Raw genomic sequence first — 60,948 nt, 5'->3', positions numbered from 1 at the left:
ACTTGAGAACTAACTTGGAACAAAGGGACATATTTCACAGGGAGATCAGGGACCGTGTTCATTATTTCACACAAACATGGATCGTCCCTGACTCACTTATACAATCCGAGGGTTTCCCATTTATTGCCTATTATATGGAATCCTCAGGCAAGGGGAAAGGTGGTGGCGTCTGCTTTTTCGTCAATGATTCATGGTGCACTGATGCGATGGTCTTAGCACAATTCTGCTCCCTGATCAGGAATACCTGATGATAAAATGCCATCCGTTTTATTTAACGAGGAAATTCATCTTCATCATCTTGTTCGCAGTCTACAGCCGCCCCAAGCCAATGCCATGGTGGCATTGGATGAATTTTACTTGGTCATCATCTATCTTGAGACAGCAAACCCTGGTGCCCTGTTCACATTGCCAGTGACTTGAATCAAGCAAATTTGTAGGCGAACATTAAGCAAGGTGATCTCGCTGGCTCTCCACCCTGCACTGGGCCACTTGGACAATAAGGGCACATACGTCAGTCTGTTCGACTACAGCTCAACATTCAACACCATCATCCACTCCAAAACTACAGGATTTGTAATCCATACTTTGTGCTGTAATGGGCTGAGTTTAGATCGGGTTGGTTACCAGGGGAACAAAATTGGTCAGACACCATATATTGGAGGGTTGACATTAGTTAGTGGTCAGGCACTGGAGACAAGGGATGGGTCAGGTACTCAAAGGTTGGGATTGGTCAGAGCATTATACTTCACTACGCACAGCACCAAATCATATTCACTTCAGAGCTTTTAAGAGTTTATTTTAAAATGTTTGGTATCAGGGACTCTGCTGGATAAATGTTTAATTGTTTTTTTTCCATTTTTGGAAAGGAGCTGAAAATAAAATATTAGAAGGAAGTGACAAAATGAGAAAAAAGATGGAGACACAAGAAACTGCAATTACTGGAAACCCTAGCAAAAAAAAACTGCTGGAGCAAATGAGCAGGTCAGGCACCAACTGTGGATGGAAATGGGGCAGGCATTGTCTGCAAGAAATGATGGAATGAGTAGATAGTGAAGAATGTAACAACAGGATCTAGATCAACTGGGGAAGTGGACATAGGACTGGCAAGTGGAATGGGGATAGAACGTCCAGCCTGCAATGTCATCTGTCCTTTTCCCTCCATAGATTCTGCCTGACCCGCTGAAGTCTGCCATCAGTCTGATTTTTACTGGAGAAAGGAAGGTGTTTGTTTACAAAGCAACTTCTATGACCTCGGTTCTGCCCAAATCAATTTGCAGCCATCGGGTCCTTTCATGCGTGCAGGCTGTTATTAATATTTTTTTTCATTTTAGTTTGAGTCTTGTTTTTAAACATAGCTTAATTGTATATCCAGGATATGAGTCTGGAGCAGAGCAGGTTGCATCTGGATTGTAAACTGAGATTGTAATCAAGCTTGATTTGTCCTAGGCTCCATGGATGTCCTGCAGCAGTGGGGGAAACAGAGCATGAGGTCTGTGATGGAAAATGTCAAAATCTGCCGTTTAGTTGTGATAATTAACGTCAGCCTACGCAGGCTCTGTTAGAGCGCAGCAGCTTAATGCTATGAAATCCTTTCAGATGGTTTATGGCCTTGAACTTTTAACTGTTGAATTATGAATTAGATTTCCCATTGCCTGCGGTATTAGAGTTAAATATAAAATCGGTGAAGAATGCAATTGTTGGTTTTGAATCAAATATACTGATTTTAATATTGCAATTGTGCTGTTTCCCTGCTTGAGGTGAATTTGAATCGCACTGTGGTCCTTATCATTTAGGTCGATGTTGGGTCTTGTATTAAATGAGAGGCAGCTCAAAGTCCTGTCCAGGTAGGGCACTCTCTGGGCTGCAGTGTAACAAAACTGCCCCCTGACTGAGAGCTGGTCTGTTTTGTGAGATGATAGAGAACAGTGAGAAAGGAAGGACAGCACTCGACGTTTCATTGTGGATCACAAGGAGGCACACGGTATCATTAGGTCATAAGGAATAGTAGAATCAGGCCATTCGGCCCATCAAGTCTTCTCTGCCATTCAATCATGGCTGATCTATCTCCCTTCTAACCCCCATTGGGGGGGGGGGGGGGGGGGGGGGGGGGTGTAAGTTACCCAAGTGCAATATGAGGTGCAATTCCTCCAATTTGCATGCTCTGCAAATGGAGGAATCCCAGGTCAGAAAGGTCAGTATGGGAACTAAAAGTGGAAACCTCCATTACATTGGCGAGACCAAACGTAGACTGGGCAACCAAACACTTGCACTCAGTCCACCAAGGGCTGCCGTGGATCTCCTAGTTTCTAATGATTTTAACTCTACTTCCCATTCCCCACTTTTCTCCCCTTATTTGTGTAGGTGAGTAGTATTTCTCCCCTTGTTTGTGTAGGTGAGTGGTAGATTCTGAAGGAAGTTGATGGAAATATAGGGAGAATAAAAGAAAATGGGATTTTTGGTGTAAACAGGTGGTTAATTTGACAGCTTGGACTCGGTGGGCCAAAGCGCCTGTTTCTGTGCTCTATCTCTCTCAGAAATGTAACATCGGACACGGGAAAGCTCAGGTGAAACTTGCAAACTCCTGATAGAAACACAAGAGATGAAGGATGCTGGAATATTGAACTGCTTGGCATGATTAGCAATTTAGTGGATGGCACCAAAATTGGTGGTATAGTGGACAGTGAGGGTCAGCTAACATTACAACAAGATCTGGATCAACTGTGAGAGTGGACCAAAGATTGGCAGGTGGAATTTAACTTGGACAAGTGTGAACTGTTGCATATTGGTAAATTAAACTCGGGCAGGATTTAAACAGTAAATGGCAGGGAGCTTGTTAAGTTATTGTAGTACCAATTGGCCGTGAGGCACAAATGCATAGTTCCTTGAAAGTAGTGATAGATGTATTCAGGATGATGAAGGCATATTGAATGCTTGTCTTTCTTCATCCAGGAATTTGCTACAAGAATTGGGATGTTATTTACAACTTCACAAGACATTGTACAAGGAGTATTGTGCACAGTAACGTGTCCTCAGCTAATCCAGGCTCCCTGTTGCCATGGAGACATCATAAAGACAATTATGACCCTTGTGACCTCTGATTTTAAGGCTCTGGTCCTGTACTTTACCTGAAATTTAGGATGAGGGGGATCTCATTGAAGTCTACCTAATAATGAAAGGCCCAGGTAGAGGGAATGTGGACAGGATGTTTTCAGGAGTGGAAGAGTCTAAAAATAGAGGGCACCGCCACAGGGTAAAAGGACGCACCTTTAGAAAGGAGATGAGGAATTTATTTCGCCAAAGGTGGGTAAATCTGTGGAATTAATTGCTGCAGATGACGGTGGAGGCCAAGTCATTGAGTAGATTTAAAGCGGAGATTGTTAGGTTCTTGATTAATAAAGTAGTCCAAGGTTATGGGAAGAAGGCAGGAAACTGGGGTTGAGAGAAAAATAGATCTGCTGTGATTGAATGGCAGAGTAGACTCAATGGGCTGAATGGCCTAATTCTACTCCTATGTCTCGTGGTCTTATGATAAAGTAAGGCTATCTTAAAAATGTTACTCCCATGGATACTTTATTCCGTACTTGTATCACTGAGCCTTTGAGCTCAGCTATATAAAGCAAGATTCTTGAGGAAACATTTTCTTGAGTAACTCTGAAGGGTAAGAAGGTAGACAAAAACACTGGATAAACTCAGCGGGTGAGGCAGCATCTATGGAGTGAGGGGTAGGAATGTACTTTGTCTTACTATATGATGTTACATTATATTTGTGTGCTACTGCCCATGTTCCATGTCCAGATGCGCCTTAACTAATTATTCCTCTCACTGGTCAACTCCATTGTGTATATTTGTTGCCATCACTAACGCACACCAGTGGTATGGGATTGTGTTTAGACGTTCACATCTAGTAGCTGGGAGCCTGCATTGATATTAATATAATCTTTGTTTTGTTGGAAGCAACCATGCATTAAATGTCCAAAGTGAAATGCTTCCCTGAGCCGTCGATTCATATTTCATATTTCCCTATGACATTTAAGGAGGCCATTATTTCCCTGTAAAACTTCTCTCATGCACTCCCATCCGCTCCCGATTCACCCGCCTCTCACCAACGCACGTGGTGACATAAAGCTGTTGGTTAACCTGCATGTCTATGGGGAGTGGGAGGAAAGCAGAGCATCTAAAACATATGGTCACTGGGAGAATGTACAAACTCCACCAGACACTGGAGGTTGGGATTGAATCCAGATTGCTGGAGCTGTGAGGCGGTAACACTATGCCGCCCAAAGTGGTCAACCCACAGTGAGGATCTGTTGCTTGTTTGCTGCCTTGCACTGTGTTGATGAGCGTACCTGCCTGTTACAAATGTCTAGCTTGGGTGAAACTTAAGCTAATACAGACCGCGAGCCCTGTGGCCTCGGGTATGGTTCACTTGCTCCTGCTTGGTAATATAACCCTTTTATATGTGAATCAATGCCAACATTTCACTGGTCATACAATGTTCTTTTTATTCAGCTGAGGGAAGGTTGCATGGATAAAGCACTTAATTTTCTTCACGGGACCGTTTTCCATTGATGTTAGAGAGTGGGCTGGAACTATTACTCCTGCTCCTTGTCTTCTCCTCTCCAGTCCCTGCTGGCCAGGCTGGGGGAGTGCAGGCTGTTGTCCGAGGGGGATGTGCTTGCAGTGTAGCCGGGCAGCTTGATGAAGGAGTGCAGTGGCAGAGCACAATGCCTGGCATTGCTGTGCACTGTGGACTGGCCGCGCGTGGCGATGCTGCTGCTGATGCTGTTGGTAGCAAGAGAGGTCACAGCTCCATAAGGGCAGCTACTGCCTGCTCGCGCCTGCTGCTTCAAATTCAGACTCAGGTTCCGCCTTAACCAGGACTTCTTTATTTCTGCCTGAACCTGCAGAGAGCGTGGAATAAAATTCCGAGTTAAAGAGTGGTGACTGGAAATACTGGGAATATTCCGCAAGTTAGACCATATCTATCACACTGCAGCACACCAACAGGCACTTTTGTCCATGATGTCTGTGTTGAACATAATGCCAACTTAAACTAATTTGTTTTGTCTCACATGGTCCCTACCCCACCATTCCTTGCATATCCAAGTGCAATGAGTTCATGCAATTGTGAAGCATTAATTGGTTATATCATTGTGAAGGGATGGTCAAACGTATGATGTCATGAATTTGCCGACCTGATACTATTATGATGAGATAATTGGGTTTATGATGTCACTGTGAAGGGTGATGAGGGCTATGATGTCACCAACTTGTGTATTAACCTGAGGAATAGTTGGGTTTTTTAAATCGGCAAAGGGTTACGAAGAAAGTGATATCTTAACACATATTTGGACAATAAGCTTTGGACAATAAACTAGAGGCGCTGAACATTTTCCATAAAAAAAAGCTGAATTAATTTGCGTAGAAGCAGAAAATGAATTAAATAGAGCAATGATGAATGAAAAGACTGAAACATTGAACTTATGTTTTGTGTCAAAGGCAAAAAAAAGACATAGAGAAAATACCACGTCCAGGAATATCTGTATTTTCAAACTAAGGTTGATAATGTTCCACACATTAAACATTTATGGGACTGGGGAAATATACTGGCTTGAAGAAAGAAGTGTTAGAACAGAGAGAAGATATAAATGTGTCTTTACAAATATTTCCAGTCTTACCTGGAATTCAATCTCCTACATCCACAAGCACATGCAATTTCAGATCATGATTCTGTTTCTGCCATTTGCACCCATCTGGAGTGACCTTAACCCACTGGCTTTGTGTTGCTCTACCAAATCTTTATCCATTCAGATTTTCGCAAACATCCTTGTTCTCTCAATACCCTCCTTTTCTGCAAGTTCAAACTTGGTTAACTCTAACTTGGTTCTGACAAAGAGTCTTTGACCTGAACCATTAACCCTGATTCTCTCCACAGATGCTGCCTGGTCTGCTGAGTATATCTCGAACTTTCTGACAAAAATTTCCTATTAATATAAAACCAAGGTTCCTTAATATGGTCAGGGTGTGTTGGTATAATTGTACGGCTGCCTGTCATAGGTTGGATATTGCCGTCGCTGGCCTGATACCTTCGGTATAACATTTTGACAATGTGGCAACCTTCATCTCTGCAGTGTCGTGCCTCATTGTAGAGATGCCTGTGGTTGGAGAGCACCTTTTACATGGTCAAATTTCTCGGGTGCTTCGTAGACTGAAAAGCAGACAAAATTTGGCCAACAGTAGGTGATCAGAGGGGTGATGCAAGAGACTGGAGATGAAAACAAATTGCCAAAGGATCTCAGCAGGTCGAGCAGCATCTGTGCTGCCTCACGGGTGCCATACAACCTGATGTGTTCCTCTAGATCAGGGGTGGGAGGCCGCATTAAGTTAGCTGTAATCTAATAAGGATGCATCTAAGAAACTTCAATTACATATAAGATTATTTTGTTAAATCTTCTTTTACTCTTTGGTATCTTTAAATACGTTCATTTTAAGATTAAAATACAAATAATAAAAGACAAACTTATTAATACATATTAATAAGAATAAAAGCATAGTTCTACAAAATTTGGATTCCTTCAAAAGGCCGCACTTAATGGCCTAGAAGGCCGCAGGTTCCCCACCCCGGCTCTAGATGATCAGAAGGCGTGATCAAAGCAAAGGGGAGAGTTGGGGGTGAAAGAAGGGAATTGCGGAGAGAAGGGTGCGGGCAACTGAGGCAAGCCGTGGAGAGGTTAAATTCAGACAGTGGCAGGGAGATTGCAGACTGGAAGGTTTCAGAGCTGGAGGGAACCGTGTGAGAGTGTTACCATGAGGATAACTCAAAGCAAGAATAAGAATTGTTCAAAGACGCACTGTGTTTCTGAAGTACATCTGGCCTGTGACTTACCTCACCATTACAGAAGCAGTAGATAAAGGCAACAAAAAAGCCCTGTTAGGAGAAGAAAATAACATAAGCTACATGTTAAATATGGAAGTCACAAGAAGATGCCACGCAACCTGACAATTGTACTGTACCCGTCTTACAAAGAACAATTTCTCATTCAACTTCCCCTCTCTCCATCCACTTTCCAGCTATTTTTCTCTTTTAAGTCTTCATCCAATTCCCTATCAATGACTGTTCTTGGACACTGAATCCTGTGTAATGCTCACTTCATCTCTGATCTTTTAGCAATCGCATTAAACCTGTTACTCCTATTTATTCACCCGCCAACCAGTTTTTATTTACTAATTTAATAAAAAGGAATTGCAGATTCTGGTTTATATCAAAGATCAACGCAAAATGCTGGGGTAAGTCACCTGGTCAGGCAGCATCTCTGGAGAAAATGGATAGGTGATAGGAAAAAAAAAATTGAAGAAGGATGCTGACTCGAAACGTTACCTATCTATTTTCTCTAGAGATGCTGCCTGACCCGCTGAGTTGCCCCGCTGGGGCAAAGATAGGCAAATGGGACTAGGTCACAGAGACATATTGATTATCCTGGATGAATTATGCCATCGCCGGCTATGGAGATGACATCCCTACCTGAGAGGAGTTGATGAGCATCTCATAATGCATCTGGATCTGCCAAAGGATCGTGGATACATCGGTGTACGGCATGGCCATGAAAACCACATAATGAACTCCAAAAAGAGGCATGAGGACAAGTGTAGACTTCAACAGCTTTCTGAAAGAAAAACAAAGCAGAACCAAGATCAGACTGATCATGGATCGTAGAGTGGGGGCTGCTGATGTCATTGTCCATCCCTGCTCCGAGGTCAGTTGATGGCGTTGGTCAATGAACAGGGTTCAAAGTCTCAGTCTGTGATGAATGTGCCATTGGTCGGTAACCGTTGGTGGTCAATGGCCTCTTTCAATGGAAGGACAATGGTCAGTGGCACGACTCGCTTGGTGCTCAATTAATGGCCTCAGTTGGTGGCCATCTATCTTGATCAGTCATTAGAGGCAGTTCGGTCTATTATGTACAAGGACCTAGTGGGCCGAAGTGGCTCACCTGTACTGCTGCCGAGGACCCAGTTTTCCTGCATTTTTCTCCCACAGTTTTGATGCCAAAACACGGACAATATTCATAAAGAGGAAGAAATTCACCTAAAGAAAGCAACAACGTCAGTTATTATAATTCCACGAGTTCCTACTGCTGGGCCTAGACTTGGTACTGCATAGCTTCAAGAAGTAGGGATCTCCAATACCAGTGAGAATATGTTCCACTTGAGCCCCATTCCAGCAAGCAACAGCTCTATCCCAGCAGAGTCACCACCTTGGATCCCCATCCCAACAAGAGTCAGACCTTGTAATGCCCTATTCCAGTGGACAGTCTCTACCAGTAGGTCCCTATTCCAGTAGAGTTTTGTTGAGTTTAGTTTCGAGATATAGCGCAGAAACAGGCTCTTTGGCCCACCGAGCCTGCGCTGCCCAACAATCGCACACCAGCACAATCCTACACACTAGAGACAATTTACAATTTTATCGAAGCCAATTAATCTACAAATCTGTACGTCTTTGGAATGTGGGAGGAAACCAGAGCATCTGGAGAAAACCCACTCAGTCACATAGGGAATGTACAAACTCCGTACAGATAGCACCCGTAGTCAGGATCGAACCTGCCTCTCTTCCCCTGAAAGGCAGCAACTCTACTGCTGCACCACCGTGCCGCCCAAAGAGGTTAGCACTTTCAGGAGGTGAGCAAGGTGCTGGCAGCTTGAGTACAGCTGGGGGTCTATATAAGTCTGCTTCTCCTGCCAGCTGATCTGCAGGTTTGGCACAGACTACCCAGAGATCCCAAGCCCAGTGTCGACACCTCCTCACTTACCACAACGGCAGCAAGAATAGGAACCTGGTAAATCCACTTCACATTTCCAGCACTGAGGTCCCAGCATCTGACGGGGAGAAGTGTGAGAAAGAACACGTTGATGTGGGCACCGACATTGCTAAGCATTCAGCAGGGGTGAGACTGCACGCCCACATCACCAACCCAGCTTATTTCATCATCTTACGATTCATCACTCTGGAGCAGCAGAATGAAAGTATGCTCTCTAGTTCCTGCTTTCAATTGTCGTGAGAGAAGGGTAGTCAATATTCCAGGGGACAGAGGCTTCAGATGTGGTGGAGATGCAGAGAGCAGGGGTGGGTGGTTGCCTTTTTGATGAGGGTGGTAAGGGAGGATGTTCTTGGGGAATTGTCCAGTGAGAGTAAATACTACTTTGCTGCTGAGCCTGTGTCCCGGATAGTTTGGAATATTTATACTGTGTACTCCCTCAATCCCTCTGCAACACAGAAGGATGGGTGCCAGAGTGAGGCACAATCTGCACAGGGAACATTTGCCCAATATCTCACTTATACGTCCAGTAACATTTATTCTCCCTACATTCATTTCTTTTCATTTTAGTTACATCGAAGAAAACTTTCGGTCTCCAAATATTACTGAGAAAACTCTCAGCAGGATGGAAGAATAGCGAGGGGGATTTAGTATTCATGGCTTGGAGACCATCATGGTTCTAAAATGGGGTAAATAGGAGAAACTGTTTGAAATGCTCAGTTGGTCAGTCAGCATCTGTGGAGAGGGTGGCAGGTTCCTTTGCAGTTAGATAGTCTCTCATCAGTACTGGGAACATTTGGTTTCCACTCCGGTTCTTGTATATCGTTCCCACAACACTGAATTAAATGATTTTGTTATTGTTTTTGGCCTGCAATTTGTGCAGAGCAAGATCCCACAAAAAGCCCTTACTGAGTGAAGATTGATGTCACTTACATGGGAATGGTGTTAAATATTGTCCAAGACACAAGGGGATTTCCTCTGCTCCATTTTGAGAAGATTTACATCCTCAGCACTCTGGGTCTTGCACTAATATCTTGTGTGAATGCTGACATCTCTAACAGTGCACCCCTCCCTATGCATTGCACAGGACTCGCAGTCTAGATCTTATGCTTAATCCCTGCAGAGAGTTAACACGGACCCTATCCAGTCTCTGGAGCAGAGCAACCCAGGCCTCTTCTCCTAGTGTATTACCCCAGGTCCCATGCAACGAGTTTCCCCAGCCCCCAAGCAACGGCAAAGGTGTTCACGTCTTGAGGCAGCTCCTGCTCCAGGAGCTCAGCAAGTTCACTACTATTGAGTCCAAGAGTGTACGTACAGCGTATCTGCCAGTGATGCTCTGGTGATTCCCCATGCCGCCACCACCACCGCTGGGATCCCTGCAGAAAAGGCCAGAGAGAGACACACCTGAGCATCCAGCTTTTCTCTGTCATTGCACGCAGCAGTTGCTTGTGTCCTTACCCTCCCATCTCACCCTCCACTCACCACATCGTAACTCCAGCCCATCCCCATTCCACCCCAACCGCCACTGAAACCCCAAATCCTCATTGCCAGCCCCCACTTGCCACATCCCCACTGCCTCGCCCCGCACCATCCCCAAACTCCACCCAAACCCCCAGCCCTAACCTCCGCTATCTACCATCTCCCCCAACCCCAAACCCAACCTTACCACTAACCCTCGCCCACTATAGCTGTACATGTTGGCCCATCAGGTGATAAAACTCCACCTGGCACTGAGACGAACAGGGCCACCACCCCCAGCCAGTGAGATACAATGTTCCTCCACCTCAAACCCTTCCCTGCTATCTGGGGCCCCCATTCTGCTGTCCGGCCATCCATACCCATGCCAGGCTCTGTCCACTTCATCCCTAAAGAGACCAAATGACTCTAATGTGCCTTCACTCTTCACTGGATAAAGCCTTGTGCTTATCAGTGACTGTAGAAGCATGCCTTAGAATGCTGTGGTTAGAAGCAACACACTCACATCCCTGAGACAATCAAGTGCTTGACAATCAGAGAGAAAGAAACCATCATCGTGGTGTGCACCAGTTCATAGGTCCGAGGAGCAGAGTTATGTCATTCATATAACCATATAACAAGTACAGCACGGAAACAGGCCATCTCGGCCCTTCTAGTCCGTGCCGAACAACTTACTCTCACCTAGTCCCATCTACCTGCACTCGGATCATAACCCTCCATTCCTTTCCCGTCCATATACCTATCCAATTTATTTTTAAATGATAAAATCGAACCTGCCTCCACCACTTCCACTGGAAGCTCATTCCACACAGCTACCGCTCTCTGAGTAAAGAAGTTCCCCATCATGTTACCCCTAAACTTTTGTCCCTTAATTCTCAAATTCAGCCCATCAAGTCTACTTTGCCATTCAATCATGGCTGATCTATCTTTCCCTCTCAACCCCATTCTCCGTCCATAACCCCTGACACCCGTACTAATCAAGAATCTGCCAATCTCCGCCTTAAAAATATCCATTGGCTTGGCCTCCACAGCCGCCTGTAGGTATTCTCATCCTTACCCCAGCCAATCAGTGTCAGCGCCCAGAGATACTTCTTGTCTGATAAGAAAGCCATGAAGATCAGACTGTGCAGGTAAAGGCCCTCGACCAGAATCCAGTAGTGATTGGTGGCGAGGAAGTAGAGGAACAGGATCACTGCCACCTTGCAGCCCGTCTGCAAAAGTAGAGCTCGGTTACAAGACCAGAAAGGAAGTGGGCACCACACAGGCCAGCCACGGGCTGGTGACTGGCTCGTAAACCGCCACCATTGCGTTCCCCAGAAATACAGCCTCGAAGCCTCCCTCCTTTAACCTGACGTCTGCCTCTTGCTGGACTTGGAGGACAAACACATCTCTTGGCCCAACCTGAAACCAGCGCCTGCCCTCTACATACACAGGTAAGGGAACTGATACTCCCAGCCACGAGATCGCAGGCAGGGCCCTGAGGCTGATGTGGAGCAGGTAAACCAGGCATGGCACCACAGTCAAATGGCCAGGGCAGCGAGTGTTTGAAAATACTGATCCAGGGCATTGGATAGACATTGCTGCCTGCCCTCCCTCACCACATGGGCTCAGCCACTCTCCAGGAGTCTGCCCATCCATCCTTTGCTCTGTGTCCCGAGCTAAAGGTCTGTGTCAGCTACGTGGCAGCAGGGTGGAGCTCACCTCTGCCAGTCCAGAGCAACCACAAACTCGCTGCTGTGGAAATGTGGTCACAACTCACTGCCTTGGCACGGTGGTGCAGCGGTAGAGTCGATGCCTTACAGCACAGAGGACCCGGGTTCGATCCTGACCACGTGTGCTGTCTGTACGGAGTTTGTACATTATCCCCGTGGCCCCCTGGGTTTTCTCCAAGATCTTCGATTTCCTCCCACACTTCCAACACATGCAGGTTTGTAGGTCAATTTGTTTGGTATAAGTGTAAATTGTCCCTAGTGTGTGTAGGATAGTGTTGATGTGTGGGGATCGTTGGTCAGTGCGGACTCGGGGGGCCGAAGGGCATATTTCCGCACTGTATCTCTAAACTAAACTAAACTTGTGTAAATTGGTTGCCAGCTGAGGCTCAATCAGTCCAAATGAAACATCTCAGCCTTTGAGTGTACCTCAGTACACGTGACAATAAACCAAACTCAAAGCAATGTTTTGTGTGTATCTGGTACACACCATAAATAAACATACATGTCACGTGGCTGGAAAATTAAATGACGTGTAACCAGCATGTACAGTCACAAAAAAGCACTGCATCTCAGGATATGCTGTCTCCTTGACCAGCCGTCAGGCCCAGGGGCTTTCTCTCTAAAGCCCAGCTGTGGTTGTGCAGGACATATACTCACGAACTGCCCCTCACTGGGGAGAGGCATCGCGTCGCCCACTAGATCTTCAACACGGAACTCCAACCCATTCATCGTCGAGTTTGAATAGACCATGACATCCTTGACAAAGATGCTGATTGCCCGGCACATGAAGGAAATGAAGAGGTGCATGTGGATGTAGTTCCTGGTACAATGTAGCCGCCTGTGGTGGGAGAGGAGACCACGGTGTCAACCTGCAGTAAACATTCCCTTCACTACCCCAGGATTGAAGCACCACCCTCGTCTATAGTAAACCAGCTCCCTAATGCAGTGAAACCTCAGGGACAGTGAGGAGAGGCATCGTCCTTGTGAGCGTGGCAAGGCAGCAGCACAACCAACAGCATTTGTGGGAACGTTGGTGCACAAGTAGGAGTGGCAGGTGGAGTAGGAACCGCCATCGTGTGAGGTCGGAGTTGCGAGCTATGGAGAAGAGGGTCAACCGAGTTTTCTGTTTCTCTTTCTCAGTTGAAGGTTTGGAGAAGAAGGATATGGAAACTAAAACACAGATGAGGGCAGCATGGAAACAAATCCTGCAGCCCACGATGTTTAGTTTAGTTTAGTTTAGTTTAGTTTATTGTCACGTGGGCTGAGATACAATAAAACGTTTTTTTGTAGTATGCTATTCAGTCAGTGGAAAGACTATAGGTTACTATACATGATTACAATCAAGCCGTCCACAATGCCCAGATACAGAATAAAGGGAATAATGTTTAGTGCAAATTAAAGTCTGATTCAAGATAGTCTGAGTGTCCCCCATTAGGTAGATGGTAGCTCGACATGCTGATAGGGTTGTTCAGTTGCCTGATAACAGCTATCCAGAAGGTTAAGGCACATGGGACCCAAGGTGACTCCAAGGCTAATTGAATCCAAACTTGGTCATAGGAGACAGAGGGTGTTTTTGTCATTGGAAGTCAGCGACAAGTGTTATACTGCAGGATCAATACTGGGACCCTTAGTATTTGTGATTACTTGGTTGTGAATGTACGATTAGTGACTTTGCCGATGAAAGGTGGTGGTGTTGTGAAACGGGAGGAATTGTCTAAAGCTACAGCAGGATGGGGATCAGTTGTCTTTTACAGCAAATTTTAAGGTACTAAAACTGAGACCTTGGGAGGGGGCTTGAGGGGGGGTGGGGGGGAACGAGGTACAGAAAGTCTGATGTGAGGAGTGGAGGCAGAGGTGAGGAAATTCAGAGGTGCGGAGGTGAGGGAAGTCTGACGTGAGGTGAGGGGCCCAGTTAATGAAATTCTGAGGTGAGGAGGGGAACGGGAGGTGTGGAGTATCTGAGGTAAAGAGAAGGGTATGTGGATGTACTGGAGTGAAACGGTGGGCGTGAATGATCTCAAATGGTAATCGAGTTTGAGCTGATACGGAGCCCACACGTCTCCCTAAACCCACCTCACCCTCCCCACCCCCCGACTCAACGTCATTTGGCAGCTGAGACAGAAAGGCAGTGACGTCGCACTGACACGCTGATCATTCCCTCCCAGCGAGCCGACTTTAATGAGACGGATAATAATTGTAATCCGGATGAGCAGTAGCTTACCTGAAATAACTGAGAATGGCAACGGCGCCCAGCAGGGAGGCCAGGGAGATAGAGTAGCCCACCGTGTACATCAGGTACAGACGGTCAAACACAACCTGCAGAGGACATGGGGCACAGGCATTCACCATCTCGCTCTGTGTCACCGGGAGACTCAGCACAGTGCTCACAGGGGGAAAACACCAGCAGTTCCCATGTTCAAAGGCTGGCTCCATCTCGGTGCAGTGGGATGTGGACTCCCCTTCACCCTCCCCCTCACCTCCCCACTCCTCACCACCAACCCTCACAGCCACCCTTGCCCCTATTCACCACCCCCACCCTTATCCCCAACCACCCCCACTCTTGCCCCCACCACTCACACCTCACCCCATCTCCATCCACAACCTCACCCCCTATCCTCACCACCACACTCACCCTCACCCTCACCCCTACCCCCACCCTCACCCCCACCTCCATTCCCACCCCCCCTCCCCCCACCCTCACCCCAACCCCCACCCCCACTCCCACCACCCCACACCCCATCCTCGTCTGCACCCACACCCACCACCCCCCCCCCCCCCAATCCCACCACCCCCCCCCCACCCCCCCTTCACCCCACCCCCCCCTTCACCCCCACCCTCACCTTCACCCCCACCCCCCCCCCCCACCCACACCCCAGGCTTGGGGAGGTGTTCTCTACCTTTCGGTGCCAAACCTCTGCCCACTTGAACTGGGTGCACTCGGTGTAGTTTGCCCAGGTTCTGTTCCTATTAAACACCAGCTCCCAATCACCATGAACACTGCACCTGCGATACGCTTGCCCTGCCAAAGGACGAACAGCAGCGTTATTGCACAGGTGACATTACAGTCACTGAGTCGCCACAGAGATGAGCAGAGTGAGCATGGAGTGTGCAAGGGGCGCGTGCTGACTGGAGTGTGAGCAAGGTGAATTGAATGTCTAGAGTGAGCAGAGGATGTACAAAGTGTACAGAATGAACAGCGAGTGTGCCAAGTGAGCACAAGAGTGCATTGAGTGTGAGCAGAGAGTGAGCAGCCCGAAGAGCCATGAGGGTGACCAGAATGTGTGACTAGTGTGAGCTTGAGCATTGGAAACATGAAGTGAGCTCAGTCGGAGTGGGCATTGCCAGTGTGAGTGTGGTGTGGGCACAGCAGGCATGGTGTGTGATTGACATGCTCACAGCTGGTGTGAGCAGACTGATTCACCATTAACTCCATTGACTTCAGTGATGGTGGGTGGTGAGGGGATGACCAGTATCAGCACTGTGCCTGCTGTCACTATGGGAGCAGTCTGAGAACAACTAGCACACTGTAGCGGTGAGCTGCCTGTGAGCCTGGTCCCTCTGAGAGTGCAGGTACCCCAAGTGTGAGCATGGTGTGAACATGATTGTTCCGATGGAGGTGTGAGTACGAGCAGTGTGGTTACCTTTGTGGTTGAAGTCATGGATGTATTGGGGGCAGGAGATGGCGATGCTGTGGTTGGCTTGGGCTGGGGGCCAACACACAACGCCATCCCACTCCGCCTGGCAGGCTGCCCCTGCAGGGACAAATGGACACAGAGATCAGAAATGTACAAAGGCAGCATTTTCAAACCAGCAAAAAAGGCAATCACACCATACATAGAAAGGAGGTGGAGACACAAGAGACTGTTATTGCTTATATTAAGATTCCAGTATCAGCAACACTCTGGATAAACTCAGTAAATCAGGCATCAACTGTGCAGAGAATGGGCAGTTATCTCCAATTCACACATTCCCTCCATTAACCCTTCCTAACCTCACTCTGTGCCTCCACTAACCTTCCCAATGACCTGCTACTCACAGTGGTAACCCGTTCCCAAACGCACTCAAACTCCCAGTGGTGACTTCTACACAGTTCAGAGACATTCGACCGTGGCCTTGTCTTCAATTCACAGCGTTGCCTTTGTTAGTCGTCATCCACATTCCCAGCACTGTTCTCAACATGATTCTTCACTTCATGTCAAACACACCCTGCAAGAATTCACGTTCACTCCTCAACTTTCTGTAACTTCACGTTTATCCATGCTACACTGCATCTGCCACCTGTCTGCCCAGGCACTCAACTTGTCTAAATCACTTTGAAGCCTCTTTGCATCTTCCTCACAATTTACAATCCCATTCCGTTTCATGTCACCAGCAGCTTTAGAAATATTACCTGCGGTTCCCTTGTTCAAGTCATTGACATGTACTGTCAACAGGTGGGGTTTAGATACAGGGGAACTCATGGGACACTCTGCAACCTCCATAACAAATAGCACCGGAGGTCAGAATTGAACGTGGGTTGCTGGTAAAGCTCCGTCCTCTGGTAATTTTATATGTATCTCCTTAACTTCTCTTATTAGCCAGATGTAGTTCACTTGGCCTATTGTGCTTTTGCTCCATTCCTGCCTTTGCTCCTTTATTACTAACCATTATCTACCTTCCATCACCCCTTTCCATGAAGCTCCCCATTTCATCACAGCCAACCCACTCTTCATACTTGTGTTGTTTGCTTTGTTTAGATTTACAGCTCCAGCCTCACTCCTTGCTACAGGGAGGAATTCTATCATTATTGTCACACTTCCCTGAAGGAGTGCGAACACGCTGGTGTCTTCTTCTTCTTGCGTATGGTGAGCACAGCCTAAAGTTGTAAGATTATTTGATCTTATTTGATTGTGCACGCCGAGTTGATTGCATTCGTCGAAACAGGGCGGACCACGTGAAGGTTGCAATCTCCCACCCCTACCCTGGTGTAAATCCACACTACATTTTTGTTGGTGTTGACTGATGTTTCAGCTCCAACTCATGAAGTTAGTGAACCATTACCTGCTTTCTGTGCTGGTTTGGTTCTCAGATTTTTTTCACATTCTTCCTTTGCCTCAAACAGCAGGTAGATCTGCTCATCCTTAGTGATGACATCGTCAGCATCCACCTGTCAGTAACAAGGATTAGTTTAGTTCATTTAGAGATACAGCGTGGAAACAGGCCCTTTGGCCCACCAAGTCTGCACTGACCAGTGATCCCCGCACACTAACACTATCCTGCACACACTAGGAATAATTTCCAATTACACCAAGCCAATTAAGCTTCAAAGCTGTACGTCTTTGGAGCGTGGGAGGAAACCGGAACACCCGGAGAAAACCCACACAGGTCACGGGGAGAATGTCCAACTCCATACAGACAGCTCCTGCAGTCAGGATCGAACCCTGGGCACTGCCGCTGTAAGGCAGCAACTCCACTGCTGCATCACCGTGCTGCCCTAACAACCAAGCGGACCTCACAGATCCATTGACCTGACACCCAGGGTTTCTCTGTTAACCCACCTGCTCCCCTCACACACCCCCCCCCCCCCCCAATCACCCTTGATCTATATTTGCCATTCATACTGCCCTCCCCCATTCTTGCATTGAAGGTTGACACTAAATGCTGGATGGACTCAGGGGGTCAGGCAGCATCTCTGGAGAAGAGGAAGTGGTGACGTTTCATCAGACCTCGCCTCCCTATCCATGAACTGATGCTTCTCCTCAACCACCAGACTTCTCTCTCTGTTAGCTCACCTCAACCACCATTTCTCCATTTGACCCCATCCCAGTTTCACATCTCTTAACCCCATCCCAAGCTCACATCCTATGACCCCAACACAACATCACACCCTTTCACCCTCCCCTGGGTTTTGCTGCTGCCAGTTTAGTTTAGAGATGTAGCATAGAAGCAGGCCCTTCGGCCCATCGAGTCCATGCTGACCATCAATCACCTACCTATTCATATTAGTTCTATGTTATCTCACTAGTTCTATGTTATTTGCCCCCACTCCCTACTTGTAACAGGGTTTATTTTTTACAACCTACAAACCGGCAGGTCTTTGGGATGTGGGAGGTAACCGGAGGACCCGGAGGAAACCCACATGGTCACAGGGAGAATGTGGGAAGTTCACACAACACCTGAAGTCATGAACAACCCCGGATCACAGGCGCTGAGAGACAGCGGTTCTACTACGCCACTGTGTCGCATCTTGGACCCTTTTCACCACTCTACTGAACATGGCAAGAACCGTGGCCTCATGAGAGAAGTCTCATATTTCGCCTGGGCAGCTTACAGCCCAGTGGTATGAATATTGATTTCTCCAACTTCAGATAACCCCGACATTACCTCTCTCCATCCCACCACCAGCCAAGTTGCACCAGCTTCTCATCTTCACCCTACAAACAGCTAACAATGGCCTGTTTCCTTTATCATCGTTACTTTTTTGCATATCTTTCATTCATTATTCATCATCACTCTACATCACTGTCTATATCTCTTGTTTCCCTTATCCCTAACCAGTCTGAAGAAGGGTCTCGACTCGAAACGTCACCCATTCCTTCTCTCCAGTGATGCTGCCTCTCCCGCTGAGTTGCTCCAGCTTTTCGTGTCTATCTTCTGAGACATGTTCCTGGGCTTTGCCAGTTCTTCCTCCTCCTCCTTTGTCCATAGCACAAACTACAGGGAGCGAACAGGACAGAGTACAACACTGAAGATCCCCGCACCGTGACACTGACATTCTGCCTGCAATATGCCAGGTGATGTCCATGGTGAGTATCAGCACAAGGATCTCAGAGAGAGGAAGGGAGCCATCCCGCTGGGCTGATCAGACTCTGATCTGTTAGATGCTCCTGCCCTCTTGACTCTACCGGCCATGTGCCTAAAGCCATTCTTTAAATATTAAAGATGACCAATATGTTAAATTTTAAATTAAAATTAAACATTAGTTTATAATGTATCTGGAGCATGCTGTTTTGTCTGTGTGTGTGTGTGTGTGTGTGTGTGTGTGTGTGTGTGTGTGTGTGTGTGTGTGTGTGTGTGTGTGTGTGTGTGTGTGTGTGTGTGTGTGTGTGTGTGTGTGTGTGTGTGTGTGTGTGTGTGTGTGTGCGCGTACGTGTGTTTATATTGTGATGTTATCAGAAGTGATGGTCATGCTGAGTGCTGGCTGCAATTTAACTGTTTCACAAATACTCTGTTCATTAAAGTCCTAAATTCTCAACAGAAAGACAGTGTGCTGATTTGCATATTAGCATTACCTGTATATTGTGGCGCACGGCATTTTAAAGGGCATTGTTGTAACAAGGTGAGGCAATTCCTATTTTCGTTGTTCGTTTCGTCAGATGTGGCTCTCCCTACCTTCCCCAAATAGCTCACATTAAATATAAATTAATCAGACATCCTGCACCAATGAGCAGAGGCGCCCACACAAAGCCTTTCTACTGATTGTGCATATATTTCTAAATTGTACTTCTTGTTGCAAACCAGGAAAGACAGAACCAATTTATGTACAGCAAGTTCTCAAACCAATAGTGACAACCAATCTCTTCTGGTGAGGCTGTTTGAAGGACAATTATCTCCAGGACATCTGGCCAATTCCTCATTTGTTTTTCCAATAGTTTAAAAGGGTTTTTCACACATGTTTGAGTAAATTGGGTGCACGGCAGTTTAATTATAAAACTTGAGGGAAAAGTTGGTATCTGATTAGTTTATTCCCAACATTTCCAAGTTAATTTCCAAAACCTCAGGTCCTCTGTGTCAAATCAACTTCCCAAGATCGTGGCGAGCTGCGAGCAAGTGTTTTCCGCCTGCACTCTGAGCAAGAAGGCAGGAACGGGGTACTGATTGGGGGTGATCAGCCATGATCACATTGAATGGTGGTGCTGGCTCGAAGGGCCGAATGGCCTACTCCTGCACCTTTTGTCTATTGTCTATTGAATCATGCCGGGGTGGAAGGTATGAAGCTTCCCATCTTCTGGTGGAAATGTCCACAGACAGTGAGTGTTGGGGTCCAATAGTGGGGGAGGGGCAGGGTGGGCCAGGGCAAAGACAGCTGTTCGCTCTGGTTGATTTTATTCAAATGTTTTAATTTCAGGAGATCATAAAAGCTTCAGGCTCCGTTTTCATTGTTTAGATTTTAGACTAGATTTTGGAGATCCAGTGTGGAAGCTGAGTCAGCTCCGACCTGCGATTACCCCTTACACTAGCACTATCCTACACACTAGGGACAATTTACAATGTTACCAAAGCCAATTAACCTACAAATCTGTACGTCTTTGGAGTGTGAAATGGAAACCGGAGCACCCGGAGAAAACCCACAGAGTGGCCACAGGGAGAACGTACAAACTCCATACAGATGGCACATGTAGTCAGGATTGAATTTGCTTCTCTGGCGCTGTAAGGCAGCAAATCTACCTCTGCCTCACTGTGCCGCAAAAAAAAAATGTTTGTATTCTCTCAAAAAAAGGTCATATGATCCTTACGATCCTATCATTCTTGAGGACTGCCCTAGCCTCATTATACTCTCAAAAAGCATCAATCATTTGTCTAGATTAAATAAAATCTGCCATTTTCAGCCCATTTCACTAACACATCATCATCTCTCTGCAGGCTATAGTCACCCTTCACACTGTAAACAACACCGTCTTGCTATAATCCACACTCTTGCTCATCTTGCCACCTACTGTACCTCCACATCCAAAGCATTCAAGTATTTCAAGTATTTCACATACATCAAAAATCCCAGCTTCGAACCCTGTGGGGCATCGCTGGCCACAGTCATCCAGTCACGAGAAACATCCTCGACCGTTACCAATTTTGGACCCAGTTCGCCAATTTACCCAGATTCATGGGCTCTTATTTTTTGAACCAGTCCCACATGTTGGATGTTATTGAAATCTTTACTATCATCCATAAATTGCATCTCCCGCCCAGCCCAGATTTGATACACTTTGATTTGATTTGATTTGATACACTCTGAAGAAGGGTTTCGGCCCGAAACGTTGCCTATTTCCTTCGCTCCATAGATGCTGCTGCACCCGCTGAGTTTCTCCAGCTTTTTTGTGTAACCCCAGATTTGATACACTTTGTTACCTCTTCAAAGGATTGAAACAAATTGGTAAGACAGGATCTGCCTATGATAAAGCCATGTTGACCGTCTCCAGGTAGTTCCTGCGTTCCCAAGTGATCACCAATCCACTCAGTCAGAATTCCCTAACCAGTATATTCCCTAACAGTATTGTTGGGCTCACAGGTCTGTAGTTACCAGGCTTTTCCCCACACCCTTTCTTGAAATGTGGGACCACTTTTGCTGTCCTCAAGTCACTTTACCAGGATATCCTATCAGGATGCATCACACCTTGGTTTGCTAACAGCACTACCCAAGACCTCAAGGAATTGCACAGAGTTGTGGATTTTTAGCCCAGTCCATCACACAGCCCAGCCTCCATCTGGAAGCTCATACATCTCAGCTCTGCTCTTGAGGGAAACATGTTACCCCAACATCCTTATTCTCTGGCATGTTTTGTTTGTCTTATACTCTCAGTGGGAAAAGGTCTATCCCTCTCATCATTTTTAAAAACCTCTATCAAGTTAAACCAGCGCTCCATAAAGCCCTAACTTGTTAACCTTTTTCTGTAACTTCGTTGCTGAAACCCAGGCAACATTCTAGTAACAGGATGCATCACACCTTGGTTTGCTAACAGCACTACCCAAGACCTCAAGGAATTGCACAGAGTTGTGGATGTAGCCCAGTCCATCACACAGACCAGCCTCCATCTATATCTACATCTCACTCTGCCTTGGGGAAACAACCAACATCATTACTCTGGCATTTTGTGTCTATCTTCGGTGTGAACCAGTATCTACAGATCACTACCAACACAACATAATGAAGGATCATTTAAACCCCACTATCTCTTCTCCCCTCGCCTATGGAAAGTAGGTAGCACCAAATTCAGGAACAGCTTCTCCCCCACTGTAAAATATTTCAGAATGTTCCTCTTATAAACTAAACGTTTAATCTCAATCTGCTAACCTACCACATTGCAGCCTTCATAGTATATTGTTAGTTCCTGCACTTACCCTGCAGTTTAACATTATATGCTGTAACACTATATTCTGGACTCTGGTGTTTGCTTGATCTGTTGTCAATCTGAAATTATGTACGGTATGATTTAACTGGATACCATTCAAACAAAGTTGTTCACTTTATCTCAGTACCTACAACATTGCCAAACAAATACTAATACCACAGAGATAATAGATCAGTCATGATCTATCTTATTGAATAGTGTTCTTTTGCAGATGCTCATGGTGAGGCCCTTTTAGTGAATGAGCCAGTGATGAGTTGGAACTTGGCTCGACGTCTGTGTATTCACAAGTATCACTGCATACATTGACCACACACACACACACATACAAACATGTGTGCAAGCGCTCACTCACTTGCAAGCACCCCCCCACACATACACGCATGCACACTCATGTGCACACACACACATTTACACTGCACATGCTCACACTTGCACACCCATTTCAGCACACATGCAAGTGCACAGACTCACCCACGTATGCACTCACACACACACATGTACACTTGCACACACATTAAAAGACATGCACACATAGAAGCATGCATGCATGCATGCACCCCCCCCCCCCCCCTCGCAATCTGATAGACAGTCACTAATCTACAACTGCCTGTCCCTCACACACAAGTGATTCACAAAGAGACCTGCAGACTGATGCAGTGGTTCATTCTCCAGCTGCAGCACCACCGACCGCTTCTCTGCTCATTGAAACCTGGTGTTTTATAATTATTCCATCAAACTATCCCCATTTAGCCCCATAGCAGAAGCGTCCACGTCGCGGGACTGGACACTGGAAGTATCCTGAGCTAATTCTGCTACCACCAGCATTTACTGCAACAAGTGATGGCTCCCACTGATTGTCACCGGAAGTTTGCGTCCTTTTTTAGGACGGACGATGACAGCGACGTCAACATTTGTAACAAGATGGACTCAAAAGAAGGAGAAGATCCACATCTGATATGCGACTCAACCTTCCTTCAGCATCTCCCAAATTTGCTGCAGACATCATTCGAGCGAGGAGTGAGAGAAAGCCGCAGACAGGCAGCAGTCTGCGGCCGAGGGGCCGTCGTACAAGGTCTGGCAGTGAGTGGGAAGCCCAGTGATTCTTCACAACTACACTCCAGTCTGCACCAATCACTCTCGGCCAGGTAACGGTTCAGCACCAAACAAAACTTAGTTGTGAACTATGCAGGCAGGTATTTCACAGTCTGGTTCAACTCCCATCGCTGCCCATCAGTGATTCGATCAGAATACAGGCCATCTTGTCTCCTCACTGATTTAACTAACTGCCAGTTGCAGCCTTTGTACATAACACCCCACTGTGAACGATGTACACATATTTAATCCCTGAATGGATAGTTGTAGCACAAGACAGCATAGTTGCGGTATTGCTGGAACAGTAATTTGGAGCGAAGTTTGCATTTGTCTCGGGCGTGGGTTAACACTTGACCTTTTCATTCAGAGTGCAGTGACCAGCAGAACGCTGGCCTGGGGATGGGTGTCAGGGAGGTACACGGTGTAACTGGGAATACATCGGCAGCGCAGAGTACTGGAATATGTGAACAGTGAGGAGATCCACCTGTGTGTAAGAAGGAACTGCAGATGCTGGTTTACACTGAAGATAAGACACACAACGTTGGAGTAACTCAGCGGGGACAGGCAGGCAGCATCTCTGGAGTGAAGCAGCGGGGACAGGCAGGCAGCATCTCTGGAGTGAAGCAATGGGTGACGTTTCGAGCCGAGACGCTTCTTCAGACTGAGAGTCAGGGAATAGAGTTATGGAAGGGTAAGGTGTGAAGACGAGCGATCAAAGTGGACGAAGTTCAAGGCAAATGTAGAATGAATCGTGGTTACCTGAGGGGGAGGCGGGAATGAGGCATGCACTCAGTAAAATTAATCAGGAGGACAGTGAAATCGGTCAGAGAACTAGGATGGGGGAGGGATGGAGAGAGAGGGGAAGCAGGGGTTACTTGGTTAGAGAAGTCAACATTCATACCGCTGGGTTGTAAGGTGCCCAAGCGAGCCATTATACAGTTTCCTTGAACTTCGTCTCCTTTGATCTCTCGTTTTCACCCACCCTTCCATATCTCTAAGTCTCCCTAAGTCTCCCTCACCCCGGATTCTCAGTCTGAAGGAGATCTAGCTACCCATGGGGGTATAGAGCACACACTATAGATATCAAACAGACATAGATCGGACGCGCTCTTAAGCAGGTTTACAGAGGGAGCAGAGTATCGCTGAGATCCCACTTTGATAGTTAAACCCCAGTTTTACCTCCCCACAACATGAAACATTCATTCTGCATCTCCCTCCACAGATGCTGCCTGCCCCCACTGAGATTTTTATTAAATTACTCACTGAAATTACTCCCCTTTAGGGCAGGGTTGCCAGATTGTTTTTTTTCGCGCCAAATTCCAGAAATCTGTTTTTTTTTTTTTAAATTTAGTTGGCGTCAGACAATTCATTTGGCTTTTGGGCTTTTTCCTGGCTTTTTTTTCTTTACATGCTAAAATTATCTGCACGAAAATTACATACCATCCTTTTTCTAAAACATTTTCCTTTAAGATAAATGTTTTATGGTCAGTTACATTTGGCAATACATCTGCCGCCAACTAGGAGGGTTGGGGAGGGGAGGGTGCACTAAGACCCACCCAGCAGAGTCAGCCCACTGTGCATTCAATATGGAGCATCCAAGCTACCATCAAATAATTGGATTTTTACTGTCAGAAATACCCAATTGGTTTCGCCGTAGTGAATCAAGACGAGAAGCATACAAGTAATTGTTTAGAGTGATGAACCCAGCTAGAGAATTTGAACCAACCCGAACTGCCCCCCTCCCCTTTGAAAATCATTCATTTACGCGGTGGCTTGTGCGTTGAAAGGTTATGTTTAATATTTTGATGAACTGGGAAGACCTAAAGGCTCATTTCACTTAGAAACATAGAAAATAGGCGCAGGGGTAGGCCATTCGGCCCTTCGAGCCTGCACCGCCATTCAATATGATCATGGCTGATCATCCAACTCAGTATCCTGTACCTGCCTTCTCTCCATACCCCTCCCTTTAGCCACAAGGGCCACATCTAACTCCCTCTTAAATATATGCTGAACATGGCCCAATCAAAGTTAGATACAAAATTCAAAGCAAGACTCCTAAAGGAAATGCTGTCAGACTACAACAACTACTTGTACTTGAGTTTGCAACACTTGTTGTGCAGGAAATTGAAAGACTGAGCAGCCTTTTTTCAGCAGGTACACAAAAATGCTGGAGAAACTCAGCGGGTGCAGCAGCATCTATGGAGCGAAGGAAATAGGCAACGTTTCGGGACGAAACGTTGCCTATTTCCTTCGCTCCATAGATGCTGTTGCACCCGCTGAATTTCTCCAGCATTTTTGTGTACCTTCAATTTTCCAGCATCCGCAGTACCTTCTTAAACACTAAGCCTTTTTCAGCAAACCAAAGCCGATCCTCATGAATTGTACCAACAACTATTCTTACACCAGAAGATTCTTCAGAACAGACTGTATGATGCCAAAGGACAGACAAAAAAAATACCCATCAAGTTGATTTTGGTATCAAGTTCTTAACAGCATGTGATAAGTTCCTACAGCAGAACAACAGCGCTGAAGCTCATCTGGAAATTTAAAAAAATGTCAAAGAAAGATGTATGTCTATGCGAGAGGAAGCTCTCTGTCAATTTACACGCCGGCAAGAGATACATTTGAAAGTTTATCAAAATTGAGCCATGTGACAATAACGAATCAAATTCGAGGTCTATGTTTTCCGAGTTACCCTTTATACACCATGCAGGAAACAAGGTCAACACAAATGAAGAACAATACAGACAAATGCCTTTTGTTGATTGGAAATAAGAAGCTCCATTTAAGAAAGACGGACTCCCTACAAACACTGACCAGTTTTGGATTGGTGGACTTTATTCAGCATCAGGCATTTAAAGAGCTTGCCACCTTCGCCCTTTTACTTGCCCGATAACCCCTGTCACCAATGCTGCAGTTGAGAGGATATTTTCTCTTGTAACCTCTGTTAAAACGAAGGCAAGAAATGGAATGCAGCTGAATCTTCTTGTGGCTGTTGTGAGAATCAGGGCAGAACTATTGCTTTCAAGCAAATGTTGCAAAGACTTCAATGCATCTCCAAAAATGCTGAAAATCTTCACATCGGACAAGATTTGTGCCGTATGTTCCACTCATTCCAGTGGGGAGGATAGTAATGACCTGGATCTGGATCTTTTCAAGTGATGGGTGTATGAAAAATATATTAAAGATTGTTTAGCTATTTTTCCTGGGATTTTCTAGCATTGCTTGTCCTTTTTATGGTTTTTTCCTAGTGTTGTTTGACTTTAAATTAAAATTTCAATCTGGCAACTCTGCTTTGGGGCATTCGTGAACAAGAGTTCTTGCACCAAGCTGGCATGTTTCACGACAGCTATTACTAGAATTTATTTTAAGAATAAATTATAGATTTTATTAACTGTATTTGAACAGTTTATTAAGGACTTTAGGGAAGATGTGAATGCTTTGAGCCACAACGGAAGAAACGAGGCTATCTACTTGTGTGGACGATCTGGAGATGCTAAGGCTGTTCTCCTTGGAATAGTGTTCACCCGGTTGCGGGGATTGCGCGACACAGCGAGACAGTACCGATATAACGGACCGAATGGCCTCCTTCCCCGCCGGAACAATCCATCACTCACCAATCGCTCACCAATTCACAACTCAATTGAGTTGGAGTTCTCCAGCCAACTTGGAAGATTTGGTGGTAAGTGTTTACTTCCCGTCAGTTAGCTCTGTGGCATTTCACATTTGGTGGCTGAGGATCATTTTGATTTAAGGGAGACAAAAATGCTGGAGAAACTCAGCGGGTGAGGCAGCATCTATGGAGCGAAGGAATAGGTGACGTTTCGGGTCGAGACCCTTCTTCTGAAGAAGGATGTTGCCTCACCCGCTGAGTTTCTCCAGCATTTTTGTCTACCTTCTATTTTTACAGCATCTGCAGTTCCTTCTTAAACATTTTGATTTAAGGAGTATTTTTTTAAGAGGACAAATATTGATTTTCCTTCATACACAGGGATATGGCGTCCGATACCTGATACAGCCCCCACCGCTTCCCATTTCTTTTAAAATGCGTGCACGATTGTTTACCACATCTGTGGAATTTCACAAAATCTAAAGATATTAGACATCGAGTCACAGTGTGGTCCAGGATCGATCCTAGCCCAAAAGACTCGTGGAGGTGTCTGCGAGAGCCTTGTAATCATTGCAGGCGTGTAGAGGCAGCGAGCGAGAGTGGCGATCCTATCACACACCTCACCACCCGCCTCCCACCAAGGTCGCGATGACCAGATCTGCGGGCAATCTCTGGTCGGTCGGGGTGGCATTGGAGTCGTTACTCACCCTAGCACATGTGGTCCGGAGCAGAGCAGAGCAGAGCAGGAGCCCAAGCCAGCGGCCGGCGATCTCTCCCATCCCCGCGGCGCGGCTTCCATCGGTCGGCGAACCCCCGCCTTTAAACAGGAGCGCGGCGAAGCATCCCCGCCCCCCGCTCCGCAGACCTCTTCCCCGGCTGCCCGACGCCCGCTCCCTGGAGAAACACGAGACCCTTCTGCTCGTTAACTGCGTGTCAGTCACAACGATACAAGCATTGCACTTTTTGCACAAACTTTTTTTTTCTTTTCGGTGTTTTGATAATTTATCTAGAGATTACGTATAATAATATATATATATATATATATATAGATGAATAGATAGATAAATAGATAAATAGAGAATAATAATAATAATAAATATAAGAATAATAATAATAGTAATACTACTACTACTAATAATAATAATACATGTAATAATAATAGTAATAATAACAATAATAAACAATAGTAATAATAATATAATAATAATAGTACTACTACTAATAATAATAATAATAATAATAATAATAATAAAAATAATAATAATACGAAAACTATTACTGCTACTACTAATAATAATACATAATAATGATATAATAATAAAATTAATAATAATAGTAATAATAATAAAATTAATAACAATAGTAATACTACAACTACTACTAATAATAATAGAAATAATATTAATTATAATAATAATAATAAATAAGTAATAATAGTAATATAAATGAAAGAGACACAAAAAGCTGGAGTAACTCAGCGGGTCAGACTGTATTTCTGGAGAAAGGGAACAGGCGACCTTTCGGGTCGCGACCCTTCTTGAGTGATGTATATATGATGTATAATAAATAATATATTTATGTGGTGTCAGAGTCTCAGTGCCTGCGGCGCTGCTGCAAGCCGGATTCTCATTGTTCCTGTATCTCGCTGTAACTTGTGCAGTTGACAATAAATATTTGACTACGTGAAGAGATGAAACCCAATGAGCACATGGAAAGATCTGCGGAGTTACCGAAACTGAAGCGAAATAAGACCACGTAACACAAATTACTTTAAGTAAAGCAATCTGAACTAGATTAAAACGAAACATTCAGACTAAGATAAATGTTCCAGGTTATACCAGACTATCTGTTCTCACCTCCGCTCCGTGTGGGATTCACGCCATCCAGTCTCTCCGGGGTTAAAGCCGCCGCTCCGCTCCCTCCTCGCCCTTCCCACACCCTCCCCTCCTTCTGCTTTCCTAATTCCCCTTCCCCAAAATACTCGCCCACTACCTCCTTCCCCTCCGCTCCCCCTCCCATGAAGACCCTTCTTCAGAGCCGACCCGAAACATCACCTATTCCCTTTCTCCAGAGATGCTGTCTGGCCCGCTGAGCTACTCCAGTTTTTTTTTGTGTCTCTCTTCGGTATAAACCAACATCTGCAGTTCCTTCTTACACTCGTGTGTGTCTGGTAACACCTCAGTATAAAGTTTGAGCCGGAATCGGCGGCGGAGAGGGATCTCAAGCGGGGCGACGATCCCACGAGAGGATGAGCAATGGACTGAGTGCCCAGACGGAGCAGAGCTTATGAAACTGAATGGATGGATCTGTGTGCCGGTCACACCCCCTGGACTTGATGAGAATACTGCCGGGGGCCGGACACTTTGCCCCAGTCCCACACTTCCCAAATGAATTAGCACAGGTCGATAAAACATGTCTCTCTGCATCAATGCCCAGCACGAGCAGACCCTTCGGTCCACCGACTGGCTACTAGCCTTGTAAACCAATCTGGCCCGCACAAAGACCCACAGAGTGTTCCGTCGTGACACATGCCCGCTCTGACCCCACAAGAGAGTCTGCCCACATAACTGATCCCACGGATCACAGCCAGAAACCGTCGCTTCACACCTTTCGCTTATCGCATTAATTCTGATAGCCAGTGGGACAATCTAGCTTTCTCTTTATTGAACGCCAAACCCACGATAAAAAACAAACTGCTGAAGGAAGGTACTCATCTGGTCAGGCAGCACCTGGGAAGGGAATGGGCAGGAGATGTTCTGTGTTAGAACCCTTCTCCAGATTGGAGAAGTGAAGAGAAGTGAACATCAACCACTCTCTGTGTAAGAACGTATTCCTCAGATCCCCATCTACTTCCTCAAACCGTATACCCAGTGCCCTCTTATTTTTGACACCTCTACGGTGGGATAAAGATTCTAACAGTCTGCCTCATAATTGGATAAACTTCTATCAGGTTACCTCCAGACTCCTTCGCTCCAAGGAAAACACGCCCGTCTTAACCAATCTCTCCGAGAACCAAAGTCTTCCATTCAGGCATCATCGTGGAGTATCTCTTCGTTGCTTTCCTGTGCAACCACATTCTTCCTACAGTGAGACGGGTTGCCACTACCAGGCTTTGCTCTCCCACGGGGCAGTGCCATAGTCCAGGCCCAGGGCCAGACCTGAGTTAGAGCATTGGGCTTGCAGAGGCAACTGTCTCACTCTCACAAATGGTCAGCACTGAAACAGGCCCTTCGGCCCAACTTGCCCATTTGAATTTGAATTGGGCAATGTTGGCTGCTTTCCTGAGGATTGAGACCTGCTAAATTCATCCAGCGGAGAGTCATAGAGGCATATTGATTCAATGTGGAAACAGGCCCAACTTGCCCACACCGGTCAACATGTCCCAGCTACACTAGTCCCGCCTGCCCGAATTTGGTCCATATCCCTCCAAGCCTATCCTATCCATGTACCTGTCTAACTGTTTCTTAAATGTTTGGGTGGTCCCAGCCTCAACTACATCCAATGTCTGGCAGCTTGTTCCATACACCCACCACCCTTTGTGTGAAAAAGTTACCCCCCAGATTCCTATTAAATCTTTCCCCTTCACCTTAAAGCTATGATCCTCGATTCACCTACTCTGTGCAAGAGACTATGTGCATCTGCCCGATCTATTCCTCTCATGATTGTATACACCTCTATAAGACCACCCCTCATCCTCTTGCGCTCCAAGGAATAGTCCCTATTTGTAGTTTGTTTTTTTTTGCTCTAGATTCCATCATTGCAGTCTCAATCATCATTCCCACATCATCCACGTAATATTTTGCCCTACCTGTCTTTGTATCAAAGTGAATAACTCAGCTTTCCTCACATTTGACATTGCAATCCTCTCACTTAAACAAGATCAATACCCTTGCTATCTCTTTACAACATCCTCTCAACTAAAATTCCCATTTATTTTTGTACTACGGACAAATTTTACCTTAACCCGTTTGGAGTGTGAATGTTCTCCCCGTGACCTGCATGGGGTTTCTCCGGCAGCTTCGCTTTCCTCCCACATTCCAAAGACGTACATGTTTGTAGGTTAATTGGTTTCTGTAAGAATTGTAAATTGTCCTTAGTGTGTCGGATGGTGTTATTGTACGGGGATCGCTGGTTGGTGCGAACTCGATGAGCCAAAAGGCATGTTTCCGTATATATCTCTAAACTAAACTAAACTAAACTAAGATAGTTTGACAATGGCTATGATCCCTGGGGCATGAAAATCTTGTAGCTTCCTAATGTGAAAATGCCACGTTCATGTCTAACCCTTTTGTTTTTGAAAGCTAGCCAGTCCTCTAGGTCCAATTCCATGAGCCCTTTCATGAAGTATCCTTTCACGTGGCCCTTTACAGAATGCTTTTTGAAGAAAAAAAATCAATTTAACCTCAAATTCCTTTTCGAAACGTCACCCATTCGTTCTCTCCAGAAACGCTGCCTGGCCCGCTGAGTTACTCCAGCATTTTGTGTCTATCTTCGGTGTAAACCAGCATCTGGTGTTCCTTCCTACACATTCCCTTTCACAAAACCTGCCCAATCATACACTGCTGTTAGATTTCATTTTCATTGTTAATTTCCACAACTTTGACTAACTGGTGGCGTTAAGACAACTGGCCAGTAGTTCCCTGTTCTCTGTCTCCCCTCTTTCTTAATGAAAGCCGTTACATTTACCGTTTTCAAGTCGGTAAAGGGTCTCAGCTTGAATCATCACTACCCCGTGAATCGGTCACCAACAATGATGTCAGCAGTAAATGTATGGGGGATATAAAGTTAAGTTTAGTTTAGTTTAGAGACACAGCGCAGAAACAGGCCCTTCGGCACACCGAGTTCGCACTGACCAGCGATCCACGCACACTAACACTTTACAATTACACCCAGCCAATTAACAACAAATCTGTATGTATTTGGAGTGTGGGAGGAAACTGAAGATCTCGGAGAAAACCCACGAGGTCAAGGGGAGAATGTACAAACCTCATACAGGCAGCGCCCGTAGTCGGGATCGAACCCGGGTCTGGATTGCTGCGCCACCGTCCCGCCCTGATATTGGAGCTGAACATAGCCACACAGTCGAGTCACAAGTCAAAAGTGCTTAATCGTCATATGTATTGACAACGGAACAATAACATTATTACTTACAGCAACTTAATAGGCCTGTAAATGCAGTTAACATATAACAATCAAAAAATCTCTACATTATTAAGTGTAAAAGTAGGTAACCTTAATAGTGCAAAAGTTTGTAGTGCAGCAAGAGACACAATCCTTAGATGATCATAATTGCTGAGGTTATTGTCATGTAGTGTTCATGAGCCTGGTTGCCGGGAAAAAGTTAGACTTGAACCTAATGGTCACAGTTTTCAGCCTTCTGTACCTTCTTTCCAGTGGTAGTTGCGAAATGAGAACGCTGCTAGGGTGATGTGGGTCTTTGATGATGTTGGTTGTATTTTCAAGGCTGCACCTGTTAAAGACCCCTTCCATAATGGGGTTATCAGTATCTGTAATGGACTGTGTCCAGTGACGAGTTTAAAGAGTAGAGCAGAGAGCTAAGCATGTATGCTGTCCATGCAGAAACAGCATGTGATGCCTGTTATCATTTGCTTGTTTGGCTTCTGCTTAATGCAGTATATGTCAAAATCCTGTGGAGAACTGTTACACTAGTATCCAGTGAGGAATGGTAGTCGCCATTAAAACACAGGACTCGGTACTATGCCCAGAGAAGATTCTATAACCAATACTGATATAATAACAGGATCAAATGTTGCAGCATGGTCTGTTGAATGGTGATAGCCAGAATATTGGAAGAACTGTGTAGGAAGGAACTGCTGATGTATGTCGAAGATATAGATACAAAACGCTGGAATAATTCTGCAGGTCAGGCAGCATCTCTGGAGGAAAAAATATAGGTGACGTTTTGTTTCGGAACCCTTTGGAACCCTGCAGTCTAAAGAAGCGTTCCCGTGAAACATCACCTATTCATTTTCTCCCGCTGAATTACTCCAGCATTTTGTGTCTACATCGGGAGAACTTGGTCATGTTAAGGAATCGTTTGCATAACTTGTGAAGGAGCGCAAGTGGGCAGAGGGAAAAGTAGGGCATGGAAACAAGCCCTTTGCCCCTACTCTCTGCTGAGACCATAATTTTGAAGTAGTCCTACCCCATGGCCCATCCGCTCTAAATCACTGCCTCTGCTCAGATTCTACCACCCTCTGACCTTCTCACAATGCTACACTAAAACATCAATCTAGATCAATAAAACAACTTCTCCCCGAGTGTCAGCAAGATGAAGGAGCTAGTTATTGACTTCAGGAAAAGAGGTGGTGTATACGCTCCAATTAGCATCAATGTTGCCGGAGTGCAGATGATCGAGAGATTCAAGGAGCAAGGTGTTTCACCAACAATTTGTCCGAGACAAACCACATTGCAGCCACGGCCAAGAAAGCATACCAATGACTCTGTTTCCTCAGAAGATTAGTAAGTTTGGCACGTCTCTTACCAACTTCTGCCGATGCATGGTCATAGATAACATCATATCAGGATACATATCAAATTGGTTTGGCAACAGATCTGGCTAAGAATTGGTTTGGCAACAGTTCTGGCACCGGAAATTACAGCGAGTTGTGCATGTAGCCCAGTCCATCAACACAAACCAACCTCGTCCTCATAGACTCCATCTACACGAGGAGCTGCCTCAGGAAAACACCCAACACAATCAAGGACTATTTACACCCCAGTCATCCCCTCTTCTCCCCTTGGGTAGATGGAGCAAGTTTGAATGCACGACCATCAGATTTAGGAACAGCTTTTTCCCTGCGGTATCAGACTACAGAACGGTCCTCTCGTCAACTAGCTGTGTCGTCCCTGTCTCCCAACGACCCCCCACAAGTGTAGCCTTGCACTTTTTGTTAAATTTCCACTTTCTCTGTGTATTTAACGCTATAACGCCGTAACACTATATTTTACATTCGGGTATTTTTCTCTTTGCACGACTTGGTGTACTTGTGTATGGCTCGCTTGTACTCATGTGTAGCACGATTAGACTGGATAGCACCCAAACAAAGTTGTTTACTGTATCTCGGTACACGTGACAATAATAAGCCAAAACCAATTCCAAATGTTGAATTGGAACTCCCAACTTTCTAGTTCCAACATGGGATTGCTGCCAACAATGTGTGGCTGAAGCTGCCAGTGGCTGCATTCCAGGATAATAAACAAGGAGCTAGCAGAGCAAGGGGGACTGTGACTTTACCTGGAATGTATTCTGAAATATGGAAAAACAGAAGCTCTTTGATTCATTTTTACCTATAACCATGGCTGGGATTTATTACAAAAGAGAAATCAAATGTTATTGAAAGTAAAATAAAGTGATATTATTAAACAGGGGCACAAGGATTTTACGTTGCTTTGTTTTGTTTCTTTACGAAGAGATAGAGCTAGGTTTTCGGCGTACTGTAAAAGCAAACCTACTCATGCAATCTCACGTCATTGCAGCAGCATTTACATGGAAGAGTCACAGAGTCAAACAACACAGATCAACACCAACTCTCCATGCCGACCAAGATGCCCATCTCAGCTAGTCTGCATTTCAACCATATCCACCTGAGGCTTTTCCCTTATGTACCTATCCACAGGTCTTTCAAATGCTGTTATTGTATAGTCTCATCCATTTCCTCTGACAGTTCGTTCCATTTACATATCACCATCTTTAAGAAAAAAATACCCCTCAGGTTCCCATTAAATCTTTCTCTACTCAACTTAAACCTATGTCCTTGGGGAAAAGGCTGTGTGTATTCACTCAATCTGTGCTCCTCACGATTTTATAAACTTCTATAAGATTAACCCTGAGTCTGCTAAATTCTGAGAAATAATTTTCAAACCTACCCATCCTCTCCCTATAATTCAATCCATCGAGACCTGGCAACATCCTCATGAATCATTTTTGCACTCTTTCCAGCTTAATGGCCCATATTCAGTGTGATCAAAACTGAACACAATACTGCAAGTGCAGCCTCACCAACGTCCTGTACAATTACAATGTACAATAAGTTCTGCACTCAATTCCATGACTGATGGTGGCCAGAATGCCAAAAGTCTTCCTCACCACCCTGTGTGTTCTGTGATGCCACTTTCACTCCTGGATCACTCTTCTCTACAACACTCCCAGGGCCCTAATGTTCACTTGACCCATTTGTCTAGCTGATCAATACCCCACTGTCATTGTCTCCAATGTCACCCACTTTAGTTTCATCTGCAAACTTACTATGTTTTGTACATTCTCTTTATTCAAATACGTAGTAAGTGGCAGTGGGCCCTGCATTGATCCTTGATGCCCACCTCCACTCCAAGAAACAACCTTCCACCAGCACCCTCTACTTCCTACCATCAAGCCAATTCTAAAAATATCTCTAAAAATCTCTAAAAACTAAAATCCTGCCTCCAGTTAACTAGCTCTTCCTGGATCCCATACAATCTAACATTCCAGAGTAGCCTACAATGCGGAAACTTATTCAAAGTCCTTGCTGAAATCCATATAGACTATGTCTTCGGCCCTGTTCTCATTGATCTTCTTGGTAATGGCTTGAAAAACCCAAATTCCTGAGATGATCTCCCACATACATGCTGTCTATCCTGAGGGAGTTAGATGTGGCCCTTGTGGCTCAAGGGATCAGGGGGTATGGAGAGAAGGCAGGTACAGGATAATGAGTTGGATGATCAGCCATGATCATATTGAATGGCAGTGCGGGCTCGAAGGGCAAAATGGCCTACTCCTGCACCTATTTTCTATGTTTCCATGTTTCTAACCCTAATCAAGCATGGTCTTCCCAAATGCGTGTTTATTATATCCCTTAGAATCCTATCCAATAATTTAACAACCACAGATGCTGGGCTTAATATTCTATAATTTCTAAGTTTTTCTTTGCAGCCTTCTTGAATAAAGGTACCCTCCAGTCTTATGGCCCCTCACCACATCTGGCAAACAAAATGTGTATATCTCAATCAGGGTTTCTGCAAATTCTTCTCTGGTGTCCCACAGTTTTCGCAGATATACCTGATCATGCTCCAGAAATGTATCTACCTTAGTCAGGAGACTAAGCGGCGGTTGGGCGATCGTTTCGCCGAACACCTCCGCTCAGTCCGCAATAACCTACCTGAACTCCCGGTGGCTCAGCACTTCAACTCCCCCTCCCATTCCCAATCCGACCTCTCTGTCCTGGGTCTCCTCCATTGCCAGAGTGAGCAACGCCGGAAGTTGGAGGAACAGCACCTCATATTCCGCCTGGGCAGCTTGCATCCTGATGCATGACATGTTGAATTCTCCCAATTTTGCTAGCCCTTGCTGTCTCCTCCCCTTCCTTAACCCTCGAGCTGTCTCCTCCCATTGCCCTCGGGCTCCTCCTCATCCATCTCCCCTCCCACCCCCCATCAGTCTGAAGAAGGGTTTCAGCCCAAAACGTCACCTATTTTCTTCGCTCCATAGATGCTGCTGCACCCGCTGAGTTTCTCCAGCAATTTTGTGTACCATGTATCTACCTTAGTAGGTTTAAAGCTGTCCAGCACCTATTCTACTGAATCGTGGACAATCCCCAAGACATTCCCATTAACTTCCCAAAGTTCCCATGTCCTTCTCCACATTAAAAATCAGAGGAAAAATATTCATTGACAGTCTCATCCATTTACTGCAGGTCCACGGTCGCTTTGGATTTTGAGCAGTCTTATTCTTTACTCTTTTTTCCTTCAATATACCGATAAAATGATCTCCCCTTTAGTCCAGAACCAGGGGCCACAGTCTTAGAATAAAGGGGAGGTCATTTAAGACTGAGGTGAGAAAAAACGTTTTCACCCAGACAGTTGTGAATTTGTGGAATTCCCTGCCACAGAGGACAGTGGAGGCCAAATCACTGGATGGATTTAAGAGAGAGTTAGATAAAGCTCTAGGGGCTAGTGGAGTCAAGGGATATGGGGAGAAGGCAGGCATGGGTTATTGATATGGGACGATCAGCCATGATCACAATGAATGGCGGTGCTGGCTCGAAGGGCCGAATGGCCTCCTCCTGCACCTATTTTCTATGTTTCTATGTAACATCTTTTTGCATTCTCCCTCATCTGTTCTGCCAAAGCCACTTCATGCTCCCACATACGTCACACATCTCTTTACATTAAAGGTTTAGAATAAAATAGGCTTAATGAAAAGCATCCCATGGCCTTTCCCCTTTACGCTGAATATCCCAAGAGGAATATCTATAAATGTTGTTCAAGAGATATCGCCACTGGTTGTTTATCGATCTTTGCAACATCCATTATTTAACCCTGGTCAATTGTTTTGTGAAGCTGACGTCTGTGATATGTCAGTTGATGGGATAATTACATCCTTGGGCTCAATCTGACAACCTGCACTCAGGCTCAGAAGCACATGTTTCTCATCCATTTACAAATTAAACAGGCTTTGTGCTTACTGTCCAATTTCAGACACTGAGGTCTCCCAGACTCCAGAGGCAGGGTATTAACCCTTGAAAGTAGGAGAGGATCTCGCAGAGATAAGCATTGCAAAGGGTGTTTCATTCAGCAAAGTCAGAACGGGACAACAGACAACACGGGGTTAAAGAAGTGAATCGACATCTGTGTCCAGTCTCTAGTGGCCACAGGGCAATCCAAGCACGTCACTGTGAAGGCAACACTCACTGTGAAAAATGGATACTGTCTGATGTAGAGGCATATACCAACAATCATACCAATTCTGATGTAATGAGTAAAACTGAAATAAATAAGCAGATAATCTACACGAGGAATTAAAACTAAAAAAGGCAAGTTTTGGAAATTTGAAACAAAAGCAGACGATGCCAGAAATGCTCAGCAGGTCGGGCAGCATCTGTGGGCATTGGAGGGGGTGGGGTCATGGAGGGACTGGGGGGCATCAGGAAAGAGAGTCGGCATTTTAACTTTAGGTCTTCGACCCTTCATCAGGCAGTGACATGAACGTTTACGGTTCTGTTGAACGGTTACAGTGCCAGAGACCCGGGTTCGATCCTGACTACGGGTGTTGTCTGGATGGAGTTTGTACGTTCGCCCTGTGACCCTGTAACCGGGAGCTCCCACACCCCAAAGACACAAAGGTGTAGGTTAATTGACTTGGTGTAAATGTAAAGATTCTCCCTAGTGTGTGTAGGGCAGTGTTAGTGTAATGTTAGGCACAGACTCTGTGGGCCTGTTTCCGCGCTGTATCTCTAAACTAAACCACTAGATTTGTTTGAGAGGAACAGGCACAAGAGATTCCTGCACCACCTGCCCGCCTCTCCACAGCAGCGACCAAGGAAAATTAAAACATCTTTGTCAGGGCTCCTGCAATCTCCTCCCTTGCCGTCGCTAGCAGCCTGGAATACCCACTTTAAAGCCAGCGACGACATCTAATACCTCCTGCAGTTTAATGATAATATATTCTAGAGTTTCAATACCCCATCCCTGAATTCTCCAACTACAGCGTAAATCATTTGGAACAACCTAAGGTCATGAAAGCAGATACATATTAAAGCAAATACTTCTCTTTTCTCTGTGAGAGAAGCTTTGTACTCCCAAAGTACGACTGTCAACAGCAAGAGAACTGTGGCTGCACTGACACGTATTACTTGATGAGTTTCACAGATGAATGTGAGCAGTATTGTCCACGGTCTTCAGGATAGAGTGATCCCTCCAACATTTTAAAGCAGAGGGGGAGGGGGGGGGGGGGGGGGGGGGGGGGGGGGGGGGGGGGGGGGGGGGGGGGGCTGAGCTGGGGGTTAAAAACAGAGCTGAGAGTTGCAAAAAAACGGTACAGCGAGAGCAAGGGCTAGAGAGGGAAGAGGGAATGAGCTGAAAGTTAAAGCAGTGAGAGGAAGAAGAGGAGTTTGCTGGGTGTAAAACAGTGAAAGAGAGAGAGAGATATCAAGTCATGCTGAGTTTTCAGACAGAGAGAGGCAGCAGGGAATGTATACGGTTAAGAAAGAGAGAGAGGGGTAGGGAGAGGGAGAGTGAACAAGCTGAGAGCAGGTGATGGGTGAGACAAAAGGAAAGAAAGAAAGAGCGATTGGGCTGAGAAACCTGAGAGAGAGAAGGCTAAGCAGAGGGTTCAGCTGAGAGAGAGACAGAAACGGGCAAAAGCCTAAACAAGTGAGGTGGAAACATAGGGGAATCGGGGAGAGTTTTAAGCAAAGGGGGAGAGAACGAGAGGGATCGTGTCACAAGTTTAAAACAGAGGGTCAAGTGAGATGGAAAAGCAAAGAGAGATGAAGCTAGGAATTTATAGCACGAGAGAGAGAGAGAGAAAGTAAATAAGAAAGAGAATGACTTTCTATAGATTAGTTGGATTCATCCCAAACACAATCCAACCATTTAAATTTCCAAGGGGTTTGTGCGATGAATGCAGACCCGTTTGGGGTAAAGTTGTTACATCCATGTGAGTTTCAGAGCTTTGTGGAGAGACAGAGCAGAAGGTGTGCAGGACAAAAGAGTCAGTTAAGAGTCAGCAAATATGCATCACCTCCTCCTGAATCTCCTTCTTGTCACAGCCTCTTCTGTGCAGCGTTGTTGCAGGGCATTTGGATTCTCATAACATGCTGGGATGTCAGTTCTGATCAGACTTTTGGTGTGCAGGTCACCAAACTGACTCTCACACCGTGTTCTGATCTAGATTTTGGATGGGATGGCTACAATGACTTTGGCTTTCCTCATGACTTCACATCCGCCTCCCACTCTTGACTCTCAGATGTCCTCTTCTGCTGCTCATCCACAGCGTCTACATGCAGTGAGTTGCCTGTGAATCTGCATAGTGGAAGCCTGAATCAATATATGCATGGTGTCCTTGTGTAAAGTGACCGGGACACGTTTCAGACACGGCGGTCTTTTATATAACTCGAGAGAGAGAGAGTTGTTTATTAACCATGAATGAATGAATGAATGCATTCCAGGGAGATGTCAGGCGTGCAGCACGGACACTGGGGCATGGGGTTTAACTGCCCCCAATGCCCCCGCTGAGGAGGCTGTCAGACTGAGAGGCTCCCCTCCTGCTCCCCCTCCGATCTGAGGAACATTACCCAGCAATGCAAGCAGCGAGGTGTGTATCCAGAGGAATAGATTTACCAAAGATGGATACAAAAATGCAGGATTAATGCAAAGAGTCAGACAGCATCTCTGGAGAAAATGGATGGGGGGGGGGGCATTCCGGATCGGGATCCTTTTTCAGACTCATATTTCTCCAATGGTGTGTGGCTATTAGTGAGTGCAGGTGACTGCCTGGACATTGGTGTCACAGCTAAAGTCTGCACATGTGAGCAGCGAGTGTTGTCCTCAGCATACTGTTAGTGCTTTGACCCGTGGTTGAACTCTCTCCCGTTATCCTGCTCCACACTCCTCGTGTGTCAGTGTGGGGGAGCTGCATAAGAACTAAGAACATGTTTAATGTGAAGAAGTCTAATCTGAAGTCTAGTCTAGTCTGAAGGAGGGTCCTAACCTGAAACGTCACCTATCCATGTTCTCCAGAGATGCTGAGTTGAATTACTCCAGCACTTTGCGTCTTTTTTTTTGTAAACCAGCATCTGCAGTCCCTTGTTTCTACATTTAATGCTGCAAGCAGAGCTTTTTTTAAAAGACAAAACCTGCCAGTACACATATCAATTAAAAATCAAGCTACATTTTTCAACATTTTTTCCACCAATATTCATTGTCACCATTGTTTCGATTTTGTGACAGATTTAATAAACTAATAATTAAAATGTCTAAAATCAACATGTGCTTAAAACTAAACATATTATTAAAATAATATTAACTAATAAAATGTCTTCAACTAGTTCGAGGTGCTAATACAATGGCCTAAACAAGGCACTGTGCGGGTATAACCCTGTTACACCAACTCCAGCGCGGTGGTGCTACAACGAGACGGAAGGGCTTGGGACTGTTCCACTGTACGAGCTAATTCAAGAATTCTCCCGAGTTTCCCCTGATTTGAAGAAGAAGAAGAAGAATTAAATACTCCGAGTACGAATCAGGGGAAACTCGGGAGAACTCTTGAATTACCTCGTACAGTGGGACAGGCCCATTATTGTAATAGCCGATTGCAGGTACTCGGGACTCTCGTGGACATTTTTCAACATGTTGAAAAATCTTCACGAGTCTTCACAAGCTTACCGCATTTCCCGAGTACCTGCCGTTAGCGTTACATAGAAATATAGAAACATAGAAACATAAAAATTAGGTGCAGGAGTAGGCCATTCGGCCCTTCGAGCCTGCACCGCTATTCAATATGATCATGGCTGATCATCCAACTCAGTATCCCGTACCTGCCTTCTCTCCATACCCTCTGATCCCCTTAGCCACAAGGGCCACATCTAACTCCCTCTTAAATATAGCCAATGAACTGGCCTCGACAACCCTCTGTGGCAGAGAGTTCCAGAGATTCATCACTCTCTGTGTGAAAAAAGTTCTTCTCATCTCGGTTTTAAAGGATTTCCCTCTTATCCTTAAGCTGTGACCCCTTGTCCTGGACTTCCCCAACATCGGGAACAATCTTCCTGCATCTAGCCTGTCCAACCCCTTAAGAAATTTGTAAGTTTCTATAAGATCCCCTCTCAATCTCCTAAATTCTAGAGAGTATAAACCAAGTCTATCCAGTCTTTCTTCATAAGAAAGTCCTGACATCCCAGGAATCAGTCTGGTGAACCTTCTCTGCACTCTGCAATAATGTCCTTCCTCAGATTTGGAGACCAAAACTGTACGCAATACTCCAGGTGTGGTCTCACCAAGACCCTGTACAATTGCAGTAGAACCTCCCTGCTCCTATACTCAAATCCTTTTGCTATGAAAGCTAACATACCATTCGCTTTCTTCACTGCCTTACTGCGTTACGAGTCGCTAAGAGACGCCCCGAGCTCCGACGTACCCGCTACGTACATTCTACGTGCTTACCACGAGTTTAATTTTTTTTTAAACTCGGGAGAGCTCTTGAATTATCTCGTACAGTGGGACAGGCTTGTTGCCCTCTGCTGCTAACTAATGTTGCCGCTTGCCGTTATCCAACCGTAGATATTGTTTTCTACGTTTTATCTCCAGCTGCGTCAGAAACTGGTGTAAGAATTGGATAATAAATTCTAAGGCATCAAATAAGTGTTTACTGATAAAATCTCAGCAGAACTTAAAACGACAAGATAGAGGCGGTAAATCCCTTGATTACCAGGCCAATAAAAATGACACCCTGGCTTTTTCAGTCATTGATTTACAGTCATCCGGTTGAAGGTAATCAAAGTTTTACTGATTTATTTGGGAAGGAGGCAGAGGGTGTGAAGCTGTTATTGAAACCTTCGGATCATGTCGTTGTCACTGGGAGCTTGTTATTAAAACGCGGCACGATGAAGAACAAAGAAAACACTGCAAATGGTACAAAACATACAGAAGCAACCAGAATGAGCCTCTCGTTAAGGGTTGACACCTTAAATACGAAGCTTAAATAATTAACTTTAATAACAGAACACTCGCTGGGAAATTAATGGAACTTAATGCTGGCATGTTTTCTGATCGGCATGCTACGGTTTTACAAGAGGTGCATGCATCTCCCCTGACTCTGTATGTGACTCCATGGATTGTGTAGTGTTTGTAATACTGCTGTGGACAACAAATGAAGCTCCAGGACTGTTCCTTCCTGAAACTCCTTCCTTCAACGAGATGGAAGCCTTTGGGACAGGTGCGCAGGGGCTGGAAGGATCTGCACTCGAAGAGCAAATTGTAGAAGGGTTATGGACCTGGTGCGGGAAGGTGCCTTTAGGTAGGGCTACTTCCCTTTTGCCAGCATAGAAAGAGTGGGCCAAATGGCCTCCTTCTGTTTTGCAACTGTTCAATGAGTAAGGAAGCCTGCATTCCGCATTCTCCAGTAGGCTGAGGGACATTTGGCTGAGGACTGATGTTACCTGACCAGACAGGGAACCATCAAGTCTCCAGAACTGTTTCAAGGCAGAGTCTGCAGCTGAAGGTGCTGCATCATGCAGGAGTGCTGTGCTTTAACCTGCACTGGCGTAGCCGCAGTAGTGCATGTCCGCACATGCCCCATGCACGGAGGAAACATTTGGTTAAATATTATAGTCTTTGTGAGTCTGTTGTGAGAATTTTGTGAACAACTTAAGAGGATTTAGACACTCCAGCCACCTCTTGGACTCCCACTTGACCTGGTTATTGAAACAAACTTCTTCATTTTAAAATGAAGCAGAAGCTCTTGAGATAATTCTTCTTAATCAGTTTGTTTATCAAAGATGCCCATTAAAAGACTCGGTGTTTTACTCAGGCACAACCAGGAAGTGAGGTCAAGCTGAGAAGCTAATTTCTGTCTCTCAGAGTGCTGTCCTCACAGTGAGTGATGGGGGTGAGTGATGGGGGTGAGTGATGGAGTCTCAGTGCAGCCGCTGGCTCTGGCAGCAGTTGCTCAGATGGTCACGGGCAGTGTTCAGACCTCCGCTCCTTCCCTCTCGTTGCGTGTGACAGGAGGAATGTGCTGGTAAATTCCTTCACTCACCTGAGCTAACGCAGCTTGCATTCAGCATTCACCTTGCTGCAAGTTCAGCTAGGGTTTACACTCCAAATCTACCTTCTATTTCGCTTAAATGTTTGGTGCGATTCATGACCCTGTCCCACCTGGGCTGGGGGGTCATGATTCAAGCCCTACCCCAGATGCTTAGAGTAATAGAGTCTTACAATGTGGAAACAGGCCCTTCGGCCCAACTTGCGCACACCGACCAATATGTCCCATCTACACTAGTCCCACCTGCCTGTGTATGGTCCATATCCCTCTAACCCTATCCTATCCATGTACCTGTTTAAATGTTTCTTAAACACTGCTGGCTCAACTATCTCCTCTGGCATTGCGTTCCCTACACCCATCATTCTTTGTGTAAAAAAAGTTACCCCTCAGGTTCCTGTTAAATATTTCTCCCCTCTCCTTAAACCCAAGTCTTCTGGTTAGCAGTCAGGCTGTGGAAATGACAGGGCAGATTAGGCTAGCATTGTGCAGAGGAATCGGGCATCATGAGGTGTCATGGTACACCAGTCATTGAAAGTAGGCATGCAGGTGCAGCAGGCAGTGAAGAAAGCGAATGGTATGTTAGCTTTCATAGCAAAAGGATTTGAGTATAGGAGCAGGGAGGTTCTACTGCAGTTGTACAGGGTCTTGGTGAGACCACACCTGGAGTATTACGTACAGTTTTGGTCTCCAAATCTGAGGAAGGACATTATTGCCATAGAGGGAGTGCAGAGAAGGTTCACTAGACTTATTCCTGGGATGTCCGTTGACTTTCTTATGAAGAAAGACTGGATAGACTTGGTTTATACTCTCTAGAATTTAGGAGATTGAGGAGGGGATCTTATAGAAACTTTCAAAATTCGTAAGTGGTTGGACAGGCTAGATGCAGGAAGATTGTTCCCGATGTTGGGGGGGAAGTCCGGGACAGAGAGGGTCACGGCTTACAGAGGGTAGTTGGGAAATCCTTTAAAAACCGAGATGAGAAAAGCGTTTTTTTCAGTACACAGTGGTGAATCTGTGGAACTCTCTGCCACAGAGGGTAGTTGAGGCCACAGTTCATTGGCTATATTTAAGTGGGAGTTAGATGTGTCCCTTGTGGCTAAGGGGATCAGAGGGCATGGAGAGAAGGCAGGTACGGGATACTGAGTTGGATGATCAGCCATGATCATATTGAATGGCGGTGCAGGCTCGAAGGGCCGAATGGCCTACTCCTGCACCTAATTTCTATGTTTCTATATGTTTCTATGAGGGCTCTTGTTCCAGTAGGGATTAATGCCTGGACCAGGTGTCAACATTCATTAGCTCGTCTCTCTGATGAAATTAGATGTTGGTTATGACAAGAATATTTTTCAAGTATTTTATCCTTGCTCCTTCTTTGCTAGTAACAACATGCCAGCCTCAGGAAGATGGCATTCCACCTTCCGTTCCAGAAGAAGGCAATCTCCTGCTCATGTCTCGCCCAGCGCAGTGAAGTCATCGTTAATGTGCCTTTGCAACTGATCTCTAATCATGGAGCGTTGATCAGAGCTGTTGGGATCCTCCTGAACTTCACTTTGAAGAATGGAGTTGACAGCGCATGTTTTCATCCAAGGCTGGTTGACTGTTGCCCATCAGTTTCAGGGAAGAAGGCAAATCTGCAGTATCTCCAGATGAGCTTCCCTGCTATCTGCCATGAGGCAAGGATCTCCTTGTCTCTCTGCCAGTGACTGGAGAGTTACTCCATGGATCACAATGTAGCTACTGTTCATCTGTGCCTTTTTCGGGCGCAAGTCCAAGAGAAATGCAGGGAGCAGCATCAGCCGCTGGTATGACCTCCTTTCACATTACAGAGATCTCTGATTTCATTGACCGATGGGGATACTGAAAGATCTTTCTGCTTGTTCTTCAAAGTCTGCAACACGTGGGCATGAAGCCAAGCCCCCCACACGCCCCCCCCCCCATGTTTTGAGAGGTGGGGGACATCTCCCCCAAGTTTTTGTGATCCCCATTTTAAAATCTCAGTTTTTAGCGCTGGATTGAACCGCGCGTGTGTGTGAGTGTGCGTGTGTGCGCGTGGCCGCCAAAAAATTGTGTGCCCGTCCCCCGTCCCCTCCATGTTTTGATAGTGAGTTCCGCTCTTGGGTGAAAGGGGAGGGAGGGAAGGGTCTCGACCCGAAATGTCACCCATTCCTTCTCTCCAGAGGTGCTGCCTGTCCCGCTGAGTTACTCCAGCATTTGTGTCTATCTTCGGGAGAGGGGAGAAATGGGTGCAAAATAGTGAACACATATTCCTTAAATAGTGAACACATTTTCAACCTCCCAATCCAAAGGAACAGATCCAGAATGTATTGAATCTTGAATCATGAAGAACGATGGAACTGCACATATGGTGAACTTATTCAAAACTATGGATGTTGATAATCAGGTCCTTGGGTTTTCTAGGCTCTCAGTTTCACCACATCCCATGACTACAATTTTACAGAAACCAATTTGATTCTGTAATGTTCCTGCCAGCTTTTTCTGGCTTGGCTGACCCAGTCCCTCCTGCAACTCTGCTCAAGAGCAATGGGAACTGGTATTGCTGCCTTACAGCACTAGAGACCCAGTTTCGATCCTGATTACAGCTGCTGTCAGTAAGGAGTTTGTATGTTCTCTCTGTGACCGTGTGGGTTTTCTCCGGGTGCTCCGGTTTCCATCCACACTCCAAAGACGTACAGGTCTGTAATTTGGCAACATATTGAGTGATGCAAGAAGTGGTGGGTGCCTCTCACCACCTGACCGCACAGTCCTGGTTCCACAATGACAGCAGCAGTGTCAGTAGTTAGGCCACCAGAATGAGGGCTCATCTTGAGATAAATCCACCGCTGTTGCTTCAGACTAAGAACCAGGAATTTCTGATTGTGGTCAGACCAGTACACACGAACTGGAGAAAACTGGAGTAGGCCGTGTGATCCCAAGACTGCCCCCAAATATTGGGCATGATCGCAGCTGATCTGCCCCTTGCTTCAACCTCTCCTCTCTAGCACTAGGCCAAGAATCAGATGAGAACCGGTGAATTTGTGGTGACTTCCCAAGGATGTACCACAGATGTATCAGACACCGACTCATCATTTGGGATTGCCTTGGCGAATTCACTTTTCCGTACAGCCCTTCGGCCCAACTTGTCCATGCCAACCAACATGCCCCATCTACACTAGTCCCACCTGCCTGCATTTGACCTACATCCCTCTAAACATTTGCTATCCATGTACATGTCCAAATGTCTCTTAAATGTGGTTGTATGTCCTGCCTCAACTACTGCCGTGGGTGCCCTTTTCCCTCCCCCCCCCCCCCCCCCTTTGTGTGAAACAGTTGCTCCTTAGGTTCCCATTAAATCCCCCTCCCATCTTAAGCTATTCCAGCAGCAGCTCATCTCTCTAAACAAGTGACAAATGGCACCTGTAAACGTATCGAGATGCCAACATTTGCTGTGCAATGTAAACGCAGACCGGAGGCTTGATGATGGTTGACAACTCTCTGTTTCAGCTTTGCTCCCTATTTTCTCCCCATCCCGCTTCCCTCCAGCACTCTCTTCCCTTCCCTTCCCCATCACCCCCCCCCCCCCCCCCCACACACACACACACACACACACGCACCTTCAGACTGGAGCATTAGCCCCAATTACATCAGAGTCATTCCATATGGTGTCCTTTTTCCCATCTGGTGCCAGATTGTGTGGGAATAGGAATGGGGGGGGGGGGGGGGGGGGGGGACGGGGAAGTTTCCCAACCAAAGAAGAACGTGCCGGCATCCGAGGCAACGAGTAACTCTGGTTATTAATAAAGTAATTGGGGGAGTTACCATGTGACTCGCTGCTCATTTTTAATAATTTGGAAAGTTTTCTTGGCGTGGAGGAACGGGCTATGGAAAATCCCCGCTGACCTTGGCCAGGTTGTGGTGTGTGAGCGGCGCTAGTTACCCCGCACAGCCCGGGCATGGAGCAGCTGAAGCGGGAGCTGCGCACCGAGACCTTGTGGAGGGCTCTGCCCGCCGAGTTCCTGGGCACGGCCGTGCTGGTCTTCTGCGGGGTGGCCAGTGCCCTGGCGTGGGCCGGGCAGCAGCCGCCGGTCCTGCAGGTGGCCCTGGGCTTCGGCCTGGCCGTCTCCGCCGCCTCTCTCTTCACGCAGGGAGTGGGAGCCGGACACCTCAACCCTGCTGTCAGCCTGGCGCTGCTGGTCAGCCTTCGCATCAGCCCGCTCCGGGCGCTGCTGTCCGCGCTCATGCAGAGTCTGGGCTCCATCGCTGCTTGCGCGCTGCTGCAAGCACTCACCCCGCTCCATGTCCGCGGGGAGATGGGGCTCAGCAAGGTAGGAGAGCGGGGGGATGAGGTGGGGGTGTGTGGGAGAGGAGTGGAGAGGGATGGAATGGGATGGTAGAGGGGGCGAGGGAGGAGGGAGGTGGAGGGGATGGAGAGACGGAGGGGAGAGGGATGGAGTGGGTGGATTGAGGGAGATAGGGATGCAGAAATGGATGGGGGGAGAGGGTATTGGGGAATGGGGGAAAGGGGAAAGAGAGAGGGGGAGAGGGGTGGATGGAGAGGGAGAGAAAAGAGGGAGAGGGCGAAGGGAGGTGGAAGGGAGAAGAATGGAGAGGGGCAAGGCAGGGAGGAAAGTTTGTTTGAGTTTGTTTTATTACCACGTGTGCAATGGTACAGTGAAGCGTTTTTGTTGCGTGTCAGCGGAAAGACATGACATGATTACAATAGAGCCATTCACACTGTACAGATGCACGATAAGGGGAATAGCGTGAATAATTGACGTACAAGATCAAGTCCAGTAAAGTCCGATCAAAGATAGTCTGAGAGTCCCTAATAAGGTAGATAGTAGCCCAGGACCGCTCTCTAGTTGTTGGTGGGATGGTTCAGTTGCCTGATAACAGCTGGGAAGAAACTGTCCCTGAATCTGGAGGTGTGCGTTTTCACACCTATGCCTTTGGCCGGATGGGAGAAGGGAGAGGATGGAGTGGCCGGGGTGCGACGTCCGTGATATTACTGCTGGCCTTGCAGAGGCAGCGTGAGGTGTAACAGAGAAGATGCGGATGAAAGAGAGATGGCGGGGAGAGGGATGCAGACATGCATGGAGGGAGAGGGTGTTGGTGAATGGAGGAAATGGGTGAGAAATAGAGAGAGGGGGGGGGGCATGAATGGAGAGGGGGGTGAGAGGAAAGTGATAATGGGGGGGATAGAGATTGGGAGAGGGATGGAGGAGGAAGGAGGGAGCCGAGGGGGATGGAGTGGGTGGATAGAGGGAGACAGGGACACAGCGATTGATGGAGGGAGAGAGTATGGAGGGATGGAGGAAAAGGGAAAGGGATGGAGGGGAGAGGGAGGGATGGGGTGGGAAAGGAGAGGATGAAAGGGGAGGAAGTTTGATGGGGAGTGAATGAAGGAATTGAGCGGTTGTAGGAGGGATTGCGCGGGAAGGAGGGAGAACTGGGAGTCTAGGAAGGAGTGGGTAGGAGAGGGGAGTGTGTGGGTAGGAGAAAGCATGGGGAGAAGCAATGGAGGTGAGGCTAGTAGGGGGAGGGGGAGAGAGTGAATTTAGTAGCGAGTGGGGGTAGAGGGGAGAATGGGGTTTGTGAGAGTTACATAGAAACATAGAAACATAGAAATTAGGTGCAGGAGTAGGCCATTCGGCCCTTTGAGCCTGCACCGCCATTCAATATGATCATGGCTGATCATCCAACTCAGTATCCCGTACCTGCCTTCTCTCCATACCCCCTGATCCCCTTAGCCACAAGGGCCACATCTAACTCCCTCTTAAATATAGAGTTGGAGGAGGAAGTCGTGAAGAAGGGTTTCGGCCCGAAATGTTGCCTATTTCCATCGCTCCATAGATGCTGCTGCACCCGCTGAGTTCCTCCAGCACTCTTGTCTACCTTTGAGAGAAGGAAGTCGTGGGAGATGGAGCTATTGAAGCACAGGAGGGATAGAGGGGTGGGGAATAGAGGTGGGGGGTAGAGGTGGAGAGGATATAGAGGGGTGAAGGATAGAGGATCAATCAATGAGGTTAGCAAGGTAACAGGGGTGAAGGATAGAGGATCAATCAATGAGGTTAGCAAGGTAACAGTGAAGGAGGGAGGATGGGTTGGAGGAATGTAATTCTTGAGGAGAGGAGAAATGAAGTGAATGTCGGAAGCAGGCAGAGAGGGTGGGAATGAAGGAACGGGGGCAGAATAGAGGACTTGTTCCATCGACTGATCAACACCCTGGATAGGCTGCGGCACCTGTTTTGGTGAACTCATGCCGAGCTCGAACTATGGGATCAGTTTCAGTTGATAAATGTTCAGCCCGGCTATGGGATGAGTGTGTTGCTGGTAGGGGCAGCTTTTATTGGCTTGAAAGCGTTAGTCAGTGGTAAACAAGCTCTCTGCCAGAGGCAGTTTAAACAGTGAATTAGGATGGCGTATGGAACTGGGTAACTAGTGATCACCACAAACTGAGGTGAGCAGTTAGACCCAACATTTTGTCGGTACGGGTAGTTCTGCTCCAACATGTGTTTCCCTAATGTGAATTGGATATAATGTGACTGATGAAATAGGCACCATTATTTGCATTTCATGGGCTGAAGTGGCTATAGTTGATTTCTATCCGGAGCGAGAGATCAGCTTAAAAAATACTTTATAAATTGACAAGCAGAAACGATAGATAGACACAAAAAGATGAAGTAACTCAGTGGGTCAGACAGCATCTCTGGAGAAAAGGAATAGGTGGGTCGAGACCCTTCTTCAAACTGAGTCAGGGGAAAGGGAAACAAGAGATATATGGCTTATCACGGTCTGTATCTCTCGTTTCCCTATCCCTATCAGACTCAGTCTGACACACAGCCCAGGAATCCCAACACGCCTCCTGATACACAGTGCTTCCAGTCTCCCGTCAAGCTCAGAGAGGAAGTCCTTTCAGTAATTCGAAGCACTTGGTCCCTGGAACAGCAGACACATGGCATTCACACAAGGTACACCCCTCCCGGGTGTAAGAACCCTCTAATCCCCTCTGGAAGCACCTTGCCCCGACTGAATAACCTGTATCATGCTCTCATCACCATTCTGGTTTAAGATGCTTTCAGTGAGTCGAGCCCAGGGCTGGGGGTGGGGCAGCTGCGGTTGGGGCAGCTGGGGGATGAGTTTAGACGGTTTCTGAGGTGGTATGTGTGGAGATCCCAGGTACTCCGAGACACCTGAGATTGTTCACCAACATTCCCATGCACATAATGTTTTACCAGTATTATGTGTGCAAACTAGTTTAAAAAATTGAAACCACATTGCTTGTTGCCAAATTTTTGCTAATGCTTAATTTCCAACCACTTTACTCCACAGCCTTCTGCTGGCGTTACACAGATCCAGGCCTTGGTAGTTGAAGTCATCGTCACCTTCCAGCTTGTACTGTGCGTCTTTGTAATCTCACAGAAGGAAAGCCACTTTGAAGGATCTGCACAGGTGGCCCTCGGAGTTTCTGTGACCCTTGGACATTTGGTGGCGGTGAGAATGATTCCATGATGCCATTACTCAATGCCTAGCAGTGCCTGTCCCTTAATTCCTCAAGTCCTGTGCAGAGCACGGCTAGTGAACCTTGTTTTCCCGTGCAGTGGGGAGACCTGGCCACTTTGTCCCACTAGAGCTGGGCATGGTCGCTGTCAATCCTTGAGGACCATGCAGCCTAGATGAGATGACAGCCAGGCTCCATATTGGGCAATCTCTGGATTTTTGATCACACGGCACTTGAGACTGCAGATCCAGGCATCAATTTCCAACCTGTCCTCAAATTCACTTGGGACCATTTCCGACACCTCTCTCCTCTTTCTTAATCTCTGTCTCCATTTCAAGAACCAAACTATCCACTGTTATCTGTTCAGTACAGATGAAGGGTCTCGACCTGTCTATTTCCCTCCATGGATGCTGCCCGACTCGGTGAGTTCCTTCAGCAACTCACCTGCTCTTCGTTCCGATTTCAATCTGTTCATTTCTCTGTCTTTCCTCTCAGGACGGTCTCATCTTTGACATGTTGAACTTTCAAGTCAGACACTGTAAGTGGGACTGGGAATCATCGTGGAGACATCAAAACCAATGAGCAAGTCAAGTTGACATCATGGAGATATTCAGAAGGCAAATACAAAAACTGACTTTTTTTTCCATCTTTTTGAACACTTTTACTTATTGACCATAAAATGTGTTGTTTTTGGGGAGGAACAATTGAATCAAAGTATTGAGCCATCAAGGTTCCATTCAGGTCTCAATAACAGTTGTGCTCCATGACAATGGTCATTTGGTAGCTCAACAGCAAGAAAGTAGGAGAAGGCCATTGTGAATAGGGGGCTATGTACGGAAAGATCAAGGAACATGATCATCCGAAGTTGGCAAAACCTACCTGGGGGGAGAAATGATAAAGCCCCAATCAACTCATTAAACCTCGTGAGATAAACCTTTGGAAATGGGCAACAGGTCGGACAGCGTCTGAGGTGAGGGAAACAGAGTTAACACTTCAGGTCAATGACTCTATGTCAGAACTGGGAAAAGTGTTGTCCAGGCAGCGAGAGCAAGAGGAAGAAGGTGTTTTGCTAGTCAATGACCGACAAATGTAGATAGAGGATCACTGGATTAAAATATACTGGCAGTATGAGGTCAATATCATTCATTAGAAATTAGTTTCAGAAAATAAAGAATGGCAGTAATTATTTAAAATACAGGAAAACTGTAAAAGCCGGTGGATTATGCAGGACTAGCCACAAACAGCAGTAAAGCAGAACCTGGGCTAGAAATATGTTCATACAAGCCCAACAATTGGCATTGTGCTGTTGAAAGTCGCATGACGATGAAGTAATTCCGCACTAATTCTGTGTGTTGGCAACAGCCGATGACGTTGTCCCTTCCCATAAGTAAAGTAGAGGATGGTGCAACGTCCAAATGCTGTCCGACCACATTGGCTGAACATTTGCCAGTTGTTGTTCACGCAGGAGAAGCTGGGTTTACTGACGCCGAAGGTTCACGTTATTTAAAAGGGCAGGTACACTATACAGCACGGGCCAAGCTGCTGCACACCACTGCTACAGGCCACAAGGGCGGCTGCATGGGCGCAGCAGTAGCATTGCTGTCTTACAAGCGCCAGAAACCCGGGTTCGATCCTGACTACGGGTGTTGTCTGTGCGGAGTTTGCACGTTCTCCCCGTGACCGCTTGGGGTTTCTCCCGCTGCTCCAGTTTCCTTCCACAGAGATACAGGTTTGTAGGTTATTTTATTTAATTTTTTTTTTTTTTTTTTTTTGTCTCCAATACTTTTTGCATTTTTCTTCGTTTTTTTTTATAACTAGATAGGGCTAAAGGGATAGATGAAATAGAGAGAGGGAAGAAGGAAAAAGAAAACTAAAATAAAAAATAAAAAAAGGAAAAGGAGTGAAAGAGGTAATTGAAGAAGAATGGAAAAATTTGTTAAAGTTTAAAAACATCATTCGAGATATGTTCGTACATTTCGAAGTATAGCATTTCATCCAATCTTTAGTCCGGGTGCTAGTCAGGTTCCTGTGCTGAACTATTCTGACCCTTTAAATAATCAATAAAAGGAGACCATGTTCCAACGAATAATTCCTGTTTATCCAACAGGGAAAATCTGATTCTTTCCATGTTTAAGGTCTCCGTCATTTCTATAATCCACATTTTGATTGTGGGGGCCGTAGGGCCTTTCCAAAATTTTAGGATTAATTTTTTTCCTGTTATTAAACTGTAATCGATAAAGTTTCTTTGTGTTATTCTAAGTGTTTGATTTGATTCTAATATTCCGAGTATTATTAATTTTGAGTTGGGTTCCAGTTGTGTGTTGATTACTTTGGATATTATACTAAAAATATTTACCCAAAATTTTTTAATTTTTGTACAGTTTGTAAACATGTGCGATAACGTAGCTTCTAAATGTTGACAGGTTTGTAGGTTAATTGGCTTCTGTAGATTGTGAATTGTGCCTAGTGTGCAGGATAGTGCTCGTGTATGGGGTGATCACTGGTCAGTGTGAACTCGGTGGGCCAAAGGGCCTATTTCTATGCTGTGTCTCTAAAGTCTAAAGTTACTCAGAAGCTTACCTTGCCATGCACCCGCGCATAATTCCTTGCATCAACACTGAAACCCACTGCGCATTTGTCTGGGCCTGGCTTTCTCTCCATGGCTGACATGGATGTATCACATGTACCATTGAGGATCGAGATACCAGCGCGGAAACAGGCCCTTCGGCCCACCGGGTCCGCGCCGACCAGCGATCACCGCATATCAACACTATCCTACACCCACTAGGAACATATTTTGTTTTACATTTACCAAGCCAATTAAACTACAAACCAGTACGTCTTTGGAGTGCGGAAGGAAACCGAAGAAGTCTATGCCACGGGGAGAACGTACAAACTCCGTACAGACCGGTCCCGTAGTCGGGATCCAACCCGGGTCTCTGGCACTGCATTCGCTGATAGGCAGCAACTCTACCGCTGCGCCACCGTGACCGCCCTAAAAATTGTGTTCCGTGAGCAACACCACGCAAATGTTGGACAAGAGCTCAGAACCAACAACTTAGTCATCCAAGCTTCATCTGGAGTCATGGCAACGATCAACACCTCTGAGGAGAGCAGCCCGTGTGCGTTCCATCATGGTGCCCAAAGTGGGCATGTTAGCTGATGATGGAATACATTCAGTCATAGCACATCAGCAAACAAAGCAGCCCATGCCTGTTTGCAACAGTGGAGACTGGGCTGGCGTGGCAAAGTGCCAGGTAATGACCATTTCCAACAAGGTAGCTCAATCACTGCCCTTGACATTCAGTAGAATTACTAATGTCAAGTCTAGTCCCATCAACAGCTGGGGTATTACTACTGAGTAGAATCCCAGTCAGATAGGACATAAATGGTGTGGCTGCAAAAGCAGGAGAAAAGCTGAGTATGCATGCAGTGGTGGACTCACTGCTTGACAGTCCATATCTACAAACACAAACCAGGAGTGTGATGGACTCCACTCTACTTGCCTGGATATATACAACTCCAATAACTCTTGAAACTCAACAACATCCAGGATAAAGCAAACCACTTGGGCACCCTATCCAGCAACCTAACATTCTCCCCCTCCACCATCAACACACAGTGGCTGCAGTGTGTACTGTCTATACAATGCACTGTCATTACCAACCCAAACATGTCAGGACAAAGGCAGCTGGCATATGGGAACTCCATGCCTGCAGCTCTCCTTTCCAGTCCGACACCATTCTGACTTGGAGATATGTTGATGGTCCTTCATTATTACCAGGTTTGAAGTTTGAACTTTAGATTATTGCCACGTGTACTGTCCTGTTAAAAACAGTCCGCGGAAAGATAGTACATGATTACAATCGAGCCGTCCACAGTGCACAGATACATGATAAGTGCAAGATTCAGTGCAAGATAAAGTCCAGTAAAGTCCGATTAAAGATGAGAGAGAATGGGATTATTTCCCGTGGAACAGGAGGTTTAATTTTGTTTTTTTAATTTGACTTTAAAAAGGTCAAAAACCCGGGAACATCTCCCATGTGGGTAGAGAGATGAGAGGGACAATGAGGAGATACCTCCTCCAGAGGTCACAGACTGAGCGTGTGAGAGAAGCAGGAACCCTCATGACACCTAAACAGTTTGCCGTTGGGCGCAGCGGTAGAGTTGTTGCCTCACTGTGCCACAGACACAAGTTCAATCCTGACTACGAGTGGCGTCAGCACAGAGTTTGTACATTCTCCCCGTGAAGGTCAAGTAAGAATTTCATTGTTCTATCTGGGACATATGACAATAAAACACTCTTGACTCTCTCTCTCTTGACTCTCGACCACATGGGTTTTCCCCGGGTGCTCCGGTTTCTTCCCACATTCCAAAGATGTACAGGTTTGTAGGTTAATTGACTTTGGTAAAATTATGAATTTTCCCTAGTGTGTAGGATAGAGTCTTCGTGTGCGGGGATCACTGGTCGGCGCGGACCCGGTGGGCCGAAGGGCCTGTTTCTGCGCTGTATCTCTAAACTAAAAGCTGTGACCTACAGCCGATGGTTAGTGCAGGATGAGTGAAAAAACCTCCTTCAGTGTTGGACCAGCAGAGGGCAGCAGCCATCAAAGATGGAGGCTCATTATCAGGTTTGCCAAGGCAGTTGTGGATGGCAATAAACGCTGGCCTTTCCTATCAGATCCCACAAATGGTTACACAGTAAGATTTGTTCCAGTAACGCATGTTCATTGCGGTTTTGTTGTAAGCACACTCTCATCAGCTGAACACCAGCACTAAGTTCAGCCAGAGTATGGAAGTGAGATTGACCGACTGACCAAATGGTGCCCGCACAACAACCTGGCTCTCAATATCAGTGAGACCAAGGAACTGATTATGGACTGATTGGGGAAGGGTGAGGACCCACAATCCTGTTCATATCAATGGGACGATGGTGGAGAGGGTCAATAACTTCAAATTCCTGGGCGTGCATATTTCCGAAGATCTTTCCTGGACCCAACACACTGATGCAATTGTAAAGAAGGCACATCAGCAACTCTACTTCCTGAGAAGGTTACAGAGATCTGGCACGTCGATGAGGATTCTCCTAAACTTCTATAGGTGCACGGTAGAGAGCATTCTGATTGGTTGCACCGTGGCCTGGTTTGGCAACTTGAACGTCCAGGAGTGAAAAAGACTACAAAAAGTTGTGACCACTGCCCAGTCCATCACCGGCTTAGACCTCCCCACCGTCGAAGGGATCTATCGTAGCCAAAATCATCAAAGACCCACACCATCCTGGCCACACACTCATCTCACCATTGCCGTCGGGAAGAAGGTACAGGAGCCTGAAAACTGTAACGTCCAGGTTCAGGAACAGCTTCTACAGCCATCATGCTATTAAACACAACATCAAATAAGCTCTGAGCTCTGAACTGCAAAATACTATTATTATTGCACTATATTTGTTATTTATTGAACTTTTTCTTTTTTTTCTCTTCCCCCGTTATATACTATGTTTACATATATTCACATATTCTGTTGTGCTGCAGCAAGTAAGAATTTCCTTGTCCCATCCGGGACATATGACAATAAAACACTCTTGACTTGAGGTTTAGCCTTGTAATTGTCACGTGTACAGTGAAAAACTTTCTTTTGCATGCTATCCAAATAGACCAGATGTACCTTACAGATGTACATTCAAGTCAAATTCAAGTATGAGAGATAGAGCAAAGGGGAAGATCCAGCGTGCAGAATGTATACTTACAGGTTGAAAAGGGATTTAAAAGAGTAGAGTGATTATATAGGGTGGTACAAGATCCTTCTCTGGGAAGAGCACGCAAATAGTCACCACAATCTGGTACCATCTCACACCTGTCTTCTCATAGTGACCACTCTCCCACCCACAATGATGTACTCCCACTCCCCACCCACAGTGGCGGCTCACCCCCCTATAGTGACCAGTGTCCAATATCCCAGCCCTCACCCACACTAACCAGTCTCCCCACCCAGTGACCCACTCCCCCCCAAAGTGACCACTCTCCCTCTCCCCACTCACAGTGACCGATCCCCCTCTCCCCACTCACACTGATCCGTTCCTCACCTCCACTCACCGTTTGCATGCACACATTTTGTCATCAGGAAGAGCCCACCAGACTAACTCTTGTTGCTGACCATCTACAGATCCGATTCACTGGATGCAGCATGAATCCCGCACGATCCCTGGGACCGGCTGTTATAACGTCAAACTTCTCTCAGCACTGGGTGAGTAAAGTGTCTTTACCTCCACAGGTGGCCGTGGGTTTAGTTTAGTTTATTTTAGTACTTTAAAGATACAGTGTGGAATCAGCCCACCGAGTCCGCGCTGACCAGCCATTGTCCTGCACACGAGGGACAATTTACAATTTTACCTGTCCATGTTTCCAGCAATGGTCCTCTCCTGTTAGCAGCGGGCACAATACCTGTGCAGGTCCTTTCGAAGCCCGGGATGATCCTATGATGAATCCTAAGTGGTGCAGCAGCCTATCTTTGACCGCGCTCCATATTTCTGTTTTCTCGTCTCATCAACCCAACGCCTGAATTGATAAAATCGCCTGTTTCCACAATATCTCTGGAAAGAATGTGGTGCAAACTGATCCATATGTGATATATCATTGCATGTCGGAATACCACAGATACCAGGTTACTTCATCGAGCAATGAGTCTAACTGTTCCCAAATTTGGTTGATGAACTGAGCTTTCAGTTTGACTCAGTTCTGTCTCTGGGTCTGGTCCAAATTTGGGCCTGTATCCAGCTCCTGCAGCTCCAGGGTCTGGTTTCAGTTTTAGCTGAAGGCCCAGTTCCTGCTTTGACTGAGGATCCAGCTCCTGATTTCTGTGAACAGAATCTGAATCCAAAGTATTGACAATTCCTTACCCCGCTTCACGGATGCTCCTTGACACAGTGAGTAACTCCTAGCCAGAGAAGTCCTTGGACACAATGTACAAGATTCCACTTCCTACAAATGCCGTCCTCATTACTCAGAAGACCAAGCTACTGTTGCGTCAAACACAGAACAGGCTGACTGCACTCTTGGACACCCTCTAGTTGTCCAATCCCCAGGCTGATGTTGGGAGCTGCCGCTTCTAGTACCTTCAGTTTAAATTGGGTTGGGTTGAGGAAATGTTCTCTGTTTCATTTGCTGGCTGTGAGCACAAGTTAGTGTTTCGGTAATTAAAATGTATGTTTTTATCCATGCAGATCTTCTGGGTTGGACCTCTGCTGGGAGGAGTCTTGGCCGCGATCGTGTACAGTTCTCTGCTGACGCCAAAGAGGTTCAGGTGCGGAGACTGCCTGAGTATGTGGAAGACAGATGCCGAGCCAGAACACAAGGTGGAAGCACGGCCCTAGACACAACACATTGCCTGCCTCAGCTGCAGCATATTCCTGCCTAATGCACGATAGAGTTGCTACACATTCACTTTATTATGTTAGAACGTGGTTAGAATTTTAACTAAAATAAAAAAAATCATGCATTTAAACTGCAATAGCGTAATGATGATTCTGGAGATATATTTACCCCCAATGGCTGAAGGAACGATAGTAACACACTGCAGTCATTTTATGATATAATGTATTCTATAATCTGAAATAAACACAATATATTGAGAGTTGAGTCGAGTCGATTGTTCACATTAAGTCCAAACAAACTCGGTGAAGAAATCCAAACAAGTTTATGCAATTTGAGTCTTTAGACTGCAGGGAGTAACTTAGAAATGATCTGTTCACTCAGTCGACATACCCTTGATGAAAGGATTCAACATCATCTCTGCGGCATCTAATCCCAAAACTACAAAGAACGTCTAGGACAGAACTTGGCTACTTGACTCAATAAGCCCATGGTACTCCACTTTGGCCTCTTATCTTTCCTTATCCACCCTATCACCATCATCCTCCCTTTTGGACAACCGGTTCACATCATCTCCCAACAATCTCATTCCTCTATATTTCACTGCGCAGGTTACTGTGCCCTCCATAATGTTTGGGACAAAGACCCATCATTTATTTATTTGCCTCTGTACTCCACAATTTGAGATTTGTAATTAAAAAAAAAATCACATGTGGTTAAAGTGCACATTGTCAGATTTTATTAAAGGATATTTTTACACATTTTAGTTTCACCATGTAGAAATTACAGCAGTGTTTATACATAGTCCCCCCATTTCAGGGCACCATAATGTTTGAGACACATGGCTTCACAGGCGTTTGTAATTGCTCAGGTGTGTTTAAATGCCCCTCTTGATGAAGGTATAAGAGAGCTCTCAGCACCTAGTCTTTCCTGCAGTCTTTCCATCACCTTTGGAAATTTTTATTGCTGTTTATCAACATGAGGACCAAAGTTGTGCCAATGAAAGTCAAATAAGCCATTATGAGACTGAGAAACAAGAATAAAATGTTAAAGGCATCAGCCAAACCTTAGGCTTACCAAAATAAACTGTTTGGAACATTATTAAGAAGAAAGAGCTTACTAATCACAAAGGGACTGTCAGGTCAAGGAAGACCTCCACAGCTGATGAATATAATAAAGAAAAAAAACTAAACACCTGTCCGACAGATCAGAAATACTCTTCAGGAGTCAGGTGTGGATTTGTCAATGACCACTGTCCGCAAAAGACTTCATGAACAGAAATACAGAGGCTACATTGCAAGATGCAAACCACTGGTTAGCCGCATAAATAGGATGGCCAGGTTACAGTTTGCCTAGTACTTAAAAGAGCAAACACAGTTGTGGCAAAAGGTCTTGTGAACAGATGAGACGAAGATTAACATATCAGAGTGATGATAAGAGCAAAGTATAAAGGAGAGAAGGAACTGCCCAAGATCGAAAGCGTACCACCTTATCTGTGAAATAGAGTGGTGGGGATGTTATGGCCTGGGCATGTATTAGGTATGTTACAATACTTACCTTCAGCGGCGCTGCAATTCTGCCACTGGCCGTGTGTGCGATTTTGGCGCGTTTGAGGGGGGGTGGGTGGGGTTAAAACTGTTTTTTTTCCCGACCTGGTCCTGGATTATATTTGTTGCAGTGCAAGATGTTGCTAAAGAATCATTCCGACGGCCGTTCTGTGTGTTTAAAAAAAAAATTTGCCCGACAAGTTAATCGCTGGAGTGATTTTAAAATCAGCTTCTGTAGCCGTCAATGCTGACAACGGGGCCGGATTTTATGTAGGGGACAGGTAAAAGAAAGTAGTTTATTTTTATGTATAAAAGTGTTTCTTAAGATGCATTTAATTCACATTTTAAGTTGCGAAACGGTGATTTTTTCCCCTGAAGCACTGGCAGTATATTTGCTGCCGATATGGGGACTAAAATCACTGCAACCTCAACGTTCCAAATGGTCCCGTTCCAGAAAATCCCACAGGCAAGTTGATTTAAATGGCCATTAATTTACAGGTATTAAACATCAAATTCCTTCCATTTGGCCTATAAACCCATGACAATGAGATTTAAAAATTGTGCAAAAACGGGAAAGCAGACTATTATCGGCAAAAATGGGAAAGCAGACTATTATCGGCAAAAACGGGAAAGCAGACTATTATCTAAATGGTGGCCGATTGGGAAAGGGGGAAATGCAGCGAGACCTGGGTGTCATGGTACACCAGTCATTGAAGGTAGGCATTCAGGTGCAGCAGGCAGTAAAGAAAGCGAATGGTATGTTGGCTTTCATAGCAAGAGGATTTGAGTATAGGAGCAGGAAGGTTCTACTGCAGTTGTACAGGGTCTTGGTGAGACCACACCTGGAGTATTGCGTGCAGTTTTGGTCTCCAAATCTGAGGAAGGACATTATTGCCATAGAGGGAGTGCAGAGAAGGTTCACCAGACTGATTCCTGGGATGTCAGGACTGTCTTATGAAGAAAGACTGGATAGACTTGGTTTATACTCTCTAGAATTTAGGAGATTGAGAGGGGATCTTGTAGAAACTTACAAAATTCTTAAGGGGTTGGGCAGGCTAGATGCGGGAAGATTGTTCCCGATGTTGGGGAAGTCCAGGACAAGGGGTCACAGCTTTAGGATAAGGGGGAAATCCTTTAAAACCGAGATGAGGAGAAATTTTTTCACACAGAGAGTGGTGAATCTCTGG

At 46.0% G+C, this 60,948-nt stretch overlaps 2 protein-coding genes across 3 annotated transcripts; one reads left to right on the top strand and one right to left on the bottom strand.

The window, feature by feature from the left end:
• Positions 1-2,422: 2,422 nt before the first annotated feature.
• LOC129710244 (parathyroid hormone/parathyroid hormone-related peptide receptor-like) lies at positions 2,423-27,725 on the bottom strand. 2 transcript variants are annotated; one of them, XM_055657105.1, is made up of 13 exons: positions 27,517-27,713; positions 17,042-17,147; positions 15,643-15,753; positions 14,899-15,020; positions 14,223-14,317; positions 12,659-12,839; positions 11,347-11,500; positions 10,129-10,189; positions 8,808-8,874; positions 7,992-8,086; positions 7,523-7,664; positions 6,887-6,928; positions 2,424-4,901 (listed from the first exon to the last, which is right to left on the bottom strand). In XM_055657105.1, the coding sequence occupies exons 1-13, from the start codon at positions 27,586-27,588 to the stop codon at positions 4,593-4,595; spliced, it is 1,557 nt and encodes a 518-aa protein (XP_055513080.1). In that variant the 5' UTR covers positions 27,589-27,713; the 3' UTR covers positions 2,424-4,592. The 2 variants fall into 2 exon arrangements, with proteins under 2 accessions (XP_055513081.1, XP_055513080.1); XM_055657106.1 differs by lacking the exon at positions 15,643-15,753 and having other exon boundaries at positions 2,423-4,901; positions 27,517-27,725.
• Positions 27,726-47,187: 19,462 nt separating this feature from the next.
• Positions 47,188-58,802, top strand: LOC129710242 (aquaporin-5-like). The gene is made up of 4 exons (XM_055657104.1): positions 47,188-47,671; positions 50,679-50,840; positions 57,010-57,090; positions 58,067-58,802. The coding sequence occupies exons 1-4, from the start codon at positions 47,300-47,302 to the stop codon at positions 58,214-58,216; spliced, it is 765 nt and encodes a 254-aa protein (XP_055513079.1). The 5' UTR covers positions 47,188-47,299; the 3' UTR covers positions 58,217-58,802.
• The last annotated feature ends 2,146 nt before the right edge of the window (positions 58,803-60,948 follow it).

This window comes from Leucoraja erinacea, chromosome 27, assembly GCF_028641065.1.
Source record: "Leucoraja erinacea ecotype New England chromosome 27, Leri_hhj_1, whole genome shotgun sequence".
NCBI classification, from domain to species: domain Eukaryota; kingdom Metazoa; phylum Chordata; class Chondrichthyes; order Rajiformes; family Rajidae; genus Leucoraja; species Leucoraja erinaceus.
The sequence above is the reverse complement of the archived record's forward strand: the minus strand, read 5'-3'. Positions and strand labels throughout refer to the sequence as shown.

What these genes read in the sequence shown, in the direction of transcription:
- LOC129710244 (XM_055657105.1), bottom strand. Translation starts at nt 27,588, where the DNA reads ATGGGAGAGATCGCCGGCCGCTGGCTTGGGCTCCTGCTCTGCTCTGCT. An exon ending in GCTGACACTGATTGGCTGGG is followed by an intron (nt 10,190 to 11,346) that starts GTAAGGATGAGA and finishes CCTTTTCTGCAG; the next exon opens with GGATCCCAGCGGTGGTGGTG. An exon ending in GGTCCTCGGCAGCAGTACAG is followed by an intron (nt 7,665 to 7,991) that starts GTGAGCCACTTC and finishes TTTTTCTTTCAG; the next exon opens with AAAGCTGTTGAAGTCTACAC.
- LOC129710242 (XM_055657104.1), top strand. Translation starts at nt 47,300, where the DNA reads ATGGAGCAGCTGAAGCGGGAGCTGCGCACCGAGACCTTGTGGAGGGCT. An exon ending in GGGAGATGGGGCTCAGCAAG is followed by an intron (nt 47,672 to 50,678) that starts GTAGGAGAGCGG and finishes TTTACTCCACAG; the next exon opens with CCTTCTGCTGGCGTTACACA. An exon ending in CAAACTTCTCTCAGCACTGG is followed by an intron (nt 57,091 to 58,066) that starts GTGAGTAAAGTG and finishes TTATCCATGCAG; the next exon opens with ATCTTCTGGGTTGGACCTCT.